This window comes from Hetaerina americana, unplaced genomic scaffold (assembly GCF_022747635.1).
Source record: "Hetaerina americana unplaced genomic scaffold, ioHetAmer1.1.p SCAF_2, whole genome shotgun sequence".
Taxonomy (NCBI): domain Eukaryota; kingdom Metazoa; phylum Arthropoda; class Insecta; order Odonata; family Calopterygidae; genus Hetaerina; species Hetaerina americana.
The window spans coordinates 70,040,253-70,112,341 of NW_027286763.1; the positions used below are offsets into that span (position 1 = coordinate 70,040,253).

Consider the following 72,089-nt stretch of genomic DNA (forward strand, 5'->3'; position numbering starts at 1 on the left):
AGCCTTTGTGTCATTTAAATTTCATTTCATATCATTATTCTTTTCCCTAAAAGATGGTACACTTATATTAAGTGTAAACATTAGACCGAGTTTCTCTTCATCGGGGATGGCGAATCATATCTTCCTTGTTGGCTTAAATTACATAGCGCAACTTGACGATTAGCCTAACTTGAGTCAAAATTTAGACCTCTCCGTTTAAAATACTTTTTACTTTTGTGCCTCGAAGTTAGTATTTTTTCAGAATGACCACATTAAAGAACTTTTATTTCATCATTAATTCCCCCTTTTTAAATAAAGACTGGTGTTCACTGACCTTCCAATCGGAAAAAGAAATTCTATTTGGCAAATTTACGGATTACTAGGATTGCACAGGGGTGCCATGGTTCCGCAACTGTTTCCAATTGAATCTTGATGATAAATTTATTAAATTAATTGACTAAAAGCTATAAATATTCTCGATAAAAGCTAAAGTATTTTGGAGCATTGTGTGGACATTCTGGAGCTTGTGTTGGTAAACGTACTGAAATTCCCATTTTTACGAAATAAAAGATAGTATTTCTATGAATCAATACATGTATGTAATTTTGAATTTTTCAGTAAAAAAATAAAATAAAAACCTTGCTAATTATAAGCAAGAAGACGTTTTGTTTAATAATTTTCATGCATCGTACTGAGCAAATGAACAATCTCAAGATTATTTAGATTTTACCGAAGCTTCTGCAAATGAATAAATTATCGCAATTATACGTGTAAGTATACGAGGTTTTATAATCTTCCAAACAAGTAACGTTTCAAAATTTATCAGGCCAAGTATATTGTCATCATAATCAATAACTTCGATTTCTATTCATCGATGAGAATAAGACTCACCTCGTGTAAAATAATTCATTCTCTTGCCCGTCTAAGGCATTCGTCAAAAGGAAAATATCGAATATTCTAGGTTTGAGCCAAATCTTTTCAACTACAGGGATAACATTAAAATTACTAAATTAAATATATCTATCCAAAAACTCTTAAAGAATTATTGTATAGCACCTAAGAATAGCTGGTGGTATCGACCGTGGAAATGGCTAATACGGTACTTTATTATAATAGCTTGTCTTAGAAGATGAAAGGACTTAGTTTTCCCACAGTTTTTCTTAAATTCTGTGGAAATATGGTTTTGAAAATCCTCTATGAGCAAAATGAAGTAACTGAAATATGGTTCTGTCAGCATACATGCATAAATGTTTGCACATGAAGGCGGATCCTATCGGCAGCTGCACGGTACGTAGCATGCCGAGCGAGGGTGCTGATGTGAATCTACATAAGATGAACCCACCCCCTGGTCGTAAGGTGGGAGTTTTAGACATCACGGCTGAGAGTGATTGATCGTTTCTCCCCGAGCGCCGAATCAAATAAGAGGGAAACGAGTACGCCGCAACTTGTTCGTATTTCACTGCTGGTGACGGTGAATAGTCTGGAAGAATCCCAAGTTTCATGTGATGCTAAATCCTAGGGATGAACTTTTAGGTGACCTAATTCTGTTTAAAAGATGTTGATTTGCAGTTTGAAAGGTAACCCATAGCTAGCCAGGCAACATGAATACCCGTGACATCTTATTACTGAATGAATTTAGTCAGCCTAATAAAATTGTGCAAAATTATGTGGATATTGCCAACTTCAGTAGCATTATCGTTTAAAGCCAATCCATCGCAAAACTAGATGAAGAACTAGCAATTGAGAACCAGTAACATGCTATTTATAGACGTGATAGTTCCCTGGGTAGAGTGCCAGGCCGGGCGGCCGATGTTTGATTTCCGGTGACGCTTCTGGGCACCCTATCCTTCATTTAATAGAGTGATTTTTATCAGATCTGCCAGGGTGACTACAGCCGGTACAGACAGGGGAACTGGAACCCTTTCTTTGATGTCCGCATTTTACATATTATTGGGCTTTGTATTAGGTGGGCTCTACCATCATTCAATCAACCAACTTTTGATTTTACCACTATGGTACATACCTGTATGTCTTTAATATAATCAATTCATCTCTCTCTTATTTATTTATTCAGCATTAATCCGAAAAAAGCACATTATGGCCTTTACATCGGACTATTATGAATGTTAAAAATGGTCACATTTACCAAGCCCTAAGTAGAGGAAAACTCACCCAGGCGGGAATCGAGCCAGCGACCCTTGGAATGGCACCCGCCAGGGACCCTTGGACGTTATCCCGCCGCCACCGGGGTCGGCAATGTGTGATCATTGCTTATACTGTGAATTAATATCATCAACTCGAAAAAATAACAAGTGGATAAATAAAATATACTGCATAATTAAATAGTATCATATATTTTAACGCGAAGTGATTTTTACGCATTCACTCTGCAAAGTGTTAAGGTGACGGAGCCTAGAATTCTATGGTGAGGATGGTTATGCGCATTTACTTGAACCACCTCAGTAGAATAAACTAAACTTGGATTTTTAGGAGCTCAATGGCCTGGTGGAAAACACAATCTAACTCTACTCGAAGGCGGACGGAAATACCCAACCGTGTACTGAATTAGACTGACTCCTTGTGGTAGTCAATTTATCATTCCAGTCGAATTTATTCCTAAATCCCGGAGGTTTGGTTCTGTGCGTTTATAGACTCAGAGAAGTTTGAATTCGGAGTCGCCAAGTTGTTTCTCCAGCAAGGCTTATCCTGGGAACGATTGACGAGCAAAATGAATTGTAAGTTATGCCGATTCAATAATTTCTTCCAAATTGTAGCATAATGACTTATGTTAATTCTGAACACGATTTTAAGTAAAGTTGTGACAAATAATGACCCGATTTATTTAATGGGGAATACGCAGGACTCAATAACCCAAATACCAATGTTTGATTCTGAGTTAAGATATGAATAACCTCCGCGTTGGTGTTAACTATAAACCCACTTCTTCAAGTCATCACACCCTACTGTGTAAGGAATTAAAATAATTGACTTTAATAATAAATGTCAATATTATAAGTTTTGGAGATTTTGTGTGTTTTTGATAGCATTAATTCAATTTGAAAGCAAAAGTTCCAAAAAATAAGATTCTAGTTTAAATTTCTGATAACCTTTTGTGCGATTAATTTAGTTTTACATCTATTAAACATTTAAATCCAAGGAAAAAGGCATCATACATGAAGAATATAAAGAAAACTTTAAATGACTATCAAGCTTAATTGTGTCTGTTATAGATTTACTATGTATTTTTGTCTATTATTTTATATATTATTTTATTTTACTATATGGTCATATGTATACTACTAAATACATTATTTTAGTATGTGTTTGAGATTAACTAAATACTGCTTTCACATTTTTTATTCAAATTATGCTCTCCGATATCATGATATTTAAAGGTAGAAAACAACTTTTTAAAATTTTTAGTAATTTATAAATGTTTGTGCTAATTATTTTCTCTAGACTTGTTACGTTTTATTAGAATTATCTCTTTTGAGTTAAATATAAATCTTCTAGAAAGAAACTAGCATTTTTCTGGTTGAACAAATGGTTAAGGACATGGCTCAAAATATAACTTTTAGTTCACCGGATAATATTCCATTCTTTAAATTGTACTGACTTTGAATATTTTCAATTATTAAATGAGTTTTGTAATGTTGTCATAATTGAAATTGAAAAATAGTTGGTGTTTAGTTACGGTGTCCGGATCGTTTTTCATATACACCGGATGATACCCCTGGACACATTCATTGTCATTCAAGCTCTAAGACTCTGGATACCAGATATACCTGGGAAACGGCATGTGGTTGGATAAAAGAAGTCAATTATCATTGTTTAAAAGTATCATATTCGAAGGAATTTCCTCAAGGTGAGCCAAACCTACCCAACTACCCTTCGGATTAGATACGGTGGGTCATTTTTTAGCATATTTCCAAAGGATTATCTTTTCTTGAATATTTGTTGGACATATACACCGTGGAATATGATGAACCTACCTGAGCAGATTCACCGGGCCAGGAAGCAAATCCCGGTAGCATAAATGCTGCCGGGATTTGCTTCCTTGGTAGGTTTGCATGAATTTGTAATTCGAATACTACCCAAATCACGAACTGAAAAAAACTACTTCACTAAATCGATAGGTCATAAAATAATTTATAAACAAAGGAAAGAGGACTCGTCAATTCGGGTATTTTCTTTTTATAATACGATATCATGTAGCATAAAATGACTAAAATAAATCTTCAGTAAATACAATTTATAATTAATAAAATTTTGTACAAGTCGGACGATCATAATACTCTATATTCGTATCTCACCTAAACCTACGATTCTTGCACAGACGTGTTTTTGGCTTCCCAGACCGTCTGAGAAAAATTTCATACCGATGTACACAACTCAATTTTTAAAATGACGCCCAAATGCATCTCGTCAAAAAGTGGAAAAATCATAATAATTCTCTTCGTGTGAATTCCTCAGGAAATCTGATTCAATATTATTAATATTTGGTGGCCGCGGTGAACGACTTCTTTTGGTATGACTCCTCCAAAAGAGGAAAGAAACCGTTAGAAAATCACTCGAGCACCGAGTCGATATATTCGTTTAAACTAGATATCATAAACAAATGAAGTAAATGAATCTTTCATTCGTTTTGGAGAAGCCTCGACGAGAAGTTTCAGCTCCCTCCGACCGTCAATCTCCTTTGGCACGAAGAACGAGAGCCGCCGTGGTATGCGCCTGCGATGCAACGGCACTATCAAGCGGTGGGTTTGGAAAAACCCCTCCAACTACCTTCACCCCCACCATTGCACAAACCATTGCCGCTCTTCTCAACGCCACCCATGGTAGGCGATCTCTCCAGTTTCTCGACACACAACACCCCACCTAACACACCCCATTCATCTTCGTCTCCTCACCGATCCCTCGTCGCGTCTGCCTACTCACCCTAACCCCGTCACTCGCACTCTAGCTCCCCACCCTCCCCAGCCCCTGTCGCCCAGCCCTCTTGACACTCGCACCCCCGCCAAAACGGGGACAGGTCTCCTTCTCCCGAGCGCCACGGGACGGACGTGCGAGTTGAAACGCAACGGCGTCGTCCGTCCGCCTTGGCATGCCATCCGCCGCCGGTTGGGGGATCGAAGACTACGTGGACCAGGCAGTAAGCTTATATGAATATCTAAACTGTCACGACTTTTTGACACCTTTAAGTTCCTTTTCAGTGTGGGTGGGAAGTGGCGGGTAATGCTTCCGTCCCCGCCCCCGACGCCATTCCCCCGGTAGGCGGTCGGAGGGAAGGGGCCCACCATCGGTCGTGCGCGAAAAAGTGGGCTCCGCGCGTCCTTTTCGAATTTTAATCCGCGTCACCTACCCCATTTCTCGGCAGGTGAAGAATTTGGCACCGTGTTTTTCGATCGAATTTTACGTCGGGAGTGACTGGCGTTAATGCTTTTTTCATCGCTACCCTCGGGGTGCGGCTCGCTGTAAAGTTTTCGGATGTGTTAGCCCGATCCAAACGAACGACCAGAACTCAGGGACATACCACATTTTTGCACTTTGACAGCTGAGGATGTACCGCGAACTTGCCTCTGCATGGATTCACTGATACTGAGAGAAAATGGTCTCTCGTTGAGTGAGTAGTTATGGTCGGGTAATTAGTAATAGAGCAACGGGTCAATAGTTATAGGGTTATGTTATACGACAGACCGATATTCCCTTAGGATTGACTCAGGAAACCTTCACCCAAAGTGTACAGCATATACGATAGAAAACGCAAAAATTGTAAGGCATATTCATTTTTCCTGGATGATTTTAAAATATCATTTTCTTTACTGCGGTTCAGAGGACACATATCACTCCTACCTTACATTCACAATTCATTTTTACCGACCACGTTTTCACTGCAGTGCAGCATCACCAGGTTAAACTATGGCCGTAGTAAATTCATTTTGAAGATGAAATATCAGTTTTTGCCCAGCGTAACCTCATAATGGAAAATTTCTAGTAATTTAAGCCTATGGTTATTATTTATGACCTTTATATACTTGTCTAACTTACAAATATGCATGTAACAAATAGCTTTTTGCACCTACATAGCAAATTCAGTCTCAAAACGAAAAGCTATTATATAATAACGAAATTACATTACAAATATAAAATGCTATGTAAATACTTTGGGTCGCGGTAGTCCAGTGGGTAGAGCGTTGGACTCATGACTGGAGGGTCCCGGGTTCGATCCCTGGGCAAGGCACTCTGGACACCTGTAGCTCCACCTAGGCTAAAGTGATTTTTCGGGTACCAGGTCTTCCTGGGAAACAATAACCGGCACAGGGAAAGGAACTGGCCCCCCTACCCTGATGTGTGAATTTTCACACGCCGTATAGGGCTTAGTACTGGGTGATCTCTACCATCACCTATTAAATCGACCTTCGGGTTGATTACTGTGTTTATGGCTATGGCTTTTATGTGTGTGTGTATATATTTATATATGAGTTAAAATATACAAGATTGTCGGTGCAATTTTTTCATTTTCTTAAATGGACAATTGGTTCACCACCAAATTCGATTCATAATGAACCATTTACTTGAATTTTAAGACTTTTAACGGGTGCCTCTTGGTGAGAACGAAAATTTACTAATATCTTACGAAATATTTTTGCTTGAATGCTAATATGTTTTAATATCAACTGTTTATTGAATAATATGCATTATAAGTTAGGAGTAAGGTGTAGATTATGAAATCTTCTCTGAAATACCTTTAAAAATATAGTGTATGTGGAGATCATAAAATTTACCCTTGCTCCTTGTCACATGTAAATTAAAAAAAAACGAAAATATTCTCTCACAGTTTTCCTTAGATATCAGTTTGGTGTTAGTCATTTTCAACCAATGAACAACAAAAAGCTGGCATGTTTATGTTAAAAATCTGTGCACACTTTTAGGAATATATGCGTATGCATGGGTAACACATGACAGAGCTTACGATACTTGTTCTGTAAGTACCAGAGTATTACGACCTCCAGAAATTTACTATCCTAAAATCCTTTCTCATCACGTCTTTCGTCACTAAAGTAACTTTTCTGCCCATATGGACGTTTCGGCTCACTGAACTATCACCAAGCACAGAACCTTACACATATGTACGTATAATAGCTGACCGTGGATCATTGATCATTGGTGTGACTCCCTTGCTCATATGTTGTTATCGTGAGTGGGTAGTTGAGTGAATAATTTCTTTATTTAGCCGAAAAATTTACTAGTTATCACTCGCCATTATTATGAAAAATAGAAATAAACGTGCATGCTTCATTCTAAATTTCTTAGCATGGAATTTTATGAATTATCAAGACCAATTTATAACCCCGAGAGGTTGAATAATTTTACGCCTTCCGTTTCAATTATAATAACTGCTTCTAGGCCATTTTGCTGTTTTACCCAACGTTTGCTGAGTATTCCATGGCTTTAGGTTAGAGTCATCAACTTTTAGTTTTAGCTTTTCAAAAATGCTTTACGTTTTAATTTAGGATGACATAGTTTTAATCCGCTCAAATGGAAAGTTGAAATTTATTATTGACGTCAAACAAACCAATGTAAGGGAACTCCCACAGAATAAACTCCATTACTTATGAATTCGAATGACTTACCAACAGTCCACGAAGCATTTTAGTCGTGCGGGAAAGGTGGGAAAACAGGGAGTGATAAGATTAAAAACCGTTCGTAGAAAACGTGCGTAGGGTGAACGCTGTTCTTATTTACAGAAAAGAAAGAAATATTAGATTCTGAAAGTAAATATTGGCCCATGCACACAAGAGTCGTGTGAAATTTGGTGCATAGCATGAGCTGTCCCTCTGTTTATCTCTCGACGTCCTCGCACGTGTCAGAGGGGAGATAAGGAAATAAATACTAGTGCTCACTGGCTAGCGCAGGGAATATATTTTATAAAATTCATCATTTATCGAGGGAGCATGAGTGCCCCAGTTGGAGTATAGTCAATCATACGATTAAATAACAAAATATAATATGCAAGATAAATTAAAATTCATTTTTGTCCTCCAACGCTTTGTATTTAAGAGTCAACAATTTCGTAATGGTCATCATCCTAATTAGCAAAAGCTAAGTTCGTAGGTTCGGTATGGTGATTTTCTGGGAGGATGCAATCGTTTGCCATTTAAATAGCTGGCACGAAACCATGACGGCTGAACATACTTGTTATTTTCAGGAGGAGGTTTAGAGTAATACATAAAGACAAGTACCTTGGCATTGACATCTACTAATTTTTCTTGAAATATCATATTGATGTCCATCATCAAACCATGCAATGACCTTGGAATCTCATCGTCTTGGTTTTATTATACCAATAATATAAGTTACACTAGATTGTCTAGGTGATCATTTCTAATTACGTATTAGCGTTACTGTTCATTATTGATGCCTTTTATGATCAAGACCCATATTTTACAGATCACAGGTATTTTTAGTGCTGATAAAATAGAATTTCATCGGCTTGGCACTCAAAATACACAGTATAATTTCCCAAGACCTAATTGAATATCATCTAAATCTGTTTGAATAGCATGTGCTACACACATTTAACTTTGTAATTATACGATAGTATTTTCATTTATTAACCATAAGAAAAACGAAATCAGTTTCAAAATATATTAAATACGTTTTAGTATTTCGTAGGAGTTGATTATGCTACTAGACGAAAAAAATTATTCTGAATGCATTTTCATAAATAATAATTTAATAATACATCTACATCTACATCTACATAATAACCCGCAAGCCGCCGCAAGGGCGTGTGGCGGGGGGTGTTAGGTCACCAACCGTAAAAAAGAAAAATACCACATGCAAAAAAACAACACGGAAAATTACATCCACAGCAGCGCACACACTCATGCAAAAATCCCTTCATCCAATACTCATGCAAACACATGTACCGCAAAACAACTAAAAAACTGCACCCCACGACGCAGCACGAAAGCCATCCCACAACACGGAAGCCAGGACACAACAAGCAAGAAATTGAAACATCACTACCACATGAAAATGCACCACGAAACACTCCACCCCCAAAGAGTCTCTAAAAGGCCGGGAATGCGACCCAACGTTGCAGGTAGCAGGAATTTGCCCCCGCGGAGAGGGACGAGGGATTGAAAGGGAAACTTAAAAACAGATAAACAGAACACAAATGAGGTCATTCGGAAAGAATGGGTTATTACAGAATTATATTTTTTAGACGCTGAGGGTGGCAAGTGGAATTTTTGCTATCTATAACCCTACAGTTGCTATCCCGTATTGTCCGTGGGAAGAAGGAGTCCTTGAGTCTGCTAGTTCTGGCATCTATTTCCCGAATTTTATATGCATGATCCAAGCGACCAATGTATGTAGGAGTACGAATAATTTGCGAGACCTCGGTGCTGAAACATGCGGATCTAAATTTATTTAATAATTTCAATCTTGCATTGAATCGTCTCTCAGCCAATGATTCCCACCCCAAATCCATGAGCATTTCGGTGACGCTTTGCGTTTTATCGTAGGAATTTTTTGCAAAACGGGCTGCCCGGCGTTGAACCTTCTCAATTTCCCGAATGAGACCTTTTTCACTCGGATCCCACACGCTGCATGCGTATTCTAAATGAGGCCTTACAAGAGCGTGGTAACAACGTTCCTTGACCTTCGAGTCACTTTTGCCGACAATGCGTCTAATAAATCCCAATTTTTTATATGCTTGACCACAGACTTTACGTATGTGAGTCCCCCAAGTTAAGTCTTTTGTGAATGTGACACCTAGGTATTTTACCGTATCAACTACTGCTAGGTAGAGAATAAAAGTAGAAACAGAATAAAAGATACAAGAAGATAAAGATAAAAGAAAGAAGAGAAAATACAGAATAAAAGTAGGCAACCAATGGTTATTTATTTGCGATGGCATTTCCCACCTATAACATTCCCTAGCGCCGTGTAGGATTCACACAGGCTAAGAGTTCTTTTCTAGGTAACGCTACGGTTACTCAGGATAAAATTGTTCTTATAAAAACCATACGTTGACAGTGATCAAGACACAGATTTGAACCTGAAATTACCGGTCAATAAACCTGCCCTAAGCATAATGGTTCACCGCACCCCCAAATAAATTTATTTACTCACTTGTCCCAATTTTTTGAAAATACGCTCTGAGTTAATCATGTCACAATTGCAATCAATTGCATCATTTATTTGAAATTCGGACTTTAGCCTTTGTACCTTTATTGATTAAAATCATGACGAATATTAAATATTAAGTTATTTCTTTCAATATATCCTTTGTCTCTAGAACTTTTGCGGCATCATAATCTTTCGTGCTAATCTACTTAAGTAAAAATGTAAGGGAAATACTAGTGGACACCTTGATATGGATCATAGTTTTGTACGCATCGTTCGGAAACTTGGTTGTTAGGACGAAAGGATTAGTGTAGATGAGAGCTTTTGGGATGTAGGTGCGGAGAAGGATGCAAAAATAAAATAAACATGAAGGAAAAAAATGATGAAGTTCTGGGTTCAGTATGGCAAGAGAGGCAGGTTTTGAGAAAAATTCTAAGAAGAAAAAACCAGTGGATCCTGACAGGCAAAGTCGTGCTGAGAAAGGAAATATAAGTGATAATGATGTGCAAGTGAGTAGAAGCGAGGACAGTAAAATAATAGACACTTCTAATGAATTCAGGGAAGTAGAGTGTATATAAAGCTATAAAACACGCTCATATAATAACAGATATGGGGTTTAAGGATATTTTGTATCATCTAAGTTAGGAAAAGTTAGGTTAGTTACTTGTGAGTGTAGTAGATTGTAGGGCCAAGATCCACACAAAACTTAGAATAGGGTATAGTTCTGCTTATTATTATACTAAGTTGTAGTCTACGACTATTGATACGTTAATAATATAATAATTCACAGGCATTTATAAACGATGGACTCTATTGTTTGTAATTAGTTAAAAAAGTACCGTTCGTAATTTATTGGCAGATTTTTACCTCGAATTTTACAAACGGGGTGAAATCAATACAAAACATAAACGAGAAATGTAATACATAACCCTAACTGAGGCTGAGAAAAATATCCCATTCATACTGTGACCCTCTCAACTGAAATGAGGCGAGATTATAAGCAATGCATAGATGGCTGTATTTGTAGAGAGAAACAATTCATCCTGCTGGAACTATTGAAAGGCATTTTTATCTTCTTTTAAGAAAACTGAGGAAAACTGTTGTGTATGCTTTAGTTTTTAAGGCTGACTCCATATGTATGGTAAAAGCATCAAACCTATATTCGAAGTAAAGTTGAATCCATTGGCACAATGAAATTTTACATTGATACACGAATATTGTAATATGAAATTAAATAAGACACATTGAGAACTATTGATTTTGATACGGTAATTCCTAAACCAATAATAATGAGACAGAATTCTCTGTTACTGAGAGGCATATAAATAATAATTCTGGAATGAGTTGGGAATAGCGTCTGCAAAGGATCACATTATGAGACGAGTTATAATATCACATAACAGACGCAATAAATGTCACAGAGGTGAGAGCTTTCGGTTGTCGGCAGCTATCGGTGTTCGGCCATCCATCACCTTGCTTCACACGAGGACGAGAAGCGATTTCGTCACCACATCACCCTCTATTCGGGCTATTACCGGCCCATCAGCAGTAGACGCCTAAAAGCCGAGGTTGCGAAACATGTGAGTCACCAATTAGTGGGAAAACCCGTGGAACAATGGAGAACCGAAAATTGGATGAAAGGACCGCCAAGGAGAAGGTCAGAATGCATTATTTATGATATTGTTATACATTAGTTTTTGAATGCATGCACCCCATGTTTACGTTGCTGTGATGTCACCAATAATCAAAGATGATACGGATTTGAGTCTGTAAGTCAATGACTGAGAATACGGAAATTTTCCTAATCAACATATTGCATTTCATTTCCGAGAAATACAGGTATTCCAGGCAAATTTGTTTGTTGCACCCTTAAACTTAAATAATTTCCTTTGCGTTATGCCTATGAAATTAACTCGCATATTGAGAGGAAATCTGAGGGGAGTTCTCGAGGCATGAAGTGCACTAGGCCTAAGTCTCAAGGGGTTTATCTGGTCTGGAATCTCAATCAGGATACATCGCAAGTTTACAAAGAGAAAATCTCGTATTGATGTTTCAGTTCGGTGATTTCAGCTGGCGAGCTCTCTCACTCCAAGCCTTTTTCTATTGACAAATAAAACAGCTTAAATCTCTCTTTGAATGTTGCTCTTGAAAAGATTTCCATTTGTAGAGGGAGTTTGTGCATTTCCTAAGACACTGGCTTCGGTGTATCTCAATTTCGCACTAATGCTACCTTTGTGCTTACTAAAAACCCTAAAATGATTTCTGATTACCGTCTCCTATACGATTTCAGACCCAAAACTCAAACTTTATCACGATTCATTATTTAACGATGGAGAAATCAAGGAAATTTTCCATGTTGACTTTTACTCCATTCCAAGAACGAGGATTTTCTTTCACGACGCATGATAATGCTGACGATGCCAAACGATTTCGAATGTTTATGCTGCACGCTCTCGTTCACCGATTCCATTTGATCCCTGACCACACTTCTTCGACTTTGACCTTGTATTCGTCCGCACCTCCTTCCTCCTCGTCAACTAGTCCGCCGCTTTCCTCATGGAAGCACTTACCTAGACCCTTCTCGTGAACGGTGGGTTTCACCCGTAAAACGCATGACTTTTCCCCGCACCTCCTAGCCCTATAATTATACATCTTCCCTTGCGTCAGTTCCCTGTCTTTAAAGGCGTCTTGTCTGCCTTTTGCCATCCCCCCGACCCCACCTCTACAAAGTGCTCTCTCCCCCCCTCGCCCCCTTCTCTCCGCACCAACGATTCTGGTGCTCCCCTCCCAACCTCACCCCTCATACGCCGGGCTGGGGCCGGAATGGAGTTCACGGATCCTAATGGGTGTAAAAAAACAAGAGCGCCTCCTCTTTCAGCGCCCCACTCACCCCTGATCACTCCCTTCCCACCAAACCTTCCTCACCCACACCCTTCTCAATTCGCTCCCACCATTTCGTCCTAACCATCTCCCCAATCCCCTTCCCCCAATCTTTCCCTCCGCCTCCCACCTCTCTCTCTCTCTCATCATTGAGCGACCACCCCCTCCCACCCTTATAAAGGCACGGCAACGGGTTATTCACCAACCTATACCCAACAGACTCTCCCGTGAGACCAAGCGAGGAGCATAAAGGTGAAGAGGACAGACTTTACAAAGCGTTCTCCTCGTGCCGCTAGCTGCTTTCCGCGGTCGCCCCGCGCAACGCTTTTGCTGTGGAGGGACAGTAGGAAGGGGAGGAACGCTGAGGGAGAAGGGGAGAGAACTAGAGAGGGAGAGGGAGATCCTTTTAAGAGAGGGAAGTTCGAGTGACCAGAGCTAAGGAGAGAGGAGACCGGAGCGAAAACAACACTGAAGAGAAGAATTCGTCGCCGTCGCGCCTGACAGCACCACATCCGCCGCCAACATGCGTGCTCACTCAGCTCTTCTTGTCCTGTGCTTCGGGGTGGTGGGACTTCTGGCCGCTCCAGGTGAATATGACGTGCACTGTGAGCACATGTACCTGGCGGAAACAAAAATCGAGTCCAATCGGGGAATCGTAGGCGTGGTCCGGTGGGATATAAACGATACATGAAATGAGTAGCCTCACTCTAAAATGCACCCATCTCTCACAAGGAGCTCTGGAACTTTCGGAGCTCTGGGAGTTCTATTAACTTGATTCTTTCCATGGTGACTTCATATGTAATTTAATTTCCTTAAGTTCTTCTTAGCATCACAATTTTTAACTGTACTAAAATAATTGTTTCCAATATTTTAAATCACTGTGTTAATGTTTATTTACTCTCGACGGGATCCATTTCATGTGCCATATATTCAAGTCATGTACATTTATTATGCGTACCTTTAAAGGTGGTAGGTACAATTTAAGTTCAATGAATCGTCCCGAAACTTTCGGAATGTAAACCGTAGGGAAAAGTTCCCAAGTATTTATCTAAAATATTCTGGTGCAATTTTTTACCGTCATATTAACTTTTAACTATAATAAATGGGATGTCAAATATTTCCCCCATTTTTTTCTCGAATCAAGTCTTCAGCATTACAAACAAATATTTCTAAAAAATTCTTCTCATAGGCATATTTTACCCCCCAATTTTTTCCACATGATATATTATATTTTGGGAAATCGAGCACCATTATCAATCAAATTTTACTCATTGCTAGCCTTAATTTGAATATAAAATATTGATTTCAGAATTCAACATAATAAGCATACTTCAAGATTTTGTATTTTCTACGGTCATACAAATTCGCTGCTTTAAAAATCTGTGTTAAAGTTTCTGTGTTTGCACGTATACTTATGCGTGTACTTAATATATGTATGTACGAGTATGTATGCCTTATACTGACTAAGAATGGCATTTGATTTAGAGGTATGAAGTGCCTTACTATGACCAGCTCAACTTCGTACATGTCCGATTTATTTTTATTAAGTTTAAAGACCACTTATCTTGATTATCAGCAAATACGAGTTACCGTGCATAAATTTTTGATTTATCTTTCAACTCTCTTTTTACGCTCTTCCTAATAAAATGGTTTAAGCATGCTTAAACGGATGAACATAAATCTGTTAATTAGAACCCGGAGTAAGTTAAAGACAACTTAATACAAGGAAAAATATAAACATTTTTTCACTCTATAATGATCATTGTCGAAAAGAAAAGTTACATCATAGTCGATCATATGAACTGGCTTTGCATATGCAGGAAAAAGGATAGATTCAGATTATGGACTAGGCAAACTTGAGAAATACAACGCGGAGGGGTCATTTTCACGACAGAGGTAGGAAAATAAAGATCTAGTTTTAAAGATCGGGAATGTACGAGGAAAAAACATCTCCGGAAAAAATGCCTCTTTCCCAAACGCTGTTACGAATCTAAATCCCTGTATGCAGCGTTGTGAGGACCCTATGAAATGAAAACTTTCTTAAACGAAACGAAGATGGATGAAGCTCTCGGGCTAAAATTCTCCAATTGAGAAAACAAACATGACATCTATTTACTCCTTAGAAAAGGGGCTGTGGAAAATTTCCCAACAAGCGATGTATCAAGTGACAAATAGTCCGCTCTTATGGTGCCACTGCTTCCGATTGCTGTTGGCTTTTAAACGATAGGCAGTTTGTAAATGACTAAGTCGAGACTAATTACATTAACTCAGATAATTTTTTAACTTTAGCGTATGCGTGTTTTTATTTTCAGGTTTCCGACCCGTTCAATTACTGACCATTCAAATTCCAAATCCACCGACCACATTTGACTAAAAATTGGCCTTTTCCAGGCTTTCCTCTTCAAGGTGTCAAACGAAAAGTAGACGCAAGGTCAGACTGAAAACAGTGTGATACATCATCACAATTGGCTTGTGTGAAATAGCCTCTAGTTCCCGAAAAAGTCAAAACCAACGCTAGTTGACTTCCTATATAGATGGCCTTGATACTATGACGATGGCCAAGAAAACACTTTCTAAATCTGCGAATGCTCTCCCGAAATAATAATTTGTACATACTCGTATGCTATTTTGAGCATTAATTAGTAGAAAAAATAATGTCCAGAACTATATATGCACCATATATTTAAAGCATAAGTACTTATAATGAAACTAACAATCATATATCCTCTTTTTGCATCTCATGAGTGTAATTACCATATTTAGAACAATTTAAATATTCATTTCTCTTGAATTATATTGAAATGAGATCAAAATCATTTATTTGGAATTTTTCCCTTTCGTCATGCATCAATTTATTTGAAAATACTAGAGTTCTACTCAAGTTTCCGGGCGGAAAAGCCACCAGCAATAAATTCATTTGTTTCCAACGCATGGAAATTCTGTTTTCAAACAATACATCCAGAATTGGCTGTGCTAATCTTATAGCTTATTCCGTTGAAAAATGTATTTCACCTGACATTTAGTTAATCGTTACTTTTGAATTCTTCATTTCCCTACGCGTCTTACTTTAAAGCATCGATTATTCTATCCTTTTATTTTTCACTTTATTTTATTTTATGTGGAGTAATAATTTGCCATTTCCATTATTGAATATTTATTCAGTACATAATCTGGATAATGTGATGAAAGACTCAAAACAGAGGTTTTGGGTACTATTGTATGAACAGAAAGTTCTCCGCAAATTTGCAGCGGTAAATCTTCAATCAACCTTCCGAAATAGCGGCTTCTATCTCAGACATGAATTTTCCAGTCATCTTCCATTTAATTTACATCCAGAAAAAACCATGCCAATAAAAAACTAAATAAACCAAAATTCCTAAAACTAAAACAATTCCTGCAATTATTTTTAGTATGAATTTATTTCTTAACCTATTGGGCTTGATTTGCACTACTATTGTATGTGGCTGATATCACGAGGCTCTTGCATCATCTTGTATTCACAGGAAAAATACAGTAGGTAATTTTAATGTAACGCTGAATTTCACCTTAGACAATCGTGAAATTTGTTTAAGGTAATTGAATTTATATAATACTCCCGATCGTCGTCGAAATTCATGTTTATTCCTTATTTGGCACGTCATTTTATGAATATTTTGGAGCACTAAAGATTAACCTAAAGCTGATCAATGATTATGGAATACGAAAAACCGAATGAGAATATATCGAAAAAAATATATTATGGATGTTAAAAAAAAGGCCATATCATTGAGCCGGGTGGTCTCGTTTGTAATCTGATCAAGTTCCAAGATTGCGCTCTTCTTATTAAGGTACAATGACTCGATGGGTGCGGTCCGAACGGGATCGAGTTTATTGTCCGACCGTACTCCTCAGATCTCAAGGCCAAGCTCAGAAGTTCAAATGACTAAGAGAAATCGAACTTGATATGTTCTGTCATTGATATCATTTTGAAATCAATGACTGAGAACTTTTCTCTTTCAATACCTGTTGAGAATCTGAAATTTTTTTAAGCACACCAAATTTATTGACCTCAATCAAAGTGAATTTAAAATTAATTCCTAAATGCAAGTATCTATCTTCATATATCAAATACAGACGGCGTAAATTCACATTAAATTTAGATCAACGGTAAAAATACTGCCTAGCTAAATTTTTCTATCTATTTAAAACGACTAATTGAATTTTCTGAATTTAAAACAGCCATAATTTTAATAAAAACTTTGTTTAAGCTGTAGTGAATCGTTGACAAAAATTAAATTATATTGATTGGGATAATTTACGTCCAAATTTTGTCATTAAAGTGCACTTTTCTTAATATTTTGCATCGAATTAGATGCCTATGGCAATCAAATACAACTAAGTAAGGAAATATTTATAAACCAACGTTTTAAAGCCATCATATTGAATATATCAAATACTTTTACTTCCAAAGAGATCGTTAAATATTTGATTTGATATACGTAAGTTGCCGTAATAGAGTGAGTCGTACTTAATCAAAACAGAAATATTAATTTATTTTTTCATTATGAACTGCATGGTTTGCATAAAATATATCAGGAAATGAAAGATAGATTTATTTCAGATATTGCTACAATACCTAAAAATTCCCTGAAGTAGATCCTTTGAGCGGTGACACCCTTTTGCCAGTGGATTTTTCACGACTCGAAGGTTCCCTGGTTGGCGAATTCCAAAAGGTCCTTTAGGGCGCGCGTGCGAGCCTATTTGATGGGACTTAGGGTTCCTTGACGGTGTACTTAGAGGGAGGGTTTCACTTTTTGGAATAGATTAAAGAAATAAATAGCCTGCTGGTGCCAATACGGGACTGTAAGGGTGTCGGGAGATCGTCGCGTTGCGTTGTAGAAGGTCTTCGCAAGCAGGCAATCGACTCTACTTTTGATCGTCCGTCAAGACCTTCGGAACAAGTTAAACGCAGATCATTCGCATCGCAAAATTTTCATTGATAATAGTGGGTTTGGTCATCTTATCAATACGATCTGCGCTAATGCCCACACTTAACCGACGGTCTGAATTCAGCACTTCACGTCCGCGTCAGGAAAAACTTATTACCGTTTTTTTTTAGAAAACCTATATTGTTAGGCGGACGCCTTAGATTTTCGGTAATGTATAAGAAGTGTTGATGGAATATTTGAAAGTGATAATGATGAATTTGGTTGCTATTTACTCAACCTTTATGTTTTAAATAATAAAATATATTCAACATGCGAAGTCAAGGCGTTTAGCGTTATCTGCTAAAATTAGCCGGAAACTTCAACGCCCGCATCTCCTGAGTTTCACCTTGGCGTCCAAACCGTGATGAGTTGTGCCATAGTGAAGACAGATAGCAGGCATATTCGGCGTAAAAAATGACGTAATGCGTTTTGGAGTGAATGTCAGATAAAAATAGAGGCTGAATATAAATGCGGGCAGACAACTCATTGTCAAGGTAAAGCGATAAATTTTAGAGAAAATTTTAGACCACAACAATTTTTAGAGGCTTGTGAATACTGAAAAATATGTATTTTATGCGTATTTTTAAAGATTACAATCTTATTGTATATTTTAAAAATAAAAAGGTTAAGTAAAAATACTAGCCATATGCATTTGAGTAAGCGGCGAATGCCGGTGTGGGTGGCAGGGAATTGAAAACCAAAGAGAGTAGGAAGGGAAGGGCTAATGGAGATGAAGAGAAAAAGCAAGCTATGACGACTCGAATGCCATTAAGCATATAAAAATACGATGCACACACACGACCAGGTGCATGTTTGCTTGTTGGCGAGCTCTGAGGTGCATATCACTGATGACATCTGCTTTTAGATCGCGCAGAGGAATTATTGAAAAGATACTCTAAGCCTTTATCAGAATAACTAACCCTCCACCCTATTTTTCTAAGTTCTAGATCCCAGATTACACCTTTTAATTTAAAAGTATTTTACAGAACTAAATATGCATCAACATAACGAACAATCACTTAAAAACTTAATCTTATAAGTTTGATATTTGAATAATTACTTAAAATTTTTCTGCTTGTACAGATCTTAATTGTGACTAAATATTTAAAGCTAAATTTGTCTTATAATTGATCATCACTGAATACATCTTAATTACTCTTCTTTAATTAGAATATTAGAAAAAAGATTCAAATATTCGTTATAATTGTTACTTGCAAAATAGAACCCTAAACGTGTATACATATGACCTTTTTAAGAACATTTCTCACGCTAACTATGATACTGAATGTATTGCAATTCATGTGCGTTCTCTTTTATGTAACGTACATTATAATGAACGTATTTGGAGACAAATGTAATGAACTGCTAGAATGAATGAAATTGACTTTTTTTCTCGCAGTTGGAAGCTGATTTGTAATAAAATTATTAATGGATTTGAAAATGGAGGCAAATAATCGAAAGAAATATCTCCTATTATAATAAGAGGAGAAAGATTTCATTTTCCTGGCCTTCTTCCTGTAAGGAGAGAACTACTTCGAGGGAATTACAAACATAACTAATCAACGGTCAAATATTATTTTATACAATCTCATCAAAATTAAAAATGTGTAGTTTTTCAGAAGCCAAATTAATTTTTTTTTAAATTATTTGTACTATGGTTTATAGTAGTAGTTTTTAGGGGAGGCGACCGACAGCTAAGGTCATTTGCGCCATAGGGGATGGACAGGAAAGGATGAAGGGTGGAGAGAAACTCGGCGTCGGCATTAGCCTACTCTTTACGAAAGGCGCCAAGGGGTCCGCAGCTTAACGTCCCATCCGACGGACGCCGTACTCACTCAAAGTGCCCTCCACAAAGCACCTCAAGTAGGGATCGAGATACCTCTGAAAAATATTCAACACCGCCGGGATTTGAACCCGCGCCCTCAGGGTGGGAAGCCAGTACGTTAGCCCCCGCACCATCTCGATCCCCCTATGGTTTATTAAATATTTTATTTTCAATGGGCGATTTGCGGTTTGTTATTACTAAATACTACATTCCGAGTTATAAATATCAAGTATGTGGATAAATTGGTAAGTAGGTGCAAAACCTGATGTTAACTTTTTGCCTCATAGTAATTCGTACATTTCTAGACAGATGAAAAACTCTACGATATAAGGTTAATTATAAGCCGCATCGTAATGGAAATCAAAGTAATAAGCATAATTATGTATTGGTCAGAAAATCAGTTAATAAGATCCCAACCTACCTCCTGCATCAATTTAAATAAGTAACATTAGAATGGAAAAAAATATTCTTCTCAGGGAATATTCATTTGATTATAGTTCATTTTAAGAGTTATATTAATGTGGATGCATATTTTAAAAAGTATTATAAGTTAGGAGCGGAGATATTTGAAAATAACTGCGTAAAAATTAGTAGCCAATAAAATGTTTTTAAGCTAACCTTCTAGTACTTGCACTTTACATGTGTTGATTGGAAATATGTTTTTAAAGTTGTAAAATAACCCCCCGTGTAGAATCACATGAGGTTAATTGTTGGAAAACGTGTTTACACCTCAACTGCCCAATCTAATCCTAAAATGTCTTGAATCACATCAAAAATTTCCTAAAAATTACTTTAAATTCTCCCGCACTCTTCTGAACAGTGCTGTTATCAATGGTCTACGCTTAAAAGTGAATATTTTAATACGCAGTTCACGGAAAATTTTCCAAAGAAAATAATAGAACTCGTCTCCTGGCGTACTTCCGAAAGAATTGTCATGTCTCCAAGGGGGAAGTTCCGATTGAAATTCGTGTTTTGTCGAGGTAAGACCTTGTCAACAAAAGCTTTTTCGAACCACAGAAGTTACCATTTTCCACAACACCTTTCTAAAGGTGTTTGAGTAACATTTTTGTACACATGTGTACGGAGAATTACTATCTTTCGGAAAGTAGCAACAGTTGTACATTCAGCAGACGCAGGAATATGCCTATTCGTAATCTCAGATTGACTTCCATTTTTTTATTCTCCGCTACTCTATGCTTAAAGCGTGTTTATCCCTAAACAGAGAACTAAATCAATTTTATTTTAATATTCAGTTGAGTAATTACTAAGTAGTTAACTATTTTATTTTTGGATTCTTTTTTTAATTCAGCAAGATATTCTCATTGTATGATCCCTGTTGTAACCGTTCAATATTACCGATATTATTATGGTTTAGCGGGTGGTTATGTGAGTATCGAGAGTATCCTAGATCCTTTCACAATAACAATCTTATTAGTCGTAATCTTATAATAACCGAGTAGCTTATATTCGTTTTTATATGATGAAGTTAATGTCCTGTGTAACGCGTAGAAAGTTCGGCCAAATACTTTGTTATAAACCATATGTTGGGAAAATGGGTTATATAGTTATTAATTTGTGCAGAAAATACAAGAAAAATTGCAGAATTCGACTTTTTGCTAAGTTTTTTCGTTTCTAATGACACTACTCATGAAGTAGGTATTATGATCGACTAATGAAGTTGGTAATATAATAGACTTTTGCAAAAAGTCATGGTTCTATTTAGGTAACTATTTTAGTAACACTTCCACATTTTCTGAATAAACTCTTTGTCTAGTTTTCTCAGGTCTATGACAATATAGTTGCACGAAGCTTGCAGTTATTTTTCAGGAGATGCGGAGACGCTTCCGCGAGTATTTTAGAATTTGCCAGACAAGGGTTTAAGGTCGTGAGCCTCCCATTGACTTGGGCTCGTTTGGATACCAGTCACACCGTACTTGCATTTACATGTGTACGAGGGCACAGAGGGAGGAGAGAGACAAGGGTGGTGAGAGAGAGGAGAAGGATATGAGAATGGAGGTGCCGGATTGTAAGTCGACACATTCCCATGCTCCCGCGTACTCGTGAATATGAATTAGAGGCGGCGCCACTTTCGCTGTTGATTGTATCCGAGGCGTCAAAAACGTATTTGATGAGTGTTTAAAAAAGAACAAAATAAGACGAGCCATGGCGAGATAAAGAGATTTATGATTTGGTAATTCGAGAGGAAAGGATAAGATTCGAAACTCTTTTCTTATTGACAGCAACAAGTACGGATAAAAAGATTACGTCTGATTGATCAAGAGGGTGTTGGTTTGACAGGAGATATTCCAAGAAACTTCAGGAATTTCTGGGCGAACTTAATGCAAGTGGCAAGCATACTTGCCTTCTAGAACTAGCTTCCACTCTTGGGTCCCGTCAGCGTGTGATACTTGAATAAAAGATAGCAGCAAATCGAGTGAGCTATCACCTGAGAAAAAATTCGGGTGAATTGCTGAGAGCATATTAATTTCGCTTAACATTATCCCCACCTACCTTCATAATCGCGGATCCTATCTGCCAAAGATTATTTTTTGAGAGTAATTGACGTAAATTACCTCTGAAATCGCTCACTTTTGAATCTGAGAAAATTATTTAGGTAAAAATGAATTTCTGTGAACAATTGTTCCAGAATGCACAACCAAAAGAATTAATTACAGCTCTCCAGGGTATTCTTATTCTTATTCAGTTATCAGCAAAGATTACCACAAAAGATTATGTTGATAATCAAAAGTTTTTTTAAGAGAAAACTTCTTATACGAGGTCCGCTTCTCTGGCTTTTCTAGATGGGGGTGATTTGGTGAGAGCTGCGTGATGTAACGTGATGTCCCGTTACGCGGCTGGTTATTATTGTTGGGCATCTAATTGACATTAACGAGGGTTCGCTTACAATGTTATTGGTTTCAAACCCCCACCTACTCCGTCTTCAAGGGTGTTAACTTGTAGTGGGGGTTGTTAGTCACCCTTCGCGCTACGGTTGTTAGCCACTTTCCCTTCAAGGTTTTAATCAGAAAAGCGCTAACTCCTACTATAAAAGAGATACAGCTCATCCTTCGTAAAGAGACCGACGGTGGCGACACCCGTGCCAACTATATTAGCAAATACTAGAAATCAACAGGTTTCCCTGCATGTTGTTATTGTTGTTTTGTTGTGTTTATAATTGACGTTAAAATCAATGGGATTGCTTTCAATATATCCACATTTATTAATTGTGTTTTGTGCTCACACATGACTGGGTTTGCTTTGGGAGATTATCAGGTATTTTTAAGGGATACTATGTTAATAAGTTTTTCTTCATATTCATCAATACCCTGTGAGCCACCAAAAAGGTGTATTGCAGGGGTGTGTGTGTTGTTTATATATATATATATATATATATATATATATATATATATATATGTATATATATATATATGTGTGTGTGTGTGTGTATATATATATATATATTTATATATATATATATATGTATATATATATATATATAATGTGCGGGTCGCGGTAGTCCAGTGGGTAGAGTGTTGGGCTGCTGACCGGAGGGTCTCGGGTTCGATTCCCAGGGGCAAGGCAGTCTGGGCACCTGCAGTTCCACCCTAGCTATGTGAGTTTTTGGGTACCAGGTGTTCCTGGGAAACCATAACCGGCACAGGGAAAGGGACTGGCCCCCCCACCCTGATGTGTAAATTTCACACGCCATCGGGCTTTGTTCTGGGTGAACTCTACCATCACCTACCAAACCGACCTTCGGGTTGATTACTGTGTTTATGGTTTTTTAATATATTTTATGTATGGATATATATAATATTAGAATAAATTTACATGTATATGTTTCAAAGTTTATATGCATATATTATGTTTATATATATGTACACACATCTGTGTTGTATAAATTATTTTTTTACCGTTTTTAAATAAATACATAGTTCTTTAGATTAAAAGATGACGTAAAAAAAGAGGGTTTTAAAGCTTCGTTCGTGCCCCCGCGCGTCCCAGCGCAACTACAGTGACGACCTCTTACACTTACGCCAGATCACGCGTGTATACGCTGTTGCCCGTGCGATCGTGGCTGCACATATGTGCGTCTGAATATATATAGTTTTCCGCGATATTGAGAAATCGTTTGAAAAGATCAACTGTTACAGGGGTGGGGGCTGATGGAATGGTCGAGAGAATCGAATTTCCTAAATATCAATACGACCTAGAGGTAGATGAGTCATATATCCAGGTCAGGTTTTCCATTCTGTCGGCAGTACCCGAGACTGCCACGTTTTTCTGGTAGCTTTTCGTACCTCGGCCATTTGCATATTGTATTTATTGCCGTCATTACATACAGTTCTCTCTACGTGGTCATGAAAGTGAATAGTCATCGCGGTCCAATGACATTGTGTTTTTCCCTCCAACGTCACTCTCTGGAACAGGATATAACTATCTCGCTGACAACTCCCTGCCTTCAATATTTTCTTGAAGTAATTCATCGCGCGAAGACACTCACCAAATTAACGAGATAATTTTTTCCACTCGTTATAGCACGAGTAGCGCAATGGAGGTATCCCGCGATCGCTGCAATTTCCATGCCTTCATATCATTGCATTCATATCAGAAATAATCGTCAAGGGATGAATTCGTAATATTTACAATTAAACACGCATTAGCGTAGCATACACCGAACCGATGTTTCATAAATTTACATCCTGTTTATTGGTATTTATTCTAACCATTTTGTATTTTTAAAAGGATTTATTTTCAAAATCTGGCGTATTCACAGATTTCATAATATTCCCTTCTTACCGAAAAGAATTATATTAGTGTCAAACAAGTTTTTGAAAGTGGCTACATTTATTTGCAAGAGTATTTTGGGTTCTCTTGGAATAGCTGATGGAAGCAAATACTCTGTGCTCAGAAACAGCCTGCCATGCATCGTGAATTTTATTAATAATGACAAATGGCTTTACAGATCATTCACTAAGTATGTTCCACAGTACACTATGCTCAAGGGACAACACCTTTCCTCGTAATTCATTGCAGTACGAATCATTTTTAATCTTACTTTTAAACCACGGCGACGTTAAAACGAGGAAAATAATTCATTAATACTTGTTGTTTAATGAGTAATCTGATTTTCCACCCATTTTTCAGGTGGGTAGGCAAAGCTTGAAACGTGCTGTTTTAGTACGTGATCAGGTAATGTGAACTCTTTCCCAGCATGCCAGAGTTTTTTCTTTTCTATATCCCTCATGCGAATTCAAAAGGATAGACTTGGCGAGGGCAAAGCCAATAGGGTTTTAGGTCAGGAATAGTCGCACGCGAGGAAAGAGAAACAAAGAAGACTGAGTTGCCAAAAACAATTTTTCGAGTCGTCCAGACAACGGTATTGCAACCTCAAAAAAATAGACTACAGTTCATTTCCAGCAGTGATATATTCACATCACCCATTCCCAAAGTCAGTAAGGTGCGGTTACCGTTGCCAAATTGGTATTTTGGGCCACCTTTGGCATTAAAGGGTCTTCAAGGTGGGACCCCTGAACATGTTGTCCTTTTCTAAACGAATATCATAAGTAGTCACAGAGATCCAAAATAATTAGCATATTATTCGGTAATGATGAATATTTTACACACCTTGCCGGAACAAAGCAAACAATAGAATGACATTGGTTATTAATTAGAAATAATCTACCTCCGTAGCCTTATAGTTTCTTTCCGTTATCTTACGCATAAATGGGTTTTGCGTTTTCCATTTACATTAAAAAATAGAAAAACCTATCAAAAACTACTTTTCTTTACTGAAATTGAATAATTTTTAAATTCCTTTAACCCAGATTTTAGTGAATAAATTTCTATATTTGATCAAACCACGTTAACAGCTCATTTTGTGATGATATGGAAGTAAAAAATCGATGGAAAAATAGATTGAATATCAGCAATTAAATTTTTGACTATTTTATTTCAGTGAATATTTTTTATTGTTACTCTGTAAAATTTCAATCAATTCTGAGGTCAGAAAACTTTGTGTTCGGAATAAAAGCCAAAATTTAATTCAGAATATTTTTCCGTACCGCGAGCATTTTGTTCGTGGGGAGTAATGGAAGGGATACAAAGCGCACACCGTGCAAATTTTTGTAAAAGCAGTCGTGGCTCGCTATCGGTGTTGGAGGGGTGCCGAAGGTGGTCGTCGACTTGACCGTGAAGCTTATAGTCGTGAGACCCCAACCTCACTCGCTCCTATCTTCGAGAAGATCCGGATGTTTCTCATCTCATTTCTCCGTCTTCCCCCAACCAACGATTCACTTCCAGTACGTACATTATATTCCACCTCGAGAGGTTTATTAAGGAACCCCAACCGCTCCGTCGTTCTTCGGAACCGAAAAAGAAAACAAATCGTCCCCGTGCGATTTGTGAGTGAATAAAAATTGACACGTCAGAGAAAACGTTGTAAACGAGTCGTCGAGAAACACCGGTGCGGGGAATCCTTTTTGGCCCGTAGGTGTGAGTTGCCGCGAAAATACTGGTTGGACGTTGCCAAATGGCAGGAAAAATCATGCCGATAAACATTCAGAAGTGAAGAACATTGTAATGGGTTTCGTACCAAACTGCAATTGATACATAGTGAAGTTAATAATTGACCAAAATACAAGCCGAAAGAGTAGAATTATATTTTGTCGATAAAATTAAATGGATACAATTTAATTATAGTCAATTTTCAGTGAATATGTTGTTAGTTGAATAAAGTGTCATATAATCCCTTTGTATATAACTTATTTATATCAATTGATTATTACGGAGGAATCACGAAAGAAATTCTGGTTTGGTAGATTAGAAATGAGATGAATCTCGCATAGGAACTATATAAGTCGTATAGAAATGGGATTCATAAATTACTGTTATCATCATACCAGCTTTCAAAAAATTCTATGATCGTAAAGAGAATCTGTATATATTCATGCTTCTACCTACGTATTTAATTGAATTCAGTAATAAGATTCCAGCAAGTTTATTCTTAAGCAGAATGAAAAAGCATTCAATCGATAGTAATTATTATTACCGAGAAATGCATATATTTTGCCTAAATCATTAGACTTTGAAAACCTTCTTAACGTCGTTTTGATAACTAATACAAAGAATATTTCCACACTTGACAGAACTGAGTAATATGTCGCCGACAAATCTCTGATTCAGGTGTACCATACACATACATCCTCGTGTGCAATAAAATATATGTGCCCGATTTGTTCTGATTCCTTAGGAGTGAATCCATAGAAGGCTATGGGCTAAGGTTTTGAAAAAGGGTTGAGAACTAAAGCAGTTGCCTATCTGGTGCCTACATTGCTCTCTTTTAAATAAAATTTTAAGTCCCATCTAGAATACTTGACAATCGAAGTGCACGACGCAGGTACATTCAATTTTCTCTCAACCTGGAATTACAACCAAATGGCAACTTAGATTTTTACATTGTCTCATTAGAAGAAATAAAATTGTCCTGACTTATAGCATTTTAAATATTAAAGTCTGACCTACTCCACAAATAGAAGTGTTCATAATATTTTAAAGAAAATTGCAGTTATGAAGAATTGTCACTGTTTTTTGGCATCTTTTTTATTGCTTTCTCTGGGACTCATTTTCCAATGGAAGCGAAATTATAAATGTCATTTTCCGAGAATCTCTGGATATTTCCTTTTAATTGGTGGATGCGTAACAGGCGTATCCTTTTCCCTGGCTATATTTTTGATAACAAAATACTCGGTAGCGTTCGGGTAAGGAATTCAAAAACCCGTTTCCATTCACACTCCCAAGATAAGAGCAGAATGTATGTGATTCGTAAAGTTGAAAGAACATCAGGCGCCGTTCGTCCTCCCGTTCAGAGTTGTGCCACGCGAATGAGAAACCAAAACGCATTCCAAGGCGTCCGACAGATTTCGATTGTCACCCATTGTCTCTGCGCGTGGTCCCGGAGTGTGAGGAGGGTGGGGTAGCGACTGGCGGATACGGCATACGATCGTGTTTTATTTTCTCCCCTCGAGCGTGTGGTTAGGCCACAAGGTAAACCCAAAAGGAGGAAGAAAAAAGAATTCGACTCCATCCGTCCATCTCTCTTCCCCGAAACGAAGGAGCCGCGGATGCAACTCGGTTTCTCCCACTGGACGTCAAACGTTACCGCGTGTGACCTCGAGCCGTCGGCGGGTCTCTACAAAAGCCAAAGCACTTAAGTACGTCGGTCCGTGTCCGGACCGTGCGTGCTTCGATTCGGTTGAGGGGAGAGATCTGCGATGCGGCGGATCAAATGGAAGTCTCACGAGCCGCTTCCTCGTTTAGGCGGCGGATTATCCGTCGAGATGGGGCGGATCCACGCGTGGGTGACCACAATCCCTGATTGCAGAGCCGATGGCTACTTGCTTCCCCTTGGACATCCTTTGCTTAATAAAAAGGAGGAACTTGATCCCACTTCGTTCCCAGAAGGCTAAATATACTCGTCACTTCTTAATGTGTCATGCGTACCAGTCAACAAATAGATATCAGACTCCCCTTTTCTCAATAAAATGTTATTCTAAAGAATTTATGAATTAGAAAACTCATACCCCAGCAAATTTCGTCATTTTCTTTCGAAATACTCTGTCCTTGGCGTAAGTCAAACTCTGTGGTAACATTTATCATATGGCAATTCATGGAGGTTTTGTCCCTCATTTACCTTGCGTCAGAGTGCAATAAAATAGATATATTCTAATGAAGTGGACGACAATATGACTAAAAACCCACGTAATGTAACCCACGTCCAGCCAGCCAGATATTCTTCCAGACTTCGAAATTTGACCCGACTGCAATGAATCTTTGCTCTTTGCTTACATTTATAAATTAAATGCTTTAAATACTTTTGCCTAAATCCAGGCTACAAGGGTTAGCAAGGAATTTTACAGAGTGCTTTGTGTAGATTTTAACATATATATGCTATGGAAAAAATCTCTACACTTCTTTGGGATTCATGGGAGTATAAACGCTCATCGGTTTTATAAAGTATCTAAGATACAATAAAACGTAAAAACATTTCTCGACTAGCATAGGAATATTAATGCATGGGACTCAATCCTTTTCTGTAACTTATGGATTGCTCATCGGAAACCGAATTTCACGTTGTGAATACCGATGGTGATTAAAAATTCACGTTCTGTTAATAGTAGGGTTATTAACTTATGTTATGATGATGACTATAAAATTTAATCGGTTCAAGAAAAACCTAATATGTGGCATTAGGTATATTGAGGTGCTGTAGTGCGTGGGTAACTTGAATTTTGGCAGAGAGAGGAAATCGCTGGAATATAATGTCAGATTTTGTGCTTAAAAGAGTTGCATTCATAGTTAGCACTTGAGAGATAAATCGTGCGTGTTTTCCTTCTCTCGCCAAATGCCAAGATTCACTCTCTGGGGTGTTTTTTTATTGAATTTTCGGAATAGAGTCAAGCGCCAGGAATTTATTTTCAAAGGCGATTTTACTCTTGAGAAGAAGCTCCGCGCAGGTGTCTCGGAAGGATTTGCATAATCTCATTTATCGTTTCAGTCATGTCCGTTTACAAAACAAATATAAATCCAATTCCAGAAAATTCTTTTTCGCTGTAAAACGTATATAAGTGAGCATAAAAATAAAAATCATGATATAACGATGTCGCTTGAAAGGGTGAAAAGCTAGAGGAAGCAGAATGATGAAAGGACCGATTTGAGTCATCCTTTACCTCGTAAATACTTATCAAACATAGAAGAAGTAAAAGGAGGGAAACAAACGCTGTTAAAATGCTCACTACCATCTCTTTCAAATGCGTACTTTTCTATTATAGTTCTGTGAGTTCCTTAATAGTTTTTCACCAAATGATTTTTTCCTGCCATAATTTCTAGTTGCCCAAGTGCTTTGGTGTCTCTTAACGTCTTTGTCAGCAGGTTTTTTTGCGTCCTGAATTATTTTTCTTGTTATCACAACAAGAGTTGATTAAACGAAAACTTTCAATTTAAGTGAATTTACTAATAAACTAAGCGTTAATAGAGTGAAATATTGATTTCCAGTTACTCGATCAGAATTTATTGTAATATTGGGGGATTTCCGTCCTTTACAAATTAATCTGTGCTCACCAAATGTCTATGCTCTCTTGAATTTCCAGCTATAGAAATAAACTGTTGAATAATTACATTTCCGTGAACGCATAGGAGAGTACACAGTTTTTTCATTGCATAAATATGTCAAAACTTATTCATGGTAAACATTCCTCGTTAATATTTGCGCGCGAAAGAGATGAGAGAGACTTTCGTCACCCCTGAGGATATCTGCCTCCTCTTCTTTGCTACTTTTCGATCGGAGGCCCGTTTGCCCTTCCACGACCCTTTTCATTCCGCATTCAAAGTTTTGCGGCACCGGTCGAACGAGTTACAAACTCACTCTGTTGTTCCGAATCTCACAGGGTTGGGAAGGGGGAATATCCAAGGGTGAGGTCGAAGTGACCCGGCGGAGGAAGGGTACGAGGGAAGGGAGGCGCGTGGGAGAAAAGAGCATGAGGCGGAGACGCGGTCGTCACTTCCCTCTCCACATAGCAGGGCGTAGGGCAGCGGAAGGTGAGGCGCTTGGCACCCGTCCTGGTAGATTCCGAGCGGCGGAGGGTCGGTCAGCGAATGGCTTTTCATCCCATCCTTCTCACGACCGTGTGTCCGCACGCCACGAGCTTCCGTGTGCGAATGTCGCCCCTCCTACCCAAATATAGTCAAATGTGGGTTGGGTCGAAAACTGTGTCGTCCTTTGGCGAAGACTGATCTTCTAAGAATCCCAATCATCCCTTTCTAGAGGCCCGGATGTGAGTTGACTATAATTCAAACGAACGGTTAAAAAAGAAGGGTCGCTATATTTCTAAAATGCAAGATCATCTCTTCTCGTGAATATTTACTGGAATAATACCATATTTTAACGTGACTTCTACACATCCGAAGAGTTGTTGAATGCCAAGTTGTTAAATCCGCAGTTTAACAATGCTTAACATCTTGGTTTAATAGCCGTACATGCATACCGTTCATAAGGTGACGAGATTAGAAATATGATTTTGGTGTACAGTGGGTAGATTTTTCATTTTGGGTTATTGTATATTTGCGATACCAAATATAAAGTACGGACAATTAAAATAGCACCATATTAAATCAAATTATAACTCACAAAAGAAATAATGGTTATTTTCCTCTATGCGAATTTCTAAACTTACTTAAAGTTTTATAGTGCATGAGAATGGACCTTATGTTCTTGTCATTATTCACTTAATGAGAGCGTCTCGTTACTACAGTCACAGTGAATGCAATATTAGCATTAATTTATTTTTTACAGAATACTGAGCAAAGAATTTCGTGCCAGAAACGCTGAAAGAGGTTATTTCCATACCTGGGTAAGATTTTGAAAATGGTATATTTTAAAATTTTAATTCGGTAAATTTAATACTATAACTCGTATTTTGGTACACCTGGTCACTCTAACTGTGAACAATTATCATTTCTCGATATTCAATAATTATATGAGATTAAGAGTAATGAATATCGTAGAAAATATTATTACTATTAATTTTAATTACCCACATTTTACTCTCATACTAATCCTATAATAATTTTCAAAGGCGGGTAACAGTACATTAGTAGCACTACGTTTCGTAGCCTTACGATTTCTCCGCATGCATAAACTAAATGTCAAGTGTTTTGCATTGAAATTCTTTATTTGCAGTTTAAACATATTTTTTGGGGACTCCTATTGGTTAGTTCTATATATTTAATGCGACTGAAATCCAAAATGACACTAAACCCTCCGCAGAAACTAATTTAATTTTACCTTTTTTATTCGAGAACTTTCTTCGGGGCAGTGTGTATAAGATGGAGCAAGAATAATGACAACTATATTATGCATATCCATTGATATTGATTAAAAATAGAGTATTCGAACCTGGAGACGACGATGGTTAATGGGGAATGGTGAGTTTCAGCATGAGAGTCCGGAGCCGGATCTACCAAAGTTGTTCTCAAAGCGTACCGAGAGGCAGTAACATAAGGTCACGACCCCGGATCATTGGAGAAATAAGTGCTCGCGAGATTAAGTCGGCGGGGAGGGAGATCGATCAAGGGAGAGGAGAGCTCACCCCGCCTTCGGAAGAGGAATTCTTTTTTTGATACCGGGGATGGCTTCAAAGCTACAAGTTGATTTACAATACCACTGTGCATAGACTGAAATGTAGAATTAAACTTGCAAATTCGTTTGCAATGTTTTGCAGATAAGTTAACAAACAAGTCCTTAAAATGTATTTCAAATGGCAAATATTGTTTGTGCAGATTAAAAGGACTTGTAAACTGATGCAGCTTTGAGAATCGGATCCCAAACAAAAAGAAAAAAAATATTTTCCGAACAGTGCCGAGAGAACGAAGTGGGAAAAACCCGGCCGAGAACAAGGGAGCGACGCTCTAGAGAGCACGCGCCCATCCGCCTCCCCCGCCCTCCCCCACGTGTTCATATGTGTGTGGCATCAGTGTGTTTATCTCCCTCACCAGTCTGCCCCACCACCCCTCATCAACACACGGACCTTCCTCCACTGAACATACATATACACATCCGTCCGAGTACTGTTGTTTTAATCTCTCCTCGGACCAAATAGCACTCGTATTTCTCCCGTCATATCCACTTTTTTCCTCTCTCACCTGCCGATGATTAAATAAATTGGTCTGGGATTCCCGGAGAGCTTCTTCATTAAAATGGCTGCATATCCTCCTTCTCTTTCCTGTCTCTCTCCCCTTTTAACCTAACTCCTCGCTTACTATCTTGATCCCAGTGAGCTGACCCGTAAAGCCTTAGATTCCTCCGACCTCTTTGCCTTGAGCAATCACTCGCATTTGCTTTGTGTGTGTGTGTATATATATATAGAAAATACAATGTACATTATTAAAATTACGATAAACAAGATTTGGAAATAATGCCTTAGCACGTTAAACGTGTTGTTAAATCATTATATGATTGGATCCTCATATGCCTATGAGTAATCTGAACCTTTTTTCTGATTACATCATAAAAAGTGCCTGAGTGACCTACATCACGTTATCGTTGGCGTTTGGCCCCACTTAGTTTCTTTGATGTTAGAGGTCCGTTGAACCCGTAGAATGTTGACGGAAGTAGCATTAGTTTACACAGATTACCTTACGGCAAAGATTAGATATCGGATATCATTGAAAATTTCATAAGCACATTTGACCCACTTTTACCCCATCACTGATTTTGAAATGATGCATCATACTCCCTCGCTTCCATTGAGAGACAATATGGTGCGTCACAATGTTTACTTTCCAACATGATGAGAGTACAGGGAATTATTATAATATTCTCCACTTGCTCTAAAGGGTCATGAACGACAAAAGTGCCCATTATTTCACTCTTTTTGATATGTGTTCTCATTCAAGGAAAGACTTTTAGTCCCGAAATGTATCTCTATGTGGTAAATTTAATTCTTATACGCATAACTGTGTATTAGTTGAGTGATTATAATATATTTGCTTTCATCATCATTATTATCTTCTAAAGGCGGAGTCTTTTCTTTGTAGCCATTGGTCTCTCTCCATTGCTGTTCTTTTCTGTGCCTTACAGATTGTTACTCTCATAGTACTTTTTATACCACCTATAAATTTCTTTTTTGGCCTTCCTCTTCCTTTTTTGCCTATTATTTTCCGGGAAGCTTTTATGTCTGAGAACATATCCAACAAGTTCAAATTTCCTTTTTTCCATCTCTTTCATCAAATTCCTTTCCTATTTAATTTCTTTCAAAACTTCTTTTGTTTTTCTTGTCCGTCCATCTTGTCCTTGTTATTCTTCTCAAAATCTCTTTTTCGATTGCTTCCAATAGAACCTTTTCCCTCTTTTCCAATGCCCAAGTTTCGCATCTATATAATTATGTTCTTTAAATAAACGTTTTTGCAAAGGATTTGCAACTTAAAAATTGCTTTCGTACTTAAAAATAAATGAATATACTTCTTAGTCGCAAACTCTTCGTCAGAAGTTAAGGTATATGGAGAAAAAGCTGAGAGAAAATTGGGATTAAGTGAGAGTGCAAGGGAAATACAAAAAAGGCGTTACTTGAAATACCATCACTAATTCAAATAACTGCGGGATATGCCGCGACAGTAACTTTTTAAGCAGTGATCCGTTAATATGCATTACAATGCAACAATTTGAAAGTGTAGAAAAAATTTGCTTTTACCAAGATGAATAATTTTGACACTTTGAAATTGTTGCATTTTAATGCATATTACCGGATGACTCCTTTAACAATTACAATATAATTTTCGTTAATTCGACACGAAAACGTTTAAAAATGAGAGAAAGTTTCCTCTTCAAATTCTAAAAACGCAACTTACCATTTTGATCTCCCAGAAAACCAATCTTTCATTTAATTATGAATTTTCTTCCAAACCATTAATAAAACAAATTGATTTCTTTGAGACAAAATTTCCTAAAAATATTATTTCCAAGGTGGGTTTTGGAGTTTACCTACTAGTGAACTAGAGGTCCGGCTTCCATGTGGAGGTTCACGGTTGATATCCGGTTCATCTCCATGGCTCCTTCACCAAACTGTATGCCAGAACTTCGTGAGAAACATCAAGAAAAACAGGGAAAGGCACTGGTCAGCCCGCTACATTGATGTGAATCCCACTCTTCGTAAAATTCACATTAATATAGAGGAGAACTCTACCCTCCGTGCGAGGTGAACTCTACCCTCACATATAAAGCAAACCATTGAGTATTTATTTCGTATTTATATCGGGCTATTAATAAGCCAGAGTAAAAAATGTTTGTTATAGAAACAATTGCACCCGATTATTTAACAATTATTATTTAATTTTTTACCAAAGGCCATAGTTTGCCTTAATCTTCACCATACGATAGTACATACTTAATACCAAGTATGAATACAGGTAATTCCTTTTAAATTGAAAATTTTGTCTACATGCAATTAATCTGCATGAAATTGGCCTTTTATTTGATTCCAAACGTAAGAGCGCAGATATATTCATGGGAATTACCTCGGAACACGTAATATTTCTAGGCATCTCACAGTCCACCATAACCCATCGTAGGGAGGAATACGAGCCACGCTGTAGAGTGAAGAATGGCAAATGAAACGTCTCAATCTGGATGGCAACAGCGGGAAAATTCTCAGGTGACGTTCCAAGCAGTAGACCTCTCGTGACGACCACTTTCACATGCAAATCGCATTCCTTTGCTACGCCGAGCGAAACGGTTTCATACATCTTTCTTGCGGTCTCTCCCGTAGGAATTCTTCAGGCGAAGAACTTCGCCCTTGGCCCTCCGGCTTGTTTTGTCTCAATAGCGTGGAGGAAACCGGCGTTTCAATCTTGACCCCATCCACCGACGACCACTCGCCTTCATGGGGGATATATTAGCACTCGATTTATCTGTAGAAAAAAGTAATTGGCAGAGAAAATCTTGATCATTGGATTTTACGAGATAACGACTGGAAATAATGTTTACAATACTATGTCAGACTTCAATTTAATGGTTTCGAAAATTTCAATGAAATGAAATAATTACCGTCAAAACATGAAATGCGTAAAAAGCTATAAAACTCTGGTGTTGCTATACTGAGCGTTTTGAAAATTTCATTGACTGAACATAAAGTTGGCTGTAGAAGTCTAAAAAAATATAGGAAAAAGAATAACTTTGAGCATTAATTTCATAAGGGCCTGACCAAAATTATATCGAATAATACAACAATTGAAAAGTGATGTGATGGCTGCTTGTATCAACCGTCTTTCCATGAGAGAGCATTGAGGTTTTTTTTGAAAAGTTAAACAAATCATTCATAGCAGACTATAAGAGTATCGTCGTCCAGTATCTATGGTTTTGAATATTTACCTTCTATGAATCGTTTCTATGCTCCAACATTGTTGATATATTCATCGTAAAGTTGAGGAAAGAAATATGCGATTTTATTACCCTCGTGTTTGTAACTACCCGTGAAAATAAAATGATTGAATTAGTATTTATTTTAAATTAACAAGAGATTTAGCCATTAGCCATTATTAAAATTTGCCATTTTTTAATAAAAATGAATGGATTTAAATTCTCAAAAGCCTATCAACCTTTTGAATTTACATATGTGACTTAATAAATTCGCTTATTATAGAATATCTTCTTAAATTTCATGTTAGACATTTAGAGAAGAATAAGAAAATGTGTTCTAGGTCGTATGTATTTATGTGATCGTTCCTTGTGAATTAAATAGGGCATATTCAGTCTAGGTTTTACTCACAGGCGATATTAAAGTAAAAGATTTTACTCGTCATTATCTTTTGAATTGGATTTTAGCCACATATCGCGTATTTCATATTCCTTTTCATGAAATACTAAATCGCAGCGAAGCTGCTAAGTTGCAAACTGGTTTTGAGCTAAGGACGTTTAGGCTAGGACCTTCGTAATCCACACAAGATACAAATTATTCATACTTGGAGGCTGTGAGGAAGTAGGAGGTCAATTCTCCAAATTGCAGTGTCGTCAAATCAGTTCCTTCTGGAGAATTTCATCCTTCTTCATTCATAAATGGCCGAAAATAACTTGAGATGTAACTAAATTCCCTAATTCAGTACGACCCCACAACTAGACTTCGCGGTCAAAATAAGAAGTTTATTCAAATATAATATAAAATATAAAAGAAGTATCGCGTATTGGCATGTATATTATTTTCATAAATTTTTATATACGTAGTCATGAGTCTCAGTTATTTCTCCCCCTTGTATCAGAGGTTAGACTAATTTACCTTTATTTTACTCTGATTATTTACAGTTGTTTTATTAATTCTGTCTGCTACTTTCGTTGCATCAGATCGTAGGACGATCTTAAAAACCTATCCATCAATTTCCATGGTATTTGAATGTTCCATGTCTCGTAAAATGTTAATTTCACAAAAATGTGAATAGCATTCTTGTCAAAACCACAGTCCTTTCATCTTTTGTTGTTTGACTGAAGATGAAGATTTTTCACAAACTTTATAGTTTCTAATTAGGCATTTGAATTTATATTAATAGCACGTTGTGCTTAATCAGCTTCAGATTTTTATCAGATAATACTTCATCATACAAGTACTAATAATTACAATCCAAAAAGCATTATTGGTAAAACTCCAAAGTACAGAATGCAACTATGAATATTTGCATACGTATGGATAATTCAATGAATTTTGGCACCAAGAACGGTAGTTATTGAAGACATAAGTATATTTTGAACATATGAAAAATCTCTATACCAGGAATAAAATATATATAATTTTTGTTTGACGGTAAGAACATTTGAAATCATGATCTAACACAACTTCAAATTCATAAATTCTCAAGGTACACTCCTTAGGTATAGTCCATAACGGATATTTCTCTAAAGTTTTCGCTTCTCTCTACAGTGTGCATTCAATTATTTATTCTCAAAGGCATCCAATGGTGTATTTTCCCATTAAATGCCGGTAAGAATTGTGTTATTGTCACATTACGTTATATCGTGGCATAGGAGACTACCGCCCTCGTGATGAAAGCTCCTGATAATTTGTCCTCTCTTTTAGACCGGACGTACAAGAGTGCCTCTGCGGCCGGTTATGGCCCGGGAGGATACCAGTACCAGACGGACCCGAACGGCGTTTTCATCAGTGGACCAGGATATTACGCCGGCGCCACCACTTTCAACGGAGTGCCTCCAAACTTCAACTTTCCCGCCTTCAACTTCCCTGCATTCCAGTTCCCAACATTCCCGAACTTCTTCGGTGGTCCGGGAACTTATGCACCACAATATCCCTTTAACATCGCCAACACGTTCCAGTCGTACTTGAACTCGCTGACGCAAAATGCTGCGGCGCTTGCGGCCGGAGCTAAGTATGTACCGAAAAAAAGACGTTTTAATGTCATAAAAAGATCGGCGGTGGCACCTTAAATTTAATTGCTGCATGACAAGTACGGTTTCCACTGCCGCTAAAGTAAAATTATTCCACTGGGCTTGGCATGATTACAGTCAGTCTGGTGGTACGTAATTATAACTCTCAGTCAAGTGGAAACTTAAATTGTAAATGTTATACATTTTAATTTTTTTCGTGTTGCATTGTTTTCAAGATTAAATAATACCAATTCTCTTTCTAGGGAAAAATTAAATTGAATAATATTTAAAAATTTTACCATCAGTATAATTCAGTAAATAATGACTAATTAAAATTCTTCGTGAAAATAAATTAATTATTCTGGAAAATATTTAATATTTCTAAAAATAAAGGGTATCCATGCTTTAAATATGAATTAAATATGTTATTCAACTGATCTTTAAGATAAAGATTGTTCAGAAAGTAAAAATTCTTTTTTAAACTCCTTTATAATCATTATTAATAGATTTATGTTTTATTAGAATTAATCAAAATATGTTTTTTTCTAACGTTAAGCACATCTCTAATATTAAACTTTCTTGAAGGTTTTATTTGTAATCATATAAAATATTTATGTAGCATTTCTTTCCCCCAAAGTTTTAGCATTCAGCCAGAATTTAATTAATTACTCCTAACAATGCTGGAAAAAATACTTATTTCTATATTAATAAGAGGTTAAAATCTTAATATAAATCGATGAGCAAACATTTTGTCATGAGATGATTGAGAGTGAAACTGGGCTACTCTGTCAGTTGACGGGATCAATAAAATCTTGATTGCTTGAGGTTTATAGTGCTAATTTACTCGACATTTTGCAAAAGTCATGTACTACCACAGATATTTCTCTTTCTTTTTCTATCACCAATCCTTCACATCCATGTTATTTGTGTTGTCTTCCGTTTATGTGTTTTTCTTCAAACCCTACCGCTCCGATAATCATGTCCCGTTTCCTACCTTCTGCTATAATTGCAATTATTTTGGTCGAATACTTTGGCACATAACACTAATGTTTATTTCAATGATATTTATTTTTGATAATAATTATTCAATAATAACTTCCCTGCAAAGTTACTTTGGGTGACATCTTATATAATGAAAAAAATTGCATTCTCTGTTTAATTTGAATTAATTTATTAATTTGGGAACCACTGATTTAAAAAATATCGCGAAAAATCTGTCATTACATTCATTCTGTGAATTTCTCGAACTGTCCCCATTCATTAAAAATGTAAAACTTCAAATGAAACATGGCAAATGTTTTAATTTGATCATGCGTATTCTTAAAATGTTTACCCTGATGACTTTATATTTTTTCGTGCCAAAAACATTCTTCCTTGTCCATGCAACCCTTATTACATCAACCTAAGACTTTTCATGATCAATCCATATATTTTACAATGGTTAACACTGACAATCACTCTTATGGCCTTAAAATAAACGTCTAAAATAAATACTTAAAACACGTATGCCTACCGTTCTATGTAAACTGTTGAAACCTTCCCCTTGTGACGTCTTTCCCTAAACCTTTATCCGTTTGTTCAACTCCAAGAAAATCCTCTTGTTCTGTAAAATTATACCCAACACCGTCAATGCCCGCTCCTTCCTGCTCCCTTCCCTGAGACCCTGGCATGCCCCCTCTGCTGCATCAATCAAGTCGCGGGAACGGAGTCCATTACACCGGGCCGGGATACGACATCTGGGCATCCGGCATCGGAACCTATTCGAAGCCTGTAGTCACCATTTACCAGTCAGGAAAACCCGTCCAAGTATTCACGATTGACCCCTCCAACTCGGTTTCCCAGACACAGCAGCCATTGGCTGCAGGCAGTGGAGGATACTAGGGGGGCCTTCCTCCGAAGACATGGAATGGTGTCGACTCAACAGGACATGGTAAAAGTAAAAATAGAGTCAATGCTAATAAGAGGATATGTTTGAAACAATGTTCTATTAAACATCCTTAGAGAACTGTGATATATTGTTCGCCACCTAAATAGTGGTTGGTGTTTTTTTTTAGAATTGTTCACCATTGAATAGATTGTACACATTATGCAGTGCTCAGTGTGCATAGCCTGTGGAAACAAGATATCGGCTTGAGTAACTATCAGTTTTAACAATTTTATGCGTCAAAAGCATCCAAATACTGTATTTCAGGACTAATTTATACCAATTAGGTTAATAGCTACAGTTATATTTAAGTCACCGCCGGATGTTTGGTAATTTTTGCCCGGTAGGTAAATATATTACAGCGCGCAATGTATTTTATTTTGAAATATTTTTATTGCTTTACGCTTATTCAAATAATTCTTTCTTTTTATTTTATTACTCGTGACTTTGACCGACATATGAAGAGTTAAGTAATTCTTTGTGAAAAATATAGTTAAGGAATTTTCCTTATAAGAGGTAATATTTTTTCGTCCATCTTATTTTAAAAATATAACTATAAGGATCTGAAAACGTTCAAGACTTTAAAAGAAAGGACTTTTTTAGGTAACACGACAAAGATAACCATACCATTACGTTCACCATCGGGAAATTTGCCACTATTTCTTCTAAACTTAGATTAGAATTATGTGGCTAAGATCAGTCACTATTATTTTTATAATGACAGATAATATTGTTCTCTTTATTGTACTAAGGTTCATCTATATTATTTAACGAGAATTATGCATATGATATCTTAGATAATGAAAGCTTATAGATAGTCTTTCTTTCCATTTGACACCGAACTTTTCTGTTGCGGTTAACTAATGACTAGAAATGAATGAAGATCGTTATGAATTGAAAATTATTTTTATCTCCACGATGAAATGAATGAAAATTTATGCATTTCTCAAATCTTTCTCCATAAACTCAAATCTTTCTCCATGCCACATCAAAGTTATTTTAGGCTAAGTATGCCCCGTATCGCTCAGATAACTGATGTTGACAAAATCAAAATTAAATTATTTTTTAGGAAAGAATAGTTGGACCATTTTGTCTAAATTTCATAAATTTTGTGAAATGAAATATGAGGTAAATGAAGGTCTCAGATGTGAATTGAATCCAAGCGTTGCATACAAAATGTCAAGTTAAATAGCACCTACAAAATTTAATATGCGTATTAAATTAAACGACAGGCAAGCGCGTATATTGTGTGGACATTAGTTCATTCGCTAGACATATGGAACAGTTTGGAAAATGATTTTAAAACTCTTTATATAAACTGATATTTGATAAACTTATCGTGGCCCATTTCCATTCTGAACCCCTCAAATTAAGATTGCTCTTGTGGTGTTAACGTGCGTACAATCTAAATTCTCTCCAAATCCTTCCGGGTTTACGCACGGTTTTCCCTATACCGTGATTCTATCCGAAACTGCACTGACTTTCTTGTTTTCTCTCTCTTTTAACGCCAGGCCGTACAATGTCCCCATCAAGTATTCATCCATCCCCAAAGGCCACAGCTCATCATCATCATCGTCATCGTCCTCCTCATTCGCTTTTCCGAACTTCCCAGCTCCCCCTCCCAACCCCTTCTTCCCACCACTTCAGCCCGTGCAGCCCATTGACTTCTCGGAGCTTGGCAACCGTTTTGGCGAGGAGGGTGGCACCTCGGTGGGCAGCAGTGTATCCTCCTCATCATCCATCAACTCCAATCAACCTGGGAGCCATGGCACATTTAGCTCCTCGGTCCACGGAACCACCAACGTCAACGGCCACGAGGAGAGCTTCCACCAGTCGACCACGGGAGTGCACGAAAACGGGCAGGTGACGAGTGTGACCGTCCACAAACCCTGAGGAACCCGGGAGAACATGAGGTGGTGGCAGGCAGAAGAGGAACATTAAATGAGCAGAAATGGACTGTAGTCCGTACAGAAAAATAAAACAAGGAGAGGAGACTTCAACTCCCGAAGACACAAGACCGAGACGTGGGATAGATTTTAAATCGGTTCCTGTGCATGAAAATAAATATTCGGCAGTCTTTTCAGTCTTAAAAGGGATCTTGATACTGCTAGTGAATTTTAAATACAGGAAAATTCATAGTTTTGACAATATTTGAACGCTTTGAAATTCAAAGCCAATAGTCTTAGTGATCATAAGAAAGAGAACCTGTACGATCATGAGGCGGAGCAAACATCCTTATTCTTGCAAAAACCTAATACTTTTGTCTCCCACTCATTTATAATATGAAGCAAGTTTTTTTCAAAAGAAATGGTGTAATTGGTGACGTTTAGAGCTTATGATACTTATAGATTGCCACCAAGGATTGTGGAAACGATTGAAACTATAAAAATATACACACAAAACAAGAAAAATTTTATTCAAGCAGTCCCAGTTTCAAATAAAATGGTTGTAAATGCACGCTAAGCCACTTGCACAGAGGCTGTTGGAAGATATCGAGTCAAGAGATCTAGAGATATAACCGGAGGAGAATGAAAATTTAAGTACTCACGGTATTTGGTGGCGAAAATGAGTTTTATTTGTTATTAACGTCTGCTCAGTTCCTAAAACACAAGTTTATGAAACGAACGAAAGGCATACAGACCATTCGATTTGTAATGTTAATTTATCAAACCATAACCATATGAAATACATTGCATGTATCTTAGATGCGTGTCTAGTAATTAATATTTAAAATGAATTAATATAAAACTTTGAAATGATGCAATAAAATATACTTATAAAGTTTTTTATTTTATTTTTTATTTTTGTAATTTATACATAGCTTATAATGAAGAAATTATATCATAGATTTTAATCGTAGCTAGAAGAAGAAGATGGATATTCTGTTATACAAAGGGTACCAAAGAGGTGAACAACTTAATGTATATCCTTTAGAATATACACAGTAATTCATATCTGCATTAACTGCAAACCTGTATAGGACTACTGTGCTTTGTAACAGGGTGTTCAAGCTGATTTTCATTAGAATATCAATTTTCATTGGAGGAAATTCAATTTTGTTTTAATTAAATTGACAGCAGAGTTTTCCAACTAATATAAATACCTAATGTCTCATATTTATAAGTACGTGTGCTTTGACATTAATATAACCTTGCTGGCTCAAACACTTGAATTTTGTTATGCACAAAGATAGAAATTTCCAAACAAAAGGCAGAAAATTAAATAGTGAGGTCGAGCGCCATGTAATAAAAACAATGAGGTGAATGGATCAGAGTTTTCATATGAAATATAAAAACATTCACTACAAAGTTCTTTGAAATCAATTTCAGCATGCATTTCAACATTAAATCGGAAACAAATTCTAAAGCCAAACTGGAAAATCCGTTTAAATATGCAAGTTCCTATGAAAATTCTTTAGCTTACTTCATTTTTTTTGGTCTCTTATAATTTTAGCCTTGTAATATATTCAATAAATAGCATTCATTAACTCCTAGCTGTCCAACTTAGGATACTAATGTCTTGCTACGAATTAACCTCTTTTTGCCCTAATATTTCAGAGTAAACAGAAGCTGCAATAGGTTGATTAGAATCAAACTAAGCAGCAATTAGTAAAGTTCAGGCAAGCGCATGAAATAAAAGGTGATGTGTGGGGGAAACACATTATTCAAAAAAATAATTCATGTATTCTAAGATTTTCCCTATCCAAAATAATAAACACAAAGGAGCAGAATTTATTCTTATCCTGCAGGAACAATTTATACGCAAAAAATCAACACAAATAGAGATTAAAGCTTTGTGTCTACTTTTGAAGTATATTAAACCTGATACAATCATGGCCTAATGGGACTCGTGCATGGAAAAGAAAATTTGCAAATTGAAGCATAAATTGTTGGAATTTAGTTTTTCCAAAAAATATCAAAATCTACAACAAAAGTTCATCTTTAATTTTCGCCTTTTTAAGAACCACAATTCCCAAAACAATGGAATTGTGACCTTTTTGCGTGAGGAACACTGGGATTACACGCTATTAACAAGACATTCATACTCTTTTGGTAGTAATTTAATAAAAAATCACGATATAAAAAGAAAATAGGTTTTTACAAACCTGGAAGCTCTTATTGCACAACTCCATATATATGATATATTGCGTCGGTGGAGGTTATCAATTCCCCATTGGCTCAATGGAATATTACATTTACATAGAGCACTACCGTCTGTTATACGCATTGGCACAACATTGTCACACAATTAATACACACAACATGACTACAGGGATCACAGTCCATTACTATGCTCACATACTGATCAACCACTCATACGAAGATTTGAAAAATTCAAATTAAACTCTTGGAACGATTTGATCGTGAGAGTTAATATGGGCTCCGTGCGATGGCGCTGTCGTCTACAAAGCAGGGGAATGTAATCGGTATCGACGGCCCGTCTTCACACCACCTTTGTGAGCTGAAATTGAAATTTTAAAGTATTAAAAAAATGTCATCTTTAACAATTTATATATTATATAACCATTGGTGAATCAGATGAAATATTATAGAAATATGAATAGCAAGAAGGTTCTTTGGTGTATACGCAGAAATTATTGATATTTTTTACTGATATCACCTTTTAACTCTTCAATTTTCCTCGCATTTTGTAATTAAGAGGAACATAAACATCAAATTCTTATGTTATTCAAACATATGGTTGTTAGATTTTAATATATTCGGATGTCAATATAAACAATACAGAGAGCGGCTCTTATCGCATTGGAATTAAACATACAACTTCAAAGGCATCAAATAGAATTTGAAGTCACGTAAACATGGAAATTTGCAGTGGATGGAGCAGATGATTAAAATAATTTTTTTAGAAACCTACCTAAGTCAATTGTTACATCGGATTTCATGGAACTTATTTATGATGAATTTAAAAGTTAAAGGATGATTAATTCTGAGTAAATTATAAAACGGAGGCATCTGAGAATGTTTTCAGTATATTGCTAATATTCCTTCCAACGATAGGAGTAGATTGTTTAATCATTTACATATAAAACACCTCAGATGCGTGTGCATATATGATAATACATGCCACCATACTGAATGGAAACACTGTTCCACTAGCGATAAACAGTCTCCTTCAGTCGGAAAATTTTCCAATTATGCTTTAATAATTGATATGACTTCTATTTTAGGCCTAAAATATGGCATGCATTAAAATCAAAAACCGCTTTCGCGAATATGGAACTTAGATGAGTACCTTTCTTTAATTATTATTATATAAGTATTGGTTGATGACAAATATTCCTAAAGTTTCTATTCGATCTCTGAGCACACTTAAAAATGTTTCATATTAAATGCTAAATATACCTTAATTAATCACATACAGAAAAACTATTTCGCGATAAAAAAATTAAGAGAAAATAGTTTTGCAAGATACATATTTCGAATTCGATCGCACTTGAAAATATATGCCTAAAGATAATTTAAATGCGCTCTTACTGGGATTGAGCTAGCATTTCAATATTGAAGCAAAGATTTTCCATTTATTATTGTTATAAATCTTACAAATGCGAAACATGAACAAAAATTAAATGTGTAGATATATTTGTTATTATTCAGTATTAACTCAACGTGCGCGATCTTTTTCATCGTTGTTTACAAGGCATGTGCAAAGTAAAAGAAAAATTTCCCTGATGAAAGTGTAAAAATAAAGCATCTAGGTTCAGTTTTTTCAGATTACATTACAATTAGTATGTTAAAATATTTTTAGAGTTTCGGTAAAATTGAATAACCCGACGAAAGTGAAATGCCCTTCATTGATCAGTTGTTCCGAAACAATTATCAAAGGGAACAAAACCTCTCCAAAAATTATTTTAATGTATCGTAAAATTCATTAAATTACCCAATAACAACTTGTTTGAACAATTGCATTTACGTACCTGAATGACCAACAGTCTTTGCACTTGATGATGCCGACGATGAGCTGGATGAGGCACTACCCAGAGATGTACCGACGGAATCTGCTGAAGAGGCTGACTTGCTTTCGGAAGCGCTGCCAACGCCTAAGTCATCCGAAGCTCCAATGGTGGCCGATGAGGATTCGGCATTGGAGTGGCTGCTGGACACCACCGATCCGGAACTAACACCATCACCAACATCCACGGTTTTCCCGTGAGATCCTTCAGCGTATTCGTGATGAGCTCCTATACCCTGCACCTCGGTGCTGTGGATGCCATGAGTTTCATGTCCTTTATTTTGGTGGTGTCCCTCGTATTTCAACGTACCATCGGGGCCATGATGTTGACTATGACCACTGTTCACTCCGTGTAGATTGGAATCTGCTTTGATCTCCCCATGATGACCTTCCGTCTTATGGGCATCGTCACCGTGAACCTCTGCCGTATGACTTCCCACTTCATGACCGTCTGTTTTCAGCGTTCCATCCACCACATGGTGAGCATTGGTTTGGTGCACACCTCCGGAATGGTGATGGCTATCCGATTTTATAGATCCTTCTTCACTCTTGTGCGTCTCTGTCTCGTGCAAACTTCCTGTTTTATGGTTCTCCTTTGCTTCATATGCGCCATGCTGATGATGCTCTTCGTTCTTATGAGCGGCGTGAATATGATCTTTACTTTCTGATTTTAAACCTCCTTCAACACTGTGGAAATGGTCGTGCTTGTGAATACTATCCGTGTGGTGATGGACGCTTGTTTTATCCGCACCATGATGGTTACCTTCAATTTTCAAGTTATCGGCCGAATGCTCATGAGCTTCCGTCTTGTGGTCCGTCCCAGAGTGATAATGACCCTCAGTGCTGTGGGATTTGTCAATGTGGTGCTCACCTTGTGAAATGGAGAGGGTGCCGTCATGTTTATGTTCTTCAGCCTTATGCGTCCCATCAATATGATGCTTACTTTCGGTTTTGACGACCTCCTCTCCATGATGATGTACATCCGTCTTATGATACCCAACTTTCTGGTGCTCATGAGCCTCTACCACGTGATGATCGGTTACTTCAGCTTTCTTCACTGCATCAGAAGAGTGAACTGCTTGGACAGCATGTACACCTTCAACTTTGGATATTTCGGCTACCTTTTCGTTTCCAATCTCAGAGTGAACTTCGTGAGCATGGTGTTCACCAGCTCCGTGCTTAATAAGTCCGTCACCTCTGATATGCTCGATGGTGCCCAAGGCAACATGAGATTTCTCGGTGTTTTTATTTGTGTGTCCATGAATACCATCTACTGCGATATGGGTTTGATCAAGGCTATCTCCTTCGATTGTGGCCTTGTTAATACCGTCTTTGCCATGCTCATTAGTAGTGGCATCGACGGAATGTTTACCGCCAGAAGAGTAAGTCAAGCCATGACTGCTCGATCCCCCTTCAACTTTACTTTGCTCATCTTGTGGTTCAACCACTTCATAAGCATGGGTATCTTTATGTTGCTCCAGGTGGTCCTTGCCGTGGATATTATGGTGGTGTTCGGACACTGAGCCATCGGCATGCTCATCGTTGTGATGACCTGAGCTGCTCACTGTTCCAGAGTGTGCTCCAGAGTTTGCCTCCGAACCTTCAACTGAATGATGAAGCTTTTCTTTTGATGCAATATCTGATCCAGAATGACTATGTGACCCAGACACGCCACCAAAGACAGTTGTGGCTCCAGAAGAATCTCCACTTTCAGCCTGGCTCTTAGTTAGGGAATTGGTACTTCCTCCTAAAACGGAATCGGATGCCGATTGGCTTCCAGAATGTGACCCGGACACAGAACCATGACTTCCATGGAAGTTGCTTGAACCACTTCCAGATTTTGAACCAGAAATGGACTTATGGTCACCGAAAAAGATAACATCTGATGAGGAACCAGATTGAGCGCTAGAAGAAGACCCGCTTACGCTTCCGGACCCATGATGGCCGTGGCCATGACTCCCGGAGTGAGATTGACTTTCGGACTTGCTTCCTGAGGAAGATATGGTTCCACCATGCCCACTGCCTGATTGAGAAGTGGACGAGGAGCCGCTGACACTGCCAGAACCATGGTGGCCGTGCGCTTGGTCATTACCTCCGGAATGAGATTGGCTTCCTGAGGGAGAGATTGATCCTCCTGACCCGGTAGATGACCCTGATTGGCTCTCGGATCCAGAATGTGAGCCGCCTCCACTAGAAAGGGATTGAGAGCCAGAATTGCTATTGGATGAAGATCCAGAGGTTCCTCCAAACACCAGTGCACCTGAATCACTGCCAGATTGAGATTGACTGCCAGATATGGAGCCTGATCCATGCGTTCCTCCTAAAACTGACGACGATCCAGAAAGACTGTGAGACGCTGTCCCACTCAGACCATCTGAGCCTGATTCGGAACCAGCTTTACTTCCGGAAGAAGAGGTTGTTCCTGAGATACCTCCCGCTCCATGAGATACGGTACTAGAATGGCTGCCACTCTGAGACGTAGAACCGGAAACACCTTCCAGGCCACTTATCGTGCCTGTTTTACTGCCTGAAGAGGAATCGGAAGAAGACGCGGTTCCGGATGGTCCATGGCTTCCCGAAAATGTGAAGGAGTCTGAGCTGCTTCCGGAGGATGATAAAGGTCCTCCATGGTGCCCACCAACCTTACTTCCGGACGTAGACGAAGATCCAGAATGACTATGAGAGCCGCTAAGGAAACCGCCGTGCACGCCAGTTAGGGAGCCGGATGAAGAGAAGGACCCAGACTGACTTGCAGATCCGGAAACACCTCCAAGTTTGCCCCCGGAATATGATCCACTTTGGCTGTAGGATGTGGATGCTGATCCGTGTTTTCCCCCAGATAACGAACCGGAGGAACTGCCTGAGGATGCATGACTGCCAGAGAGAGATCCGTGTTTCCCGCCCAAAATGGAGCCGGATAATGATTCGGAGGAGGAATGACTCCCGGACAAAGACTTTATGTCATGATCGAGTCCCGATATTGAGCCGGAACTACTCTTTGCCCCAGAAAATGAAGGTGCGAGTCCAAAGTGTTCGGCATCCAAAGATAGTCCTGCGGATGGAGACTTGGCCAGGTTGAAACCTCCAACTTCAAAGTCGTGGGGGTGTCCTATGAAGAAGATAGGATATCAAAATTCAATCTAAATCGTACTAACCTCTAAAAATAAAAATAAAATTTAAGGAAAAAAATGTTTTGGCTTGAAAGATTTTTAACTTTTTTAATGGATAAGCTAAAACTCAATTCTCAACCCGAATGTCGGCTTCATGGGTTCCTCATTAATATATATATATATATATATATATATATATATATATATATATATATATATACAAATATATAAAAACACAGATGTAGATTTTTAGAATATAGAGACACAAAGAAAGGACACTCACAATTTGTTATTTTACGTTTCGACAGCACGGCTGTCGTCTTCAGAATGGCGTTCTCGGGGAAGAGCGGAGAGGATGTGCGGGGGAGAGGTGGGGGAAGGAGAGGTAAAGGGACCAATAGGAAATGAACAAGGGGGTGGGGGGGATATGTAGGCAGCCAATTGATGCATTCAGTGGGCTTGGTTCAGCCCGGGCGGTTTGAACGATCGCATCCTTACTCACACAGCTTCCCACAACCAATCTTTTGACGACTGCTTCTCTGTTTCGGTGATTGAAATCCTTCCCAAATCTGCGAGTATAATAGAGGTGAGAACCCGCGAGATGGCGCATATCTGGGTGGCCCAATCGTTCAAACCGCCCGGGCTGAACCAAGCCCACTGAATGCATCAATTGGCTGCCTACATATCCCCCCCACCCCCTTGTTCATTTCCTATTGGTCCCTTTACCTCTCCTTCCCCCACCTCTCCCCCGCACATCCTCTCCGCTCTTCCCCGAGAACGCCATTCTGAAGACGACAGCCGTGCTGTCGAAACGTAAAATAACAAATTGTGAGTGTCCTTTCTTTGTGTCTCTATACTATATTCTAAAAATCTACATCTGTGTTTTTATACATTTGTGTGTCGCCGAAGAGCGTTCCATTTCGAAGATATTATATATATATATATATATATATATATATATATATATATATATATATATATATATATATATATATATATATATATATTGTTATTTCATCATTCAATAAGGCGGTGAAATTCATAAATTCGCGTTAGGCGCGTATTTATTCATTTTATTGCTTGCATTTTACTACATATTTCAGCATTTCACCGTAACTCCAGTATATAGTATGCTGCATAGTTGCTTTCCTCTGATATATTATACAGAGTTCCATTGTAAAAAGACCACATGGTTTGTTTAATTAATATTTAAATTCATTAAACTCAGCTGAAAATCTTTCTAGTAGTGGTCAATTTCACTAATAATAAATGAAAAATGTTTTTTGTACAAACGAGGATCAAGAATAAAATGTACCTTTATCGCTTTCGGCGATACTATGAGAAAATATATTTAAATCACTATTGTCGTGATGACTATTCAATAGTATACTACTTTTTTATTTGTGAAAGAGGGTAAAAAATCATAAATAATGCTTTAGTATATCATGCGTGAAACCTATAATTGTAAATGATTATTCACTTTTGTAATGAATTAAATATTTCCGATTATGTACCTCCATGGGGTGCTCCAGGTGCAAATCCATGATGCGCCTTTTTTCCACCTGGAAAATATTATAGCATCAATATTTATAAGTTAAAACTTTTTGAAGGCTAAATGTTATAATTTATAATTCAATTCAATCAATATTTACATTTTTTAATCTTTAAAAAATATAGATATCCACTTTTATATTAGGGTTTTTATTTATTATAGTTAAGAATACCTTCGTAGAGGATTGTTGAATTAAATATAAATACAAACTGTGCAATTGAAGAGGTCAGAACTGATTAGGCATACATGCTTCTAACGAAATACTTGATTGAATGTAAAATTAAGTATAATTTTATTAAAATTCAGTTCTTTTATGATTTATTCAAGTGATTAATTTTTTGCGAGGTTTTATCTGGGTGCGGCAGTATAACTTCCCTTTTTCATACGCAAAAGGCTTTCAAAAAATAAAGTTCTGTTGCCACGCCCTAAACCATCCTAGATTTCTTTCTAGGTATCTCAAATATACTCTGCAGATTTCCGCACAATAAAAGTTAAAACTGATAAATGACATCTATTTTTAGTTCTTTTGTCAAAACCTAAACTTTTATTTTGAGATTACTGGATTAACAGTATTTCTAATTAGGTTAATGTGTGACAAAAATGCCAACATACGTAAAAATACTTATGTCAAAATGAGCAATATACTCTTTAATCGATTTTACACTCATTCGATCTACTATATTAGCATAATTGACGTATTGACATAGACCGGCGTTTTTATTCATAATGAAGTAATATGCAACATGATTTGGCCAACTTGTTAGATTGAAAAAAGGTATGTAATTTGATTAGGTAATTTTAATGGCTACGCCAACTCCAAATCTAATGATAAGCTGAAGATATATCTTGTAAATGAACCCTCTCGTATATAACTCAAATTATGAATAATAATATTTTTTGACGAAATTTATCACTCGAAATTGATAGTGTAACAAAAATTTGAGTAACCTTGCACTCTGGAAACTTTTTCATGCTATTGTCCTCTCTCGTTGGCAAACTTCGGTGACACGGATGAATTTTCTAATCCCAACACACACTTCTAAATATTTTTTTAAATCTTTCAGAGTCAGCATCTTACAGCGTGAGAAAATCAATTAAAAGCACATTCGATGCACCAACCAGGTAATCGTTTAAAACTAGATGTTAATGGGAATTGAAACTATTCTAATATTAAATTCGAATTGACCTGGTTAATTACCACATTTTCACAAAAGATTTACCTTGTACGCAGTGCCTCTCACCAAAGATATGCTAGTCATATAGATTTTATTTATAGTAAGAGGTTAGCCAAATACCCTCTTACAAACAACAAATGCAATAAAAAACCTATACTTAAAATGTTAGGAAGTAGGACATGCTAGGACATGTGAAATGACCAATGACTAAGGCATGTGAAAAATTAATATGGGATTTGGAGGAGCGGAGAGCTGCAATCAACTAATATTGAGTTTGAACGACTTACGAATGACTTATTTATCACCAAAATATGTTGAGCCCTTTACACAAATAAATATAAATGATTTTCTAACATATATCTTTTACACCCATCTTTTCTTTCAAAAGACTCCAAAGTAGAAGTATTCATGCTTTAAAATTTGACATCCTTAGCTGAGCGGTTGCATTTGTATATAATTCTAAGATATTTCTATGATAAAAAGCAAAATAAAACAACATTAAAAACAGCATTAAAAGTCAAAATTATAGTGAATTCCATTGGTTTGCACTCAGGGTTGCGTATTTATCCGTCGTAAATGAACGAAAATTCAAGGTATGACCAAGTGTTGATGTTTTTATTTAGCAGTTAAAATGTCACATCTCGGTGAATAATTACACCATGACTGAAACCTCGAGGCATTTCCGTGTGTGTATATATATTCATTGAATCTGATTTCCTTCAAAGAGGCATTTGTTTCCCAAGGTTATGACGGAGCCGCGCCCGTCACGATCATTGATGCACTCTCGTCAATGATTTCCACCACCGCCCCTCGGGATAATCAGACGGATTCACGCTTCGCGCTGCACTCAAATTGCCCTCAGGTGCTGAAATTTTGACGAGAAATTTCAGCACCCCGTACCGTAGGTTCAGCCTACAGGGCAGAGGAAAAACTGGTTTCCGATTGATGCCCGTGGGCGTGCTGATATCACAAGTCTCGGAACACAAGCAATAACCGCTTGCGAGATGGGAACACGATTCGATGAAAATAAGACAAAGCCATCGGAACGCACGTGAAAAAGAACTGTTACTCCATTCAAAGCCGTCGTGCGTAAAATCTTATCATACTGAGCAATCTTTACAGGCCAATCGACACCCCATTTACTTTTTCTAGTCTTGTCGCCAAATCCACCCGTAAAAGGATCATTTTTCTATGACCAAAATTTTCTCGTAATGCGAAAGCCCGTCTGAAAAGCTAATTTCTCCAAGTGAAGGAGGAGTACTCCCCGTAACAATAAGCCCATTAAGGTTTTTTTTAAAGCTACACGTACAGTATGTATTGCTTAATGTGTACTCCAAAGATTAGCCCAACTATGTGCCAAGAATATTAATCCAGAATATAAAGTGCTTGATTCATTTTAATGGGAAGTGTAATATAGAAATTTGTAAGCCAAAGGAATTTAATCCGTTTCGATATCTAGGACTTCAAAAAGTAAGCAGGCATGCAGCAACATTAATTTCTTGAACACCGCATTCAACTATTAACGGAATATTTTCATTTATATTATGTAAGGCAAGTTTTTGAAATATAATTGGAACTGGCCAATTTTGAGATGCTTCATTATTTTAAAACTTATATTTTTAACATTTCTTACTAGGCTCAGTGAAGGCCTAATAAATGGGGCAAGGATCAGCTGACTCACAAAGGAAGGAAAAACTCAAATAAATTTAATACGCAGGCAAAAAATATTTCCTTGGAACAAATCATTAATTTTCAGATATTTTAAATCCAAATTCCTTTCACTTTAGGAAATGTATGTCAGAGGTGGTTGAAAATTTTTTTGGAGGTCATCTATTCTCAACTTCTGGCTTATGACTGCTAATCGGAGATGAAAATTCGACATTAATCTCCGTAAAACTATCATTAATAATCAGTACTAATTTTTAAAGTAAATACTCCTTGATATTTTATTTACTAATTCATGGAAACTTCATCTCCTTTAAATTGGAAATTATGTTGACCCAAGTCGAAGTTACTTCCACTGAAATTTATTTTATATAAGTATTAATATTACGCTGAGTTTCAAAAAAAATTTAACAAATTAAAGTAATAATTCTCAAGTTATGACTTTCATTGTTTGAACTGGCATAGTTTGGGGCTGCGAAAGGAAACATAGAAGTGCTGAACTATTTTAAATGCAGAAGGAAAGAGTGTACATATTCTTTTATCTAGCTGAAGTAGCCAAGTACAAACAGCAAAACGATCGGTTGTTCGTAGTTAACGAAATCAGCCCATTTGTAGAATACTGGTTTCTTCCTTGGCTTTGTTGGATAAAACAATAAGGTCCATTTTTTATGTACTACTGGCCCTACATTTAAGACGGTAGGCAGCCTCTGCACACTGACGGAAAATTCCCAAAGGAAGGGGAATCTTTGCCACTTACGTCATTCGTTCTTGGTGGACGGAACACGAAACTTCCTCACTCCTGGTATGAGCAAACATCCTGGGGAGAATGTCAACTATCCGAGTATTCAATTTTTTCTGCTAGTTTATTAAATGCACAACTTTTTTAAATTACTAATGGTAACGTTTTTGTTATAATCTGGAATGGGAATTTTCCATAAGCCTTGAATCATGAAATAAATTCTGGTAAGGCCTACCGTCAGGAATGTTTTCACCAGAGGGGAAAACCCTGATCTGAAATAACATTGTTTTCCAATTACCAATGAGTTAACTTCCTGTTATTGATATTTCCAAAGACAGGACAAGGAAATTTGACATTTCTTTGACCTTTACCTCATAGCTGACATGGATGCGTTTTCCTGTGAATTTAGCTCCTGCCTTCTAAAAGCTAGCAAAGTTTAGTTAACCTAGTGCACAAGCAGAACGCAACATCCGCATACCGTCATCAATGTCATATAACTTTTTTTACTATGAGAGCATTTTGCGGTGCGGAGATTATCAACTTTAAAAAAAATTAAGACTAAAAAAATTGATGTTATTTGTAGCGTTAAAATTATTTGAAAATTATTAGAAAGAATAATTAAATAAGATTTAAGATTTTTTCTACGACTATGCTCCAGCTGTACGTAGGTACCTAGAGAAAGCAATATGGCTGGAGAATCTGAAGACAAAATTTTATTTTTAGGTTGGCCTGCTATAATATTCAATATAAATATTGATTGAACATTTATTTCATGCTTGAAATTCATAATAAGTTAATAAATATGAAAGTTGTAATATTAATTTTAATATCTGCAGGTGCTAAACAAGGAGTGAAAATATGAAATTCTTCATAGAGCGTCAAATATAATATTTGTCCAAAATTAAAAATAACGTTGCCATATCTGATAATAGTATTTTATGATATCCATGTCTAAGCAAAAAACTGAGATGAATCTTGACGTTACAATTATATGTCGCATTAGAACAGGACTAAAAACTGTTAGCTCATTTTGAAATTTTTCTTTTATACTTATAGGTAATGAAATTAATGAAACTAGGATGAGATTATTTAGTTCTATTAATATGAAGTTCCATTCAAAATTTTAGCTTATCAATGGCAACTAAGGTCAAATAAATAGGTAAGAAAACCTATGCTCCTATGAATTTAATCAAGGTATGCCATTTGAAACGGCAAGGCCATCTCATAATTATATTTTCATTGATTTTGTCATATTTTTGTTATTATTTTGTTATTATTACCAATAAAATGCAAAATAAGGGTGAATTAAATTACTATTTGGGTTGACTTAGTATAATAAGGTTTACCAACTTATTGACAGCCAAAATACTAACCAATGACTTGAGAAAGTACGATATTGTCTAGAAATAATATCACCTAATAAATCTTTACATTTCCTTCATTTACAGTATCACCATTAGTAAGGGCAAAACATTTGTAAGCCTTGCCATTGTATCACTTTTTTACGCACCCTATACTCTCAATAGAGATCCAAGAATACAAAAATTAAAAATATACTTATTTTGTATCCAACTGGTCATATAGTTAAAGTCCCTTGATAAATATTTTAAACAAGCTTTCTCATAGATATTGGAATCTCATGGTCTTCCCTTAACTCTCTAAGCAAACAAAATTCTCACAAATCCGATTGCCACAGCTATATAAAAACTGACCTTTGACACCTTCTATTGGGTAAGCAGAGGCCCAACTCGCCAGGTACAGGGCGAGCAGGAGCGAGAGGATCCCGCTTCGAGTCTCAGACGGAGGAGCCATATCCTGCCTCCGGTGATTATTCCTCCTCGGTTGAGCGCCGGGTAGCGGCTGTGTCTCGTATTCCACGTGCTACTGATTTGCCCTCGCCGTTTATCGCTGCTTATGATGTCGTGTCACCCCGATGGTTTTCGATGCCGACGGGGGGAAGACGCGGGTCCAAACTGTGGCCGGCTCAAAGATGCCGACAGTCTTTTATACACCCCCTTTTTGCCATCGCTCGGTCTGAGGTTTCCCGGGGTGGTGGAAGGCCTGGAAGGAAGGGAGTCGATGCTCGCGGGGCGGTACGGGGCGAGGCGGTTGGCTGCGAGAAGGGGGTTTAGCCAATTGGATGCTCGCGGCCTCAAGCTCGCCAACCTGACGCCAACTCCTCTCTCTTTCTCTCTCCCTCCTTCTCTCTCTCCCTCCCTCTGTCCTCTCGACCCACCCAACGATTTCCACCTCCCATTCTACCTTCCACTCCCCCTCCCCCTCCTCTAATCTTTTCCTTCGTCCGCCACCCCACATATCCACACTCTCATTCTCCCCATTCCCTATTTCTCCTAGGTTGACCCTACACCACCGCGTTTCGAAAATAGCCATCCCACCACTCTCTCCTGCTGAAACCCTGTGGAACTTATCGGGCAATGCACTTCGTCCACGTCACCTAAAAAAATCCCCGGCTGCTGCAAAAGTATCAGTTTCATCCGTGTGCATGCGTGCCACCCTGTAACAATGTCTCCTTGGTGTGGGGGATGGTATCTTCCCAGACATGAAAAAATGGTGAAGGCGCGGATTTCCCAGCGAAGGAGTGGTTAGTAGTAGTGAGGAGAGTTAAGAATAGAACACGTAGATAAAATATTAGGTGAATTAGCACACAATTGGGGTTTTTGTATACTCTGGTGGTTGCGGTTATTTATTCCCCAACATCCGACTCCATAGTGGAGGTGGGTTTCGAACTGTGCTCCTTAGAGTCTTCTAAGGATTATTCGAGGAAGGAACAAACCGCATGAAATATTTGACCGCATTTCTTGAATATTGATTGTATAAACTTGAGTATTTGCACTTCACGCTTTAATTTTATTAATGCTAATATTTATATTTTATAAAATTTTCCTTACTTTTCCCCGTTTAGTTCAAGGATTTACTAGGTTTCTAAGTCCTCCGTAAGGCAAGGAACAAAATCTATTCGCGAAAATTGATTCTGTGGCGCATATGAAATGATTTACAATTAGTTCTTGGTCCGATTTGGTCTCAACTGCCCGAGAAATTCCAAAACGTCCTCCCACTTATTGGTTGATTACTTTTGTATTAAGTTTCATTATTTGAAAAAATTATGTATGCTATATATTCTTTGCTGTTTTTTGTAGCGTTCCCAATCTCTTTTACCGAGAAATTTCATTCAGGCGTCATTACTTGTATTCATCTTTTGCACTCTTTTATCCCGCTACGTTATATTTCCTATCTCCATCCGATTCCAAAAATCTATTCTACCCCCTCTCCTCCAGGCTTGCCTGAATGACTTTCTTGTAGCAATCTCTTATACTCAATGTACTTAAGTCACTAAGAGATCGACCGTTCTTGATAGGAAAAGGTTTGCAAAACACAGTAAAAGATCGCTGTATTACAAACAGGGTATATCGGTAGCTAATGAATGGCACAAAAAACTAACCATGTCTTATTCCAGTTCCTTTGCAATATTCTAATCCCCTGCACGTAATTTTCATAGATCCCCAGATTCGCCAGCATGCTACTTCTAGAATGAATGATTTTAATAGTTTCCGCGTTGTTGAAATGTAAGGTTTTCAATTTCTCAACGAGAATTTTCACTTTAACTAACTTCCAGTTTGAACTTCAATGAAACCGCCATTCTATAGATTCCCTTTCTAAGACACACGACGGTAATGGAATTGATGATGTAAGGTATACCAGCGTCAGAGATTGTTTTTTATTCCCATTGAAAAGAAGTAATTTAATGTTCCGATTCAACTTTTTGGACCATAGATCTCTTTGTTGGTTCTAATTGACATAGTATAGATATAAAATTATACCAAACTCTATTTAAAATTATTTAATATAATTAAATTATCGCTAAAAATGAAAAACCTAAGGATTTATTGCAATGGTAAATCTTGAAATATTAAGTGAAAACAGTGTAATTTCCTATGCAAATAAGGAGTAGTATTTTTTATATTTCTGCTCCTGTTCGGATAAGAGAGTCATTTGAACGTAACATATGTTTAAGTGAGGCCTAAGAGGTAGGAGAGTCTGACATACCATCAGCATGTCTATTGCCGTATATTCTGTACAGTTTTAAAGTACAACTAACACCGTACGTTCACTCAAATACCCGCAAATACTAGGCATTATTTTTAAAATTACATATGTTAATATACATATATATATATTTATACATTATATATACATATATATATATATATATAATAATATATATATATATATATATATATATATATATATATATATAAACGTATATATCTATATGTCAAAGCAACCATCCCAACTGCCTCTAAATCTGAGTATTTATGTATTTAATCTCAAGAATAGAGGTAAGGCTGAGCTAAATATTATTGATTGACTGATTCCTTATGTCACACATAAACCAGCTTAATCGTGTGGCTGTCCTTGATATCATTTAGTGCTTCCAATATAATATCAAAATCAGTAACTTGTCTATTCAAGTAGTCTTGCAAAATACACACTCGTATTCTTTTCGATTAGTAATCAAAGACTGTTTATCCAAATTCTACCACTTTGGCTTCATGAGCATTGCTTTAACTGGATCGCCTGCATTACCAGTAAAATGTAGCAGAAGGTTTGTCCGAATTCGCCTGTCTTTTCCTCATTTACCTGGAACGGCCCTAAACGAAGATGGGCAAAAAAGACACACAAATCACTTCAGGATTCCTTGCCAACGTCTTTTGAAAACACCTCTCCCATCCACCCACTCAGCCTCTTCTGTTCTCCTTTGCTCTAATGACAGCCTTACTATCTTGTTTCGAACTGTCTCAAACCACGATAAAAGGTGAGTTAATGTTAGAAAAGTTGTGTCCGTCCGCGTCTGTGAGTGGCAGGTTTATTTTTGGTGCTTGGTTTTCTAACTCAGTGGCTTGAACGGCGGAATGCCTACCTACCACTGTCTCCCCTCCACTTACCCCGACCCAGGGAATGGAAATAAAAACACAGCGAAGGGAAGGGTCGCGATACTTTAGAAGAAGAAAAATACGCTTATGATGAGTCACCCAACTGCTCGCCTTCACCCTCTCTCTCACACGGGAAAATAACGCCCATTCCTCGAAGCAGTTGGGGAAAGTTTTGATGATACGGGGAACCGTTCGGGAGAATGATTTGAGGAACGATCAAGGATGAGAGAGGGAGGGCAGAGAAGGGAGAGGGGGCACGCGTGGGGTTGGGGGGCCTCGGGTTGGTGGCGAGAAAAAGGCACTGGAGGAGAAGAGGAAGGAGGAACGAGATGGATGGGATGAAGAAAGGGGGAGAGGAAGGAGTAAAGGAAGGAGAAGTTGCGTTAAGATATTTTTCCAAGGAAACTTTGGGGATTGTTTCGCGAAGGAATTGTTATCGATATTACGGATCAAAGTGAGAAGGCCAATCGCTTATCAGTCTAATTTTATACTTTCTCAGCTCGGGTAGATCTTCAAGAGTGTAAGCGGTAAGCGGGGCGGAATGTGTCATTTAATACCAGTTCAAGATAACCGGCCCGAACGAATATTTTATTAATTCACAGAAATAGTGCTAATACATTTCATTCACATCGTTCCACCTACAATAACGTCCATATTGACATGCCCTCACTGACTGATGTAGCCATTCTATTTGAAATGACCACAGCTCGCGATGTTATATGCAAGTGCTCGCACAAGGAGACGATATATATTTAATTAGGAGTAGTCCGCCAGTCTTAAGTAGAAAACTACTCCTAATTATTGATACTACAAAAAACCTACCCCTCAAACTTGATTTTTGTTGCATCAAATTCCCAAGCAATGATACATTTCAAATTCTGGCCTAACTTGTCACTAATATATTCTAGAAAATCCTGTATTACAAAAATATTCTTTAACTCCACATGCTTCCTGTCGCCCTTCATTCCATCGAACATGCCTTTTATTTTTGTGATTCTACCTCCTTTATCCAACAATCTCCCCTCTACCAGTCTTAAAAACTCCAATGCCACTCAGTATGCTTCCACATCCATCTTTCCTGCCTTCTTTGAATTTTTCGCTCCAACTCTATATTTTCTTACCATCCCAGTACTCCTGCGAAAATTTATCTTTTTGCCTATTTCATTTTTCCTTTAATCTTCCTCCATGGCAATATATTTAAAGACTGAAATCTCTTACTACTAAGTTCAATCACTAATACGCTTAACCTATTTCCTTAGCGACCTTGCTTTTCTTTCAATATTCTCTGTATATTTATTTATGATCAATGTCATTAACTCCTTTCTCTTTGTAAAATCTTCATTACTTAACGCAATTTTTTTTACGTCCTGACTGCATTGCCCAAATTACTGCTCCAGTTCATTCCTATAACTTTAAGTTTCATCTTGGCCATAATATTGCTGAAGAGACTCTCATTAACCTCTCTAATAACCGAATATTCACAATAGAAGTATTCAATTGTAATGCTTGTCAAATCAACTCAGTCAAATTTCAGATCATGAAATAATTTGCAATACTATATTTATATAATGCCCGTATTACGTTTAGTAATACATTCGTAATGCCTTAAAATTCCGACATTTTTGGGCCTTTAAAGGAATAAGATGTTATGTCGAAATGCAGATATGCTTAGACAAATATTATGAGGTATTATGTGCATTTGAACGAAATAACTACGCAAACACGTAGTGAAACGGCTCCATAAATTCTTGAGAAATACAATGCGTATTTAAAATATATATTCCGCATGACATAAGTCTTATTTTAATTCAGAGACGCATTTTTCCTCATTGTCACAGCTTTGTTTACCCTTTCATGGCATTTACAGCTCTCAAGTCGAAGGTTAACTGTTGATTGGTCACCTCGAAGTAATCCATATGGTTTAAGAAATTTACACAAGGGTAAAGGGTGCAAGCTTCTTTCCCGCTGCCACTCACGCTTTCTTTCGAAGTCATGGTTAGAATAATACCGAAGTGCTTATCTTTTATGTTGAGTTATCCAAAATAATCGGCAGCGGAACGCTTTTGTACGTCTATTGTTTAAAGCTATCTAATTCTCGATAGGGAAATCCAGTGAATCAACTTGATGTCGGCTAAAACCATTTATCTGAAGGTGACTATAACTTGACCATTCTTCTTCCTCCCTATTCACATGCGGATTCCCCATATTAGCTCGATACGCATCGCGTCATGTCCGACTGACTTGGAAAAGCGGAAATGATAAATACTCCAGTCTTTTATTCAGTAATTTCATCGCCCATGAAAGCTTACAAGAGGAAAAAAGGTTTTTACATAATAATGCATAATATTCACTCAGGGCGTTCGTGTTCGGAGAAGAAAGTGGGGGGGGGGCTGATCTTGCTGTTCAAACATCGGGAAATTCACCCCGACCAACGAACGGGAGAAAATCTCTTACGACCATCCCCCTCCTCGATCCACGACCATTCTCCGTGATCGCCTTCGAACATCCCCGAGCGCGCGAACGAACACGACTCGACGTCTTGTAATGTGTTGGATGTGTGCAACACACAAGCAAGACATCTTTCCCCCGTTCGTGGAAGCTTTCGGGGCAGCGAGGTGGACAAGAGGGTGACGCATGTGAAGAAGTGGGAGAGGGAGGATGGGGTTGGACGAGAGGTGACGGGAGGGGAAAGGAAAAAATAAAGCGGGAGGGTGTACGCCGAAGAAGGGGTTGTTTGACGGGCTGGGAAGGAGGGAAAACCCGCGGTAGCGACCCGTCCTACCTCCAGCCATTCCACACCGCTTCATTTCCACACACGCGCAAACTTGACCTCCTCGATCCGGGACCAAAGATGCGGGGAAATCAAGTGGACCACGGGAACTATCGGGGAGTAAGCGAGAAGGTCATGCAATGAGGTGATTCACTCAGCCGCGTCCTAAATCGGACACGCAATACTGTTGGACAAGGGGTTCCGTGGAACTTGGGATGCTTCGGCGAATTGGCTCTGAACCCGCAAAGAAAAATAAAGCTGAAAAGTCCATTTTCCAGTCAAGGATTGCCCTCAGGTTGTCGAATTTATTGACTCCATACTACTCCGTCCTTTCTCCTTTCGTTTCTAAACTGAACCAAGCTGACCGTGACTAAACACTTGAGTTGACTTTTTGGGTACAGCTCAATCGTTTACTTTCGAAACAAGATGTATCCAAAACTAACATTTTCTGAAGGGGCAAAAATTAAAATCCCTACCTATGTAATCCAATTTATGTTTGTTGAGATAAAAATGACCTGAAATATTTCTTAAAATTTAAAAAACACGAGTTAAACGAGGGTTTTTTGGCTAGAAGGCTCAATTTATTGTAAGGCACGAGTTCTCCTGAAGGTCATCAATCAAATTAAATCTAGCTACTCTGCAATATATTGCGAATCGTTTCAAAATCTATTAATTTTTTTATTTATAGGTGAAAGAGGTTAAAGCACAACCTAAACAATTCAATCCACACCTCTCAACTAATAGTGTGATCCCATAGGCACTTGTCTAATTTTATATTACCAGTTGACTTGTCTTGTAAAAATTAAACGGAAATATTTGGCTTAAAATTTTAATGAAATCAGTGTAGGAGTACAAAATATAGAAATATAACAAAGTTTGAATTTCATAAAAAAACAAAATATTTCTCATCCCATGTACTTGAAATATAAAATAAATAAGTCGCCCAAAACTTCAAAAATAATGCTAGAAATTAAACCCATTCCACCTTAACATTCCATCATAGGATTCAAAGGTAAATTTATAACATTTGTCTCAAACAGATAAGTGTTCTTTATTTTCCGTCCTAACTTACAAGTAGGCTAATTTTACCATGGTTTAGGGCCAAATGTAAATATTATTATTCCTACTGAATTGTAATCCGTCACAAATTGTCTATTACAATTTTTTCACATACTATTTGAAGTAATAATCCGATACACCGACTTAACATTTATTTATATTCTTTTTATCAAACAATTCCACAAACAAACAAACAAAAATGCCCATACCTATCAATACAAATGGTGAAAAATGTAAGTAAGCACAATTAAAGAAACGCATTAGTTTTTCCCACGCAGTTCATGGTTATCCAGGAAACCAAAACTGTAATCTCTCCTCGAAAAATCACAGCATTTATACAGATCTGCAGTGTGTTCATAGTCATCGGGGTCAACCAAAAATGGGCTCTTCCGCAAGCAGTCAGGATCTTTTGCAACAATTAATTTCGTTGCAATCGCGAGGTAAAAATTGCAGAGAAGAAAGAGAAATGACATTTGTATATTGGGAATTTTACTTCTTTAATATTACCCTGTCAGTAAAATGGAAATGTATATTTATGTTATTCAAGTGCTTGTTTGTACATGCATGGCTGGTACCCTTTTTCCCCTGACAAATTGTGACTAAAAGATTGAGAAAAATTTTCAATGAATCCTGTGCAAGAGACTGGCACCTGATAATAAAATATTCAAGTTTTATTGAAAAACCAGGCCGCAATTGGGGAGGCTCTTTTATTTAGTTGGAACTCTGGAATCACTCGCGTGTTTCGGGCCAACTCTGACCCTTGAGGACTAATGATAAGGAAAGGTGGTGAAGGAGTTTCCTCAATCACAACTTTCCTTTTTTTTATTGCGGAAGCAAATACAAAAAAAATAGCATACAGAAAAATAGCATGATATGTTGAGGGGGTTCCTGCTCTCGCTTAATCCCCCTTTTGTGTTCTGATATAATTAACATCAATTACACAATATGAGAAAAAGAAATATCAAACAAGATGACACAATAGCATTAAATTACAGAAGTAATGTACAACCCAAATTTAGAACAATTAGAGATAATAATTATTATAAGAAATAAATGTATTATTCTATGATAACACTTCAGTTTACAGTTTACCCTTGAGGACTTGAGAACCCGCGCCGGGCATCAAAATTCCCAGCCCCTCATGGGAGGGCCCCTCGAGGGCGCGCAACCATCCGCGTGTTCCGCGCCGCCGTCATCAATCTTAGTGGCACCCACCTCCGATGCCTTCGATGCGCTACCACTCCACCCACGACTCTCACGCGCGGATCGCCTCCTCCCCGTTGACCGCGCAGTTGACTCGCCCCACCCATCCACTTCCAGCCCCAACCCCCACGTTATTCCCTCCTACTCCTCCCTCGACCGCCCCGTGGCCTTCAGGGAAAATGATGGAAAAAATCTCTCCGAGTCTTCCTCCTCTCCAGTCGCCCTCACCGCTCGTCCGGCGACCCATCGAGCTCTTCCTCTGATCCCTCCTCCTCTTGCCCGACTTCTCCGTCCTCCACTGCGGCGTTCCCCCAGCTCCTCCGATGCTAGCCTCGGATCGGAACAAGAGTCAGGATGGCCCTCCTTTTTTCACAGGGTTCCTTTGTATCACGAGCAGTCGTGTGGCAAAATGGCACCCAATCATCATCATGGTCGTCCTCTCCCCTTCCCCGCACTCCTCAATTCTCTCATCTCTTCGTTTCGCATCGCCGGTTGTTTCTTTTTCCCCCCCTCTTTTTATCCCTCTTGCTATTCCTGGACCTGCGATCATTATTTCTCCTTCTCTCTCCCTCCACAAACACTCCCCAAGAGTCGACCCAAGAGTACCCCGGGAAATACTCTCTAAGGGGCATTTCGAGTTATTTTATCCGCATTAAGTAGAGAAAGAAAGACAATGAGTTATTTGCAATGCACAATAATCCCTCTGTAGATTGCCACAAGAGCGGCGAAAAAAATTCCAACAGCATTGAAAAGAGAGGAGTCAAATGTAATGAGTTTAAGTGAATAGTCGAAAGAGCATAGAGCGAGCAATAAGTAATTGCAAAAATTATGAAGTCAACTCAATTCTTAACCGGTATTGTTTGTGCCATTTTCTATTCACGTAAATTATGTGGTAATACACCTAAGCCTGTAAGGTTTTACACTCCATTCACATGAAACTTCCGTTTAGATGTATTCGTGCAGTTCATTTTATTCTTTGGTATAGATTGCGAGATGGGCCGGATTTTTCCTAAAATTGTATGAGAAAATTCACAACATTTTGAGCACAAATATGTTTCTTAAATTTTCAGGTGGGAAACTGTGACTCCTCTTGTGGTAAGTGCGAATACTTTCAAAGTTTCAGTCGCGAAAAAATTGAATCAGGAGTTGGGCCATTTGAAATGGCAATTATACCATTTTTGCAATTTTTGTTTAACCACTAGAATCTTACAGATTTAATACCGTTCAAAAAGAATATTTTTTTCGCAAACAACGTCAGTTCAAGGAATGCTGAATTGTAAGTGACACTTCAGATTATATGGGGAATTCCCTGCGGACTGGCTTAATCGAGGGACACAAGTCATATTAACGCACAGGAATTACTTCATTTACTCTTTCAAGAGAGGTTCCACTCTAACCTCTACTCATATTGTTTTTGCCTCCTCACAGGTAACGCGTGAAAGGTTAATGTTTGCTAATTTTATCGGTCAAATTCCCGAAAACTCCCTCTCTAATAATTTAGGCTACTAATTTGGTTCCATTTAAACTATATAGAATATTTTTAATATCATATGTGCCGCGGACAACCATTACAATTAACAATGAAGTCATTTTTTTCTGAATCATCTATTTTTTTAATTCTAAAATTGTCTTGTCATCATTCCGTTCCGTTTTTAGCTTAACCCTTCAGCAAACCAGCTTTACATTCTCAACTTAATAAATACAATTTTTTTTCTATTTACAGCTTTTATCATCTTTCAATACCTTCTATCATTAGAATTTCTCCAAGATGTAACGTTTCTACCAATTCCTCTTCTATTTTCCAATTATTCAGTAGACTTCCATTATACCTTAAAATACGCCCGATAATTTTCATTTTATGTAGTTTGAATGCTGCTTAATATTAATTAGTCCTGCCTATTCTCCACTCCCGTTAATTCCTGCCATCATTTTCAGGACTTAGAAAAGCAAAATTACACAGATGATTTTATTTGCAAGTAAATATTCCGTATCACCGAGGATATTACTCCTCCCGTGCAAACCGAAGAAAAGGGCCAGATCCAAATTCCGCCGCCCAGGTCACGCATGTTTAGGCAGGAGTTTTACGACCGACCAGATCCTATGAGGAAAACATCGTTAAGAACCCGTTTGAAAACAATGTGTGCATCAAACGGCCGTGGAAGACCGTCCGCTCTCGCCCATCGAGTCCGAAACCTCTTAGAATGATCCCTCGACAAATGACGTTGGGTGATGCACGAATGCTCTTGAGCCCTCTGTTTCCGAAGATTGTCAGAGCTCATACAAAATGAAAGGTATGGCCATTAATCACAAAACATTTGAGATTTTATGCAAAGTAAATGAGAACATACACTTGATAACATTCCACCTTCATTATTTTCGATCGCAATTTAAAACCAAGGCGTCATTTTCAAGACGAAGTACCTTATAGATTCCACAGAATTCCCAAATTCCGATTCATATCCTTTCATTCGTAAATACATTTTAAATTATAACATGGAACTACGATCAGGGAAATTGCAAACTGAAAGTGGGACAATACATATTCATTAATTATTCATTTCAATATTTAAAATTTTATAGTAGAGACTACTTAGCTTCGTCTTACCCTTTACATTCCCTTTGTACCAACACCGTGTTGGAACCTGTCCAACAGTCGTGAGTTAGCTAGCTCGCCAGAGTTCATGGGTATGCAGTCTCTAAACGCGAGCCCCGAGGAAGGCAATGGAATTCGCAAGCGAGGGGCATTTTATCGCCTGCTTTACAACGTTTATAGCCACCAAGATGTTTTTCCAGATTGCTTTCCAGCTGCCGCGGGAAGCAAGAAGGGTGCGAAAGAGAGAATTTCAGTCTGACTTGAAGGGATACGAAGGAAGTTGTTGATGGATAAAATAGAAAGTGACGAAGTGTAGGGAAAAGAGCCGAGCGAAAATGCATTAATGGCGCAAGGGTTTGATTAATGATTCGTAGACCAATTTAAGGTCGTACCATAGACCAGTCCAGGCGTTCAAAGTTTACGCGGGCATATAATGAATGCCCACCCACATGAACTTTGAAAAATTATACCTGCAGATTTAAGAATATTTTGGTGACACTGAAATATTTGACCGATTTAATTATTTCGAACTACTTTTCCTCTAACTAAAGAGAGCCAATTCTACACGACTTCGCAAGTAGAGCAGGTACATACTCGTAGGGTGGAAAATGGGCAGAGATGAATAGAAAAATTGACGTTTTATATCTCGTGCTCCTAAATTCCTTCTAAAGTAGATTAGAGGGAATGCTTACAAATTGCACCCGCAGAACCTGGTTGAAGTAATTCAAAAATAAATCAGATGAATTGAATGGCCTGTCATTTCTCAAGGTGTGCCTGTCTCAATAGATAAATAGTTAGATAAAATTCTTTATTCCCCAGAATATGAACATTGCGAGTCCAAAATTCCATGCTGTTCATTAAAAGACCATGAAGAACTTGAGCGCTCTCAATTTTCAAAGAAAACATTTTAACTGAATATGAATCATTACTTTGACTCTGTGATATAATATTTCCATAGGACATCGCCTTTTGCTATTGTATGGAGCGAATATTGTAAGGGTTTCATGCAAGTCAACATACTAGTATTCACATGCCGACATTTTTCTCATCATCGATTCACATGAAATATTCTTTATTTACACAGTATCTAAAAAAAAGGTTTTTCGGCTGCATATCGAAAGGACTAAAAGTGTCTACACCTTCTGGGAACTGGTTTTAAACATCCTGTGTTATAAACCCAAATGTCACATCCAGGGGTAAGGTATGAAACAGTACGAGTACGAAGTGAAACTATACGGATCAAACGCCTTATTGTGTTTACTCCGGTGGCTATAATCTTTGGATCCTTCCGTAAAAAGTCAATTCAGTTACTTATTGAAATTAGAGAGTTTGATATCCCACGCAGCTAAAGTTCTTCTCAGGATCCATATTAAAAGGATAGAGAGTAGGGCAAATGATTACTTAAGGGATGAACAGGTTGGGTTCAGGGCGGGGAGAGGTACGCGTGATGTCATTGCAGTAGTGAGATCACTAATCAAGAGGAATATAGAATACAATCAGGACGTGTTTGTCTGTTTCGTAGATTTCGAAAATAGCGTTTGATAGAGTGAACAGGAGAAAAATGATGAGTATATTGCAGAAAATAGGAATAGATGGAGGTACAGGAGGCTAATCCAATGCCTGTAACAACCGCAACCGCAATATGTCTCAGATTTTAGGTACGAGTTGGGAACGGGGAGTCCGGATGGGCAGTTTTAAGAAGTGTGAGGCAGGGTTACCCATTATCACCGGTGCTGTTCAACGTATATGTGGAGGAAATGATTAAAGAGGCACGGGAAGAACTGGAGGTAGGAATGAAGGTAGGCGGGGAATTCGTAAAATCAGTTAGGTTCGCTGATGACCAAGCTTTAGTTTGTCAGTCAGCCAAGGGGTTGCAAGCATTGCTGAGTGCATTGGAAATGCAGTGCGACAGGTATGGGATGAGAATCAATATTGATAAAACAAAGGTTATGCGATTTTCCAGAAAGAAAAAGGCTTAGCTAAACATTAAAATAGGAGGGCAAAAGCTAGAGCAGGTAGAACAGTTTATGTATCTCGGTGTTATCGATTATTTAAGTGTTTTGGACCAACACGGGCAAAGTAGTAGGAGCGTAAGGGGAAGAATTGCGCCAGGCAAAGAGGCTTACACAAGGAGGAGGGAGTTGATGAGAGGGACATTGAGTAAGGGTATCAAAAAAATACTCGTGAAACTTTGATATGGAGCGTAGATATGTACGGCGCGGAAACGTGGTCATTAAAGGAAGAGGATAGACGCAGATTGGAGGCTTTTGAAATGTGGGTGTGGAGAAGAAAAAAGAAGGTGAAATGGACCGATAAGAAAACAAATGAGGAAGTACTTGGTATGGTGGGCGAAGGGAGGGGTTTGTTGGAAGAAATCCTATGGAGGCAGGAAAAATGGATGAGGGGCGTATTGATCGGCAGTTTGATGTTGAAGACTGCAATAGAGGGGGGAATGAGGGCGGCATGAGGGGGGCAAATGTTGGGCGGGATGAAGGGAGGAAAGAAGTACTCAGAGATGAAAAGGGATTTGATGTAGACTAGGTTGCTAGATAGTGTTTTGTTAGGAATCACAAAATATTAATTTCGTAGTTGTGTCCATCCAAAAACCTACCTTAACCGGTAGATTGCCTAATAATAATATTATATATACAAAATAAATCTTATATATATATATATATATATGTATAATATATACGTAGAGAGAGAGAGAGAGATCTGTATGCATTGTTAAATTGAATATTGTCCATGTACAAGGCATGGCCATCACATTCAAGAATCATATATCTTGTTGCAAAACCCAGAGACAGAACATAGAATAGGCGAAAATGAAGTCAAAATCTGAGAAAAACAGATCCTGAATCGAAAACGGCCTGTTGAAAGAATTTATGGAAATAAATCTTAAGGAATATATGTGAGGTACTTTTAAAGCACATGTTTCTCGGAAGATGGTCAGAAACGATTTGAAAATGTCCATCCCACTAGAAACATTTGCCACAGCAACTGAGAGTTGGACGGTTTCAGATTGTATAACAATGGAGAGGGCAGGAGGGAAATTCTCCTTTCAGTGAATAAAATCCATCTTGAGTCCCAAATTTGATAAAATATGTCATATTTTGTGCTTTATTTTTCTTTCGCTGAGATAGCACGCGACTTAACTGAGATTATCAGTCCCTGTCTAGAAATCATGACAGTAATGAATTTTTTCAATACCAAAAATTCAAATTGCTCTTGCCAAAACTTCTTGCATACAGGCGTTATCTTAGTATTAACGTGTAAATCTAAAAGTCCATTGCATAATGAGTTGCACGGAATTATTTCCCTTTATCCAAAAATGCTGGTAATTCCGATTGAGGTCCTGGTTTTTTTTAATCTAATGTTTTACGCTATAAATACACTTGCATGAATTATAATAAATTCATATGCACCTATGCGTGTTTATGCAAAAACATTTATCACAAAGAGGTAATATTTTGAAAATGTTGCCATCGTCAAATTTTTGTGATTAAATAATTATTATAAGTAAAATTCCAAATTTATTAATCACCATTATTTGATTTAAAAACATAGTATAATGGAGGTAGTATAGTGATTGAACATACTTTGTTGTAACGGTGAGAACATAAATCAAATAAAGTATTCATATTGAAGAAGTCCAAATGCATTTCCTTCCGATTGCTTCGTATTCAGAATAAATATTACTGTTAATACCAACAACTTTGCAAATTCGATCTCTTTCTCAATAAATTATAAAAAGTCTAGGAATTCTCTTCTCGCAACAGCTAGTTGACTCATTTCTTGTTCTCTCTTCAATGCTTATCCCTCCTACATATTCTTCTGCCGCAGTCCTCTAGTAAGCGATAGAGCAGAAAACTTCATTCCCTTCCAGTCGAGCTCTCCTTTCCACTATGCATCCATTCCACTATACCCTGCATTTCCTCCTCCCTTTTTCTCCATCCACCACTTCATATAATTGCTTCTGTCGGCCTTTACTTTTTTCATTCCTCAAAGTGCCTTTACCTGTCTTTTTTATAGCATTTCTTGACGTTCATTGTCCCTTTCTCTCTCTCTTTCTGTCTTCCTCTATCTGGCTCTCTCGATCTCAGCATCCACCAATCTTCCGTTTTATCCGGTCTTTGTTCCCTCACAAGGAGGTTTTCTTTATCCTCTCTTCTCTTCCGCAATCTCCTTAATTTTCTTCCAAAAATTTCATTTTTTGTTCAATCGCCGGTCTATCATCTCCTGAGCCTTCTTAAGCCGAGTCCTTTATATTTCATGCCACGAGCTATATCAGCGATCTTTTGCAAATTTCTCTTTGATTGGCAGCTTCAGCAATGAATTTTCCTTATGGTGGTTGTGAGATTGCTATTGACTCCTTTCATTGATCAATTTTCTTCATTCTAACCCCTTTTTACTGTTATTCCATTACCCACTATACCCAGAGATCAGCCCTGATGATACCTTAGTATGTTGATGCCTTTATCCTCTAATCCCAACGGGCTTTTCTTTTATCTCAACTTCTGAAATGTACCCAACTTGGTTCTTTGGTTGCGTTTTACATATAAGTATCTTTATGAAATTAAAGACTACTTTCAAGTGCACATTTTCTGTACATCTCTTCCATTCCAGTTATTCATATTTTTAAACCACATCGCCCTTATAACAACGGGTTGGTTTTTATCAATTTCTAGTCGTAAAAGCAGAATAATTTTTATATTGTGAGAATATGAAAATAGCTGGGCAATATGCCTGGACCCAAGCTTCCTTCGACTTTTCAACGATGAGAGCATTTGTATGTTAGCGGTCGCTGGCCTGGGCCCGTGGGTTATCCGATCCAGTCCGCACGAGGTTAGAAACCGATTTGAATTTGATATATTTAAATAGCCCTGGAGAAATTTTGTGTACCGTATTCGTCAAGATAAGCCCGGAAACAGACCCGTCCACTTCAACTAGCATTTACTTTACCACCAAGTCAAAGGCTTCACGCAGATTTTCCTCATTCTCCTCGCTCCCGTGGTAATACTTAGTCTTCACTTCAAGGATATTAAGTCATTAGTCATTTCTCTTTGCCATAACCGCCTCGTTGTCTAGGGGTATCGCAACGAGAAGGAGAGCAAACGAATCGAGGCATGCGAAAACCAGGTGAGTCGCCATCCCCTAGCCGCACTCTCCTCCCGTCGTCTTCTTTTGCTTCCCTTCTTTCTCTGGCATCCTCCCACTCCCATTACTTCCATCGTCCGTAGAAGAGATGGGAAGAATAAAGAACTATGAGGGCGTAGAACCGCGGTCGGCAGAGGCCGCAGGCAACACGGTCGGTCGGTGCACGACCCTTGTCGGAGACTTCAACGCCCGATTGAACCCCATCGTTGGAGGGAGGGAGGTTGGCCTCTTGCTACACCGTTGAAAGTGATTACGAGGGTCAATGAGACGATTTTCTGGTGTGAATTGAAGCATCTCGAAATAACCTTCCTCTTTCTCCTCTCCTCCGTTCTACTTCCTTTTAACCTACGGAAACATGAAAAACCATCGCTCAAACGAGATAGCCATGTGGATTTTTAATGCTTAAATAGGAGTGATATAAACGTTTATTACGATCTTTCACATTAAACGACACCTTAGTAATAAAATATGTTGCCTAGTTGGCTTAATAAAAGAAGTATGGCAGTTACCAA

At 37.8% G+C, this 72,089-nt stretch overlaps 2 protein-coding genes across 2 annotated transcripts; one reads left to right on the forward strand and one right to left on the reverse strand.

Annotated features, from left to right (window-relative positions):
* Positions 1-13,196: 13,196 nt before the first annotated feature.
* LOC139687917 (uncharacterized) lies at positions 13,197-42,410 on the forward strand. The gene is made up of 3 exons (XM_071585262.1): positions 13,197-13,583; positions 37,404-37,710; positions 41,144-42,410. Exons 1-3 carry the CDS (start codon positions 13,520-13,522, stop codon positions 41,523-41,525), a joined length of 753 nt encoding a protein of 250 aa, XP_071441363.1. The 5' UTR covers positions 13,197-13,519; the 3' UTR covers positions 41,526-42,410.
* Positions 42,411-43,674: 1,264 nt separating this feature from the next.
* Positions 43,675-55,804, reverse strand: LOC139687884 (hornerin-like). The gene is made up of 4 exons (XM_071585221.1): positions 55,556-55,804; positions 50,227-50,274; positions 45,568-48,711; positions 43,675-44,093 (listed from the first exon to the last, which is right to left on the reverse strand). The coding sequence occupies exons 1-4, from the start codon at positions 55,653-55,655 to the stop codon at positions 44,035-44,037; spliced, it is 3,351 nt and encodes a 1,116-aa protein (XP_071441322.1). The 5' UTR covers positions 55,656-55,804; the 3' UTR covers positions 43,675-44,034.
* Positions 55,805-72,089: the final 16,285 nt, after the last annotated feature.

Coding starts and splice junctions, on each gene's coding strand:
- LOC139687917 (XM_071585262.1), top strand. CDS start 13,520: ATGCGTGCTCACTCAGCTCTTCTTGTCCTGTGCTTCGGGGTGGTGGGA. Junction 13,584..37,403: donor GGGACTTCTGGCCGCTCCAG/GTGAATATGACG, acceptor CCTCTCTTTTAG/ACCGGACGTACAAGAGTGCC. Junction 37,711..41,143: donor GCGCTTGCGGCCGGAGCTAA/GTATGTACCGAA, acceptor TTTTAACGCCAG/GCCGTACAATGTCCCCATCA.
- LOC139687884 (XM_071585221.1), bottom strand. CDS start 55,655: ATGGCTCCTCCGTCTGAGACTCGAAGCGGGATCCTCTCGCTCCTGCTC. Junction 50,275..55,555: donor CCCAATAGAAGGTGTCAAAG/GTCAGTTTTTAT, acceptor AATATTTTCCAG/GTGGAAAAAAGGCGCATCAT. Junction 48,712..50,226: donor ACCTGGAGCACCCCATGGAG/GTACATAATCGG, acceptor TCTTCTTCATAG/GACACCCCCACGACTTTGAA.